The sequence below is a fragment of the Aedes albopictus genome, chromosome 2 (genome assembly GCF_035046485.1).
Source record: "Aedes albopictus strain Foshan chromosome 2, AalbF5, whole genome shotgun sequence".
Lineage (NCBI taxonomy): Eukaryota > Metazoa > Arthropoda > Insecta > Diptera > Culicidae > Aedes > Aedes albopictus.
This window is the reverse complement of record NC_085137.1, coordinates 257848145-257920233: the sequence shown is the minus strand read 5'-3', so window position 1 is coordinate 257920233 and position 72089 is coordinate 257848145. Positions and strand designations below refer to the sequence as shown.

Sequence of the window (72089 nt, the reverse complement as noted above, 5' to 3'; positions counted from 1 at the left end):
TTCGTCGAGCTGAGTTGATTGGTATATATGACTCGACCCTCCGGGGCTTCTATCAAAAAGTCATTTTTGGAGTGAACATATAGCCTTTCCGGTACACTTAGTGTACGAGAAAGGCAAAAATTGTTTCTCAACTAATCAAAATTTTTTGAAAACTTTTTGAGGAATTCTAAACTATTCTAAACTTATAATAAGCGTCGCCCAGTGTGTCTGAATCTCACATCCAATAGTAAATCAGCTCGTAAGTTTTTGACTTATCAAACAACTTTGCCAAAGACTCTAACTCTCTAACTAATTATGACTCTGACAAATATAGGATGGATTTTTTTTTGTCAGAATTAGGTCTATTTGTCTCTGAAATCACAGAAATTGATGCCCCTAAGTGGTATACAGATCCTCAGGTATGTCTTTGGTTCAATAACTGCTCGCACATCTTAAAGCGTTTTTAATTGAATCAATGATCCTAGAGACGAACCAGCCAAGGGCTGAATGTCTCTTTAATAAAGTCAAAACAATCAATCAATGAATCAATGACATTGCATAAATTATTGAAAAAATGTTTAATTCGATGGCGTGATTAGTTTTATGCTGCAAAATCTAAATATCTGGCGGTGCGAAGTAATGAATATCAACGGTTCAGTCTTTGGAACAATAATAGATGAATATGGGTAGTACTAGGCCGAAGATGGGTACCATTAACCTTCATGAAGGAGTTTTCACACTGCTGATATCAATAACTTGGCCCTCCGAGCCATTTATCACAAAATGGATTTTTAATAGAATAAAGTTGCTCTTGGAGCAGTAAAAATAATGCAATAATATATTCACAAATTCGGGCAATTTTGTCTGATTATTCTGATTCAAAAATGTGCGATTTCGTGACGTTACAACGCGAGCAGAACCCTGTTTGAAACTAAACGGGCGTTGTAGCGTCACGAAATGTAAAAGTCGATTATCCAAAAACGAATCCGAAATGTATATGTTTTATTTCACTGCATTGAAGAACAAACCAATAAATTTCAATGGTGGGAGAAACTTTCAGTTTAAAATAAAAATCCGAGCAAATTTTTCAAGGTGTTGGTTGCGCGGTAGAGGGGGTCGAATTCTAGCGCGTTATAACGTCACGCTACTAATAAGCAATTTATACAAGTTTTTATAATGAAAACTAAATGTTAAACAGGTCCAACATATCGGAAATTTTACAAGGAATCTGAATATGATAAAATATTTTGAGGTTTACAGTCGTTTTTATGAATTACAGTGAAAAATCTGACTACGAATGCGTAGAAACGTTGTAACGTCACGGTAGAATGTGCCCTATCTCGACGGCGTGATGAATTATATGCTGAAGAATTTAAATATCTGGCGGTGCAAAATAATGGATCTCAGCGCGCTAGTCTTTCGAACAAAACTAGAAGAATATGGGTGGTACTAAACCGAAGATGGGTGCCGGTGTCATTAACCTTCATGAAGGAGTATTCATACTATTGGTAGCAATAACTTGGCCCTCCGAGCCATTTATCACAAAACAGATTTTCAATAGAATAAAGTTCCCCTTGAAGCAGTGAAGATAATGCAATGATATATTCACAAATTTGGGTAAATTTGGCTGATTATTCTGATTCTAACATGATGTGCATTTTCGTGACGTTACAACGCGAGCAGAACCTTGTTTGAAACTGAACGGGCGTTGTAACGTCACGAAATGTAAAAGTCAATTATTCAAAAACAAATCCGAAATTTAAATGTTTTATTCCATTGAATTGAAGAACAAACCAATAAATTTGAATGGTGAAAAAAAAATTCAGAATATCATAAATATCCGAGCAGATTTTTTAAGATGTTGTTAGCGCATTAGAGAGGGTCGGATTCTAGCGCGTTGTAACGTCACGCTACAAATACGCATTTCGAACACGTTTTTCTAATGAAAACTAAATGTTCAATAGGTCAAATATATCAGAAATTTTACAAGGAATCCGAATATGAAAAAATATTTTGCGATTTACGCTCGTTTTTATGAGTTATGGAGGAAAATCTGACTACGAATGCGTCAAAACGTTGTAACGTCACGGTAGAATGTGTCTGTAACTTTCTGAGCCTGTTGAGTTTATTTCCAAGATAAAAGATGCAAAAGGGTCCGTATTGAATGAGTACATATTTGTATTTGATTTATTACAATACAAAACAAACTACTTAGCGCTCATCGTCGACCATTAGCCTCCCTATAGGTAAGAATCTGCATCACGTTGAAATACGGCTCGATTCATTTTTTTGATTACCCGGCATTGTATCGTCTGCACTCAGCCGATTGTGCCGATCACGTCTAGCCCGGGCGCGTACATCACATTCAATAAATGCTGGGATGAAAAGTAATCAACGCAATGCATGGTGAAATCTAGGCACAACGGTAAATCGCTGCAATCCATCATTTTGTATCAATCCAAACAATAAATCACAACTCCCCTGTCCCTGTGGCAGGCTGCAAAGGAAGGCAATATGCTGGCAACGAACGAACTACTGCTGGATAGAGACCAGTGTTTTCAACAGTTTCCGAACGGGTGCAAGAGAAGAACTGTCGTCTGTCCGGGACTGTGCCGTACATTTTAGCGTCCGCGTAAGTTGAAGCATTCAGCATATTGGAGATGATGTATAATATACTGATTGAATTTCTGCATGTTGGACCTGGCTCACCACAATGGATCACAAGATATGACCAGAATACTTGTAATACTTGTACTGAATAGAATTGCATGAAAAACCGATTTAATAAACTTGTAAAAATCAAATAGGGTAACTGCTCTCATTTTAAGAATAGTGAGCACACTTCCATCCTGATTCGTGCTCAATTGAAAATTGCAGTTCCCAAATCTGAAAAAAAAAACACTTTTTTCAAAATGTTCAATAAATCTATGAAAAAAAATGGAATTGAGCTCAAAAACTTCAAAAACAAACTGTTGTCCCACTTGAACTTGAAATTACATAATCATGTCCGCTTGAAATTTTACTTGTGGAAATACAAACAGAAAATCAAATTTGTAATACTTGAAGTCGTAAGATAACATTGGAGCTACTGTAGCAAGAATAAGTGCTAAAAACTGTCACATTAAGTTGTATTATTAATAATACATTGAAAACTAATTTGGGCCTGCTATGCATGAAGCAACAAAATAAAAAATAAAAAAAAAACAATAAATATAATATAGGGGGATTAGGGGCATAATGGACACCCGGGGCGAAATGGACACCCCTGTTTTTGCCGAAACCGATGACTTTTATGTAAAACTTTAAATGCATAAGTGTAAAGGAACAAGTCATGGTTCTATTTTTTAAAAGTACCATATATATTCCTCCAAAATAATCAAAATATCATTGAAATTGAAATATGTTTTCCATATGATGAAATTCTTATAATTTCGAAGCAGCAGCAAATAAGGTATTACGAGCGTTTGAGTGTGTCCACCATTAAAACAAGTAAATTGTTACCTTATCTACATGTATACGCAGATTTAGCAATGCATGAAGTATTATATTTTTGATCAGAATTTACTTAAAATAGCAATTTTAATGTTGTAGTCGATTCGGGGCGAAATGAACACTGCACAATGGTCCGAATCCACGTTTTAGCAGGAAAAAAATCCGTATCTCTGTTTTCGTTAATTTTAGGCGTTTGGTGTCTTCAGAGAAGTTGTTTGCATTTGTTTTCTGCATCTTTTCCAAAAATTTTTGATTAGGGTGGTCCTCGTCCTAACTCAAATCTGGAAAATAATTTTTTAATTTCAAGTCATACGCGATCGAGCTCTTCAGAAAAGTTGTAGGCAATGCTATTTCGAGCAACATTGCTGAATACGCCGTTTATCTAGCTCTTAATTTGAACATATAAGGTCAATTTTAAGTTTTGACTTAGGGTGAGCCCCCCAAAAACGGTTTTTTCGCAATTACTTTTTTATTTGATTTTTTTAGAAGATGTGAGCTTCGGAGCATTTGAAGAGCAAGTAATGACGCATATTTGTTCTGAACATTGCATGTTGCTAGGTCTTGTCATTCAAATGTTATGAGCAACTTTGACTTAAAAACAACGATGTATTCAGATGCTTATATCTCATGGAGCTGGTAAAATAAAAAAAATTCTTTAAACGGCATTTGGAAGGTCACATATAAAGCCAAATATGGAGCAAATATTACAAGACCGTTATTTTTTAAATTGGAATAAATCGACTCCAAAAATCCCCTTTAAAAATCGAAAAACTACTTATAACTCATACAATTTTAAAGATAGAGACAAACTGTTTTCGGAAAAAATGTGGGTTTTCACCAGACCTAAAAGTTTTCTATACACGACTTTTTTGTAAAACGTGAAACAAAAGCTTGAAATTGATAATTTGTTTTTAAAGAATATAATCGTTCTGATTTCCTAGAAAAACATAGCATGTACCCCTAAGAATCAAATTATCAATTTCAAGCTTTTGTTTCACGTTTTGCAAAAAAATCGTGTATGGAAAACTTGTAGGCATGGTAGAAACCTACATTTTTTCCGAAGACAGTTTGACTCTATCTTTGAATTTGTATGAGTTATAAGTAGTTTTTTCAATTTTTAAGGGGATTTTTGGAGTCGATTTATTCTAATTTAAAAAACAACGTTCTTGTAATATTTGCTCCAAATTTGGATTTATATGTGACCTTCCAAATGCCGCTTAAAGAACTTTTTTTATTTTACCAGCTCCTAGAGATATAAGCCTTTGATGACATCGATGATTTTAAGTCAAAATTGCCCGTAACATTTGAATGACAAGACCTAGCAACGTGCAATGTTCAAGACAAATGTGCGTCATTACTTGCTCTTCAAATGCTCCGAAGCTCACATCTTCGAAAAAAATCAAATAAAAAAGTTATTGCGAAAAAAAACGTTTGTGGGTGGCTCACCCTAAGTCAAAGCTTAAAATTGACCTACTATGTTCAAATTAAGAGCTAGATAAACGGCGTATTCGGCAAAGTTGCTCAAAATAGCATTTCCTACAACTTTGCTAAAGAACTTGATCGCGTATGACTTGAAATTTAAAAGTTCTATTCTAGATTTGAGTTAAGACGCGGACCACCCTAATCAAACATTTTTGGAAAAGATGCAGCAAACAAATTCAAACAACTTCTCTGAGGACACCAAATGCCTAAAATCAACGAAAACAGAGATACGGATTTTTTTCCTGCTAAAATGTGGATTCGGACCATTGTGCACTGGCAATTACGAATGGATGTACGCGGGTTGCATACTGTTAGGCGTTTTAGAGAGTTTGAAAATAATCAATCCGATTATTTTAGCCTAAAGTTTATTTAATTAACTTTGATGTTATGTAAATTCGTCTAAGATGGAGCATTATATCTGTGGTATTGATTTCCGTAGGCAAATTACTTAACTGGTCGATGCAGCTAAAGAATTAGCATAAAACATGCAGGGGTGTCCATTATGCCCCGATGGGTGTCCATTTCGCCCCGTACCTTTCCTGCCAGCCCTAAAAAACACACGGTTTACAATTCATTATTTCTTCACAATTAAGACATTTTACGTGCTGTAAATGATTGAAATACGTAGGAAACAAGATAAAGTCCAACTGATAATATGTTAAGTTTTTGTCTGTTATACAGGCCTAACGGACTCGTTTGCTTAGGGTGTCCATTATGCCCCTAACCCCCCTAACCTGTTTGCGTTTTGAGCTCCTGCATTTGATGTTAACAAACATTAACAGCAATACCGTAGTGTGCTAATGTATAATACCACCACGTTTTATCAGCCCATTAAAAGTAACTCCCATTTTGCCTGGATTAGCACACGCTTTTTTGCTTTGCTAATTTGAAGCATGTTTCTCATGGCGATTAGTGTCCTTAAAGCAATGAAAGGTCGCTCAAATGTACCTATACCATAACTTTCACAGCTTACTCGGTGTTATTACCTCTATTCAAGTCGTTTCGATGAATCAGTAACAATGTAATCTAATTTACTCTACTAATAGGGTAAATGCTCCATTTTAAGGAAGCATTTATATGCCGATAAACTGTGGTATTGACTTTCGAAAGCCCGAATGTCTGGAAAGCCCTTTGCTAAGGACACATTTCCACACCTGCAACGCATACCCTACAAAGCTTAACACTATTAACACTTTTTCAGCTTCCTGTTACAAACCAATTAAACACACACACAGCACAGCACAGCAATATCGAGTAGTGAACACCTCGGCTGGAATGGGAGAACATTAATTAATTGTTCCAGAAGCCACAAAACCAACGAAACTATTTGGTTTTGCGGGATTTGGTTTATGTTCGTTAATCGCAAACAGGACAGACCGACTACGGGTAGCGACGGCTGACAAGCAAGAACTAGGTAAAAATAGCACTAATTATTGACTGTCACCATGGAAGCTGGTGAAATTCGTGAAATCTCATCATGCAAGTGAAACCCCTCACTCAACAACGGTGGATGTTTTAATTGCGATCCGAAATTTCATAGCCACCAAAAGGGTAACAAAATTAAGGCATGTCAGACTGGACTAGACGATTGAAGACATACACAATGACAACTTGTGTAGCTAGGGAGTGCTAAAGACTGTTTCAAAAACTATAAATACCCTAAGGTTGAATGCAATATTCAATAAAGCTCAGTTAACATAAAACAAATAATTCCAACTTTGTTTATGCTTGGTGAAAAATTAAGGAAAGAAATTGGGCAAGGAAAGCCTGGATAGAAACGACATGCGGAGGTTCTATGAAACTGCCAATGGCGCGCGGCACAACACTGCGTCAGTGTCCACCATGTGCATTGACTACCGTAAAAATATGCATGTTGGTCGATATGGTTTTTACTCATAAGGAAACCCACTCTGGTAACACTTGTTTACAAAATAAAACGAAAGTTGTGAACTTCTGTCAAGGACCAAAATTTTTGAAGCACAATTCAGCGCTGATTTTGAAACCGTGCTTTAGATTTTTTTTTAAGTAGAGCAGTTTTTGAGTTTAAGCTCAATATCGAGTTTTACAACTTTTTAAAATATGGAATTTACTAAAATTCAAATATCTTGTGTTTTGTTCAACCAATTTCAAATCTGTTTCCATAAATTAAAAGCTGAACATAATACCAGTCGATCATCTCAATGCAGGTTTTGCGTCAGATTGATGAAATTCAAAATATTGACAAGTTTTAGGGAACATCTCCTTGATTTTTTTGCAAAATTCCAAAAATATATGAAGAAATGTATTTTTTTCAATAAGAAAAAAAAACATCAAAAATTCTTTCGCAAGGTTTATTTGACATATCATATATAGGCGAGTTACAGTAAAAAAATCAGCTCAAACGGAGCATTGATTACGAAGAATGAGATGTGTGAAATGAGAGACTTTGCTTAAACATAGAACAAAAATCGATTTCAAATCATCAACCTTGTATGAAAAGTCGAAAAAATTTCCGCTCTACTGTATTTTTTTTCTTTCACGTTTTCGAACTCAGGGCATGATTGTACACCAAGAAAGATCATCAGCTTACCGAGTTCAAAAATGCTGTAAACTAGTGTAATTATAATCGGTCATTTGACCAAACGCCGTTTGGCCGAATGTCGTTTACCCGAATTATATTAAAAAGAATTCAGAGGGGAGCGGACCTGGTGTGATGTCACGTACCTTTCACGTCGAGCAGCTGGGATCGAATCTCACTCCCGACAAACTCACAAAAAACGTGAGTTCTTCATTCGGAAGGGAAGTAAGGCGTGGGTCCTGAGATGAACTAGCCTAGAGCTAAACATCTCGTTGATACAGATAAAAAAAAAGAATTCAGAGTTGCATACAAACTTAAGGTGAATATAGAACGAATTTCCAAAAGCACAAATTTGAGGAACCAAATCACGGATCGCCCTGAAAATTTGATCGATTGGTCACCACCAGCAGGTGACCAATCGATCAACTTTTCAGCGCGATAGAATATTCGGTCCTTCAGATTTGTGCTTTTGAAAATTCAAGGTGTGGCTTCGTTCTATATTCACCTTAAAGTGGTTGCTCAAATGTCCAACGAGGATTTTGCATGGCTTCTTCCAAGACAGCTGTTTTTTTAGATTAACGTTGTAGTTAAGGTACCCCGGGGCAAGTGAGAATCGGGGGCAAGTGAGACCTATAGCTAGTATTTTTTTAATCATTTATTTTTAAGACTAACATTCTTCATGGAAAACATAGGTATCACACCTAATGATACTTTGAATACAAAAAATGTTATTGTTTCAACCATAAAGAGACCATATACGTTATTGTTGTTCATATGTAATTTTCAATTCAGTAGGTAAGATTGACGTGCTCTACTACATTCGTCGTTTAAAAATAGATTTGTTATTCTACAAATACTTTTTTGGTTTTAGGATAGTATTTGGAGTTCATGCAAAAGATTTCAAGCGAAAAAGCTGTATTTTATTTTTATTTATTGCCTTTAGTTTACTGCTCTCGCTTGCCCCAGTGCATTTCGCTATCTGGGGCAAGTGGGACCTATGAGAATAAATAGAGACAATTTTATGGGTTCATCTCGCATTGTAAAACTTTGTAAAGATGAAATTACCACGAAAGTAAATAAAAATTGACGCGTTAAGTAATCTACTGTTGAATTATACTTTATTACCTCTATTTAGATGATGAAATTCTTGTTAAAAATGGTAAAACCTTGGGTAAAACAAAAAAAATCAAAATCATGTATTTTTAATGTTTTTTTTTTTATAATATCTTCCATTTTTTCACTTAACGCTGCATAATGCATTCTTCTGAGCATTCGGGAACCATCCAAAAAAATTAAAATAGGGAAATGGCCTTTTCAAAATTTATGAATAAAAAAACATTATTTAATGATCGCAAGATTATGTAAGGGAAAAGATATTACTGAAAATCTCGAAACCCCAGATTTACTATTGGTGAAAATCATTAACTATATAATATAGAGACCAAGTTTCGAAATCTTTTGTCTCTTCACTTTACGGCGCTTTTTGTATAAAAAAAAATCAATTTATTTTGCATGAGCTGCTAGAGTTGATTCAATTCCCCCAGCGATTTTTATGTGTTACGTAATTTATGCATGCTACCATAAACCTTTTCTTATTTCAATCTCTAAACATAGTCATTCATATAAGAGGTTTATGATTTATGTTACCTTATTTGTTGCAACTTATATTAAGCCCTTTGAACAAAAACTCTGAATAGGTCCCACTTGCCCCGTGAAATGCAGTAAATGAAGATCTGCTACACTTTTCATTTTATGCATAATATTTGGAATGTAAAAAATTTGAAACGGTTTTAATGCACGTTAATAAGTACAAATATACCAACAACGTCTTTTGGGTCCATTGGAATTATTGAAGAATTTATGTTCTGAAACTTTTGGCATGACAAAACCAAATTAGCATTTTTTTAGGTCCCACTTGCCCCGGGGTACCTTACCAATATGACCAAATTTTCAGCAAAGATGTTTCTTCCTTTTTGGCACAGGCTATTCTTTCCAGATTCACTTATAAGAACTTTTGAAGATACTCTATTTTACTATTCAAGCGCTTCGGCTTTAGACTTTCCTTCAGATTTTCCTTATTTAAATCAAAGGCTGTTTATTCGAGTTATATTGATAATGATCACTTGAATTCATAATACCTTTTCCGGCCAAACGACACTTGGCCATTTGACCCTTTCGGCCCGATGGCACTTGGCCAAATAACCCGGAACCTACCTATTGTCCCAATAGGGCAGTGGTAAAAAAATAACTATCGAACTGTCAAAACTAACCCTGGTCGGGAGTAGGGTAATTTTTAACCAGACGCAAAATAACTATTGAAGTTTCAAATTTTAACTAAAAGTTAAACGAACAAGCGAAACGGTTCACAGCCTAAGTGTTTGACGTTTCGTGGGCCACGTTGTTTACGATTCGAACTTCCAGTGGGATTATAATGAGAACTATGGTAGGACGCTGGCCGTAAAGCATAACAGGGAGATTCAGTCTACGGTACTAATTCTTTCAAATGTTGTCAATGGAAATTTATCAAGAGTTGTATTCCACCAGGATTTTTCTATTAAATTCGTTATGGCATTATTTCAGGAGTTTCTTATACTATTTCTACAGGGCTTCTTTGAAGATTTCTTCCAACAATTTCATAAGAAGTTTTTCCAACCATTTTATATGGAATCTCTTGGTGTTCCTTCTGTATTTCATTAAATAGTTGCTTCTGAGATAACATTTACACAAGAATTCCTTCTGAGAATCTCAGAAACATTCCAAAAGAAACTGGAGGAATCTCAGAAGGAATTCCTGACGGAACCCCTGGAGGAATCTTTATCGGAAATCAAAGAAAAATCCTAAAAGGAATCACATGAGGAGTTCCAGCGGGAGAAATCTTGGAATAAATATCTTAGTGAATTCCAGAATGAATACCTGAAGGATACTCTTGGAGGAACTTGCTTAGGAAAACTATAAAAAAGTTCTGGTGGAACCTAAAAAAAAAAAATCAAAAAAAATACGGTTGTTATTCCTGAAGAGTTGTCCGAAGAAACTCCTGGTGGAAGAGAATAGAAAAAAAACCCTGAAAGAACTCCTGAAGGAAATCATGGATCAACTTCAAGGTCCTCAGAAGCAACTCCGGAAGGAATTCTTTGAGGGATCTTTCGAGGGACCTCTGGATGAATACAAGGAAGAATTCTCAAATGGAATCAGAAGAAACTTCGCAGGGTTCTTCATGGTTTCTCCAAATGTCATGGTAAAACCAGGGATTGGCGGCATGCACACTGCTCAGTGCGGTGCGAAAAAAGTCTGTGCTTCACACAATCTCAAGTGCTGTCTCCCGTTTTTTTCCGAGAGACAGAGACGTATGAGTGTGAGCTTTCGTAACTGTGTGAGAGACAAATCGCAGCACCAGCTCTACGGTGTAGGGAGTAATGCACCATGCTTGTGACTGTGCTTGTCAACAAACAGAACAAAATCACCTTATAAATTAATTAGAGAGTTTGTGTTTTCGGCAAAGTTGTTAGGCTTGTCAAAGACTTCCAAGTGATGGGTCGTTTGATTCAAAATTTCCCCAATCATGCGAAGTGTCAAGCAAAGTGCAAAGCACGGAGACAAGTACTGAGAGAGTGCATACGACAGAGATCGGGAGACAGGAGACTTCCAGCGTTCGGCAAAGTGAGCGTGCAACACACAACCGATTGCATGCACTCGCCTCCTTCTGGTTTGTTGTGTTGTCTCGTAGCAGCGTGTGCGGCGCGCAAAGAGTTTTGAGTCACACGCTATCCCTGGGTAAAACCAAATTGATATTTTTAACAGATTTATTAGCGAGCTTACCAATATCTTCGAAAAATATCCTAGTTTAATATGGTAGTTATCTGTATTGGGAACATCAATTGTCTGTTCTTCGGCAGCAAGCAGAACGATGGGTGGAAATTCGCTGCTTCTCATGCACTCTTTCAGAAATTTTGTAAACATCAAGGCCAAGAAACGCAAAATCCTACTAAAAACTATAAAGGTTTTAAAAATTAAAATCTATATTACAAAAAAGCCAATGTTTTTAATTCGATGATTTTTTTTTTTTCTGATGAAAGGTGATGAAATCAATTACCTACATTGGTTTAAACAAAAGTCAAGTTTTACGTGACATAATTTATGTATCACCCCTTAGACCAAATAGGTTTCGCTGAACGTAGCTTCTGGGAGTCCAAAACAACTGATACAGGAGGTAAGACTTGGCAATTTTCGAATTTTATGTTTTCCATATAAGTGTGGGCCTCCCTAATACGCCCTTTTCAAATGTTAGTCTGGATAAATGTTAGATCATGCAAAGTTGCTTCTTAAACAAATTATTAAACATCCATAAAGTTTCATTGGTTGATGAGAGGCTACTGAACCTATATAAGAAGTGTATCGGAAAGTAGTTGAAAATGTTCAGGATGCTCTATCTCAAAGCTGGTTTGGTCTGTTCATTTCGGTTCTTCTATGAAATCTTCACAATATAGTAAAGTTTAGAACAGCTTTGAAAAATTTGGAGAATGTTTAGTATTATTATAAAATCTGCACAAAATGCAATTTTGTTAAGAATTTTCAACATTTCAAAAATCTGTAGCGCATAAAATTCATACGATAAAAAATCATTTAACACTGACTTTCAAAATTCATATTTTCAATACAAAAATCTCCTGTATCTACAAAATGGTCCACTCCAAAAAAACGTCTAGTTTTTGGTCAAACTTTAAAGATCTGCTTTCAATATCTTAAAAGGTAATAAAATTCTAATTTTTGCTCTAACTTACTCGTCCTTAAATCAAAAAACATACCCTAATAAAAAATGCGATTTTTTCATATTATGTACCGTCGATGGGGGTGACAATGGGTCTGGGGGTGAGATTGAATCAAAACGGAGAAACATAAAATTTGAAATAGCTCATCAACTATGGCTAATTTATATTGAAAACTTTATATTATTTTAAAGAGGAGATGTTTTTACACATCATGATGCAGAAAAAGATGTTTAGCAATAATCGTTTTTTGTTAAAATTGTGGCTAAACTTATATGATGAAACTAATAGTAAATCACTCTGAAAAAAAATCTCCTTCACAATGTTTCACACAAGCACCTAACCATAAATTTTCTTATAAGTAGTTAGCTGTAGGTATAACCTGGTTGATGCAACGAAAAAAGTGGGCTGTCAATGAACTTTTTATATAAAAATTCAATATTTTCGACCCTATGTCTAAATATTAAAAATGGGGGTGAGATTGGGTCTAGCAAGTTATCGTGTGCACATAACCTTAACTAAAAATTGAACTTGTTATCCAGTCCCCATTTGATGTAAGAGTGGTGCCATGTTTACCGTATCTTCAGAAAGGACGTTTTTTCGAAAATATGTCGAAGAAGTGTCAAGCGAGTGTGTTCATACGTTTAGTGACTAAAATCATTTATAACAATAAACATGGACAGCTCCTCTAATCATCATCTAATGTTTAGTGTACTGCAATTTCGTAATCTCACAAAATAGACTTAAAAACGTTCATCTTCTCCACTCATTTTTGAAATTTTAAGGAAATATCCTGAAACTACCAGACAGTAGTGGGATTTAGGAAATACAGGGGCCATAAACCGGTAACAAAAAAAAAAAAAAAAAAAAAAAAAAAAAAAAAAAAAAAAAAAAAAAAAAAAAAAAAAAACATAGTACAATGTCGGAAAGTGTATGAACGTCGAGTTTTGGTTTGGTTAAACATTTCTCATGCAATCTTTCAATGCGTCCCTCCCTCATTGTAATCCCCCCTCCTCTCATGGAGGTTGAAACTTTAAATGAGGATGACTATGGTGGCTAAAAATGGCGATACAGCATACAAACGTTATTTTATTAAATTTCAACATTTTTTTCGATTGTATTAGTCCTTTTAGGAGGATTAATCATCTTTTAAAATTACAAAAGTTTTTTTTAGTCATGGTTATATTGTTTTTTTTAAGTAGGGTTACTAGATATGATCAATGAAATTAACTTATAGTGATAGATAGGCGATTTCGAATACTTTGACCCATTCTCACCCCCTCTAAGGGGTGAGATTGGGTCAATTTTCAATCATTTGTAGTTTAGTAAGCAATTCATATAATGTAATAATTTCTTGCTAAACTATCAATACCACTTAGAAGAGAATACATACCAAATAAAAAGTTATTCCGACTTCAATTGCATTTGTTATTTAACAAACAATCTTTAAGTATCCTTTTTTGACCCATTCTCACCCCCAACGACGGTATTTTTTATTTACGTAAACATGATTTGGAGGAGCATAGAAAAAAGAGGTTCCTCAAAAATGGCATTTTTTCATTTTTAAGAATTGCGCTCAAATGCAGTGGAGATTTTTCTTGAAAAAAATAATTTGCCTATGAGGATTCTGGAGCTTATTAAATTTGCACAAAAAAGTTAACAATTTTCGAACATTATCGAACTTTTTTCGCAATTTCATTTTTTTAGAAGGTGTGCAAAAATTTAAAAACATGCGTTCAGTAATCTAGGTTAAAACCCCAATTAAAAGAACATTTTAAGAAAATCATAAAAGCCATTTCGTTTTTCAAGGATTTATACAGTATCTCAAAAATAAAATTACTTAAAAGTTGTATTAAACTATTTTTGAGGCTATTGTAAACATTTTCAACTACTTCACGATACACTCCTTATGTTGGCACGAAACACCGTGAAAAATATTCACCCAATGTAGACATGAAAAAAGTTTTTGTTAGAAAAACTTTTTTTCCATAAATATGCCACAGCAACATTGTTTGGAGAAAATGTAGGTAATTGAAGTACCTTTCTTCAGAAAAAAATCATCGATTTGAAAACATGGGCTTTCTTGTGATATCGATTTTAATTTTTAAAACCTTTATTTTTCAGTGTAAGAAATATTTTTGTATTTTCTGGATATTTTCATAAAAAAACTTCATAGAATTTCACGATAGCCCGCCATATAACACTTTTTTGTAGGTCATTTTTGAGTTACATTGATTAAAAAAAAATCTATGAAAAAAATAGGCCCTCTTCAAATGTTACTCTTGACAAATTTCGAAAATCAAAGTATGTAAAGTTGCTTAGAAAGACCTATTGTTTATGTCCACAAAGTTTCAATTGATTCTGAGAAGGTGCTGCCAACCGCTGGTCGAGTTAGTGCGAAATTCGTCATATGCTACCTTAAGCTCAATTGTAGACAAATGATTTGGATTTCGCCTGGTAAAGAATGATTAAATTTTTAATGAATGTGTAACAAATAAGACCACAGATACATCAGAACAATTTTTGTTCGATTCGGTATCATAATATCTATTTTATACTGCCTTTTTGGTATCGTAACTCGGCAAGCCTCGGTGGGTAAATGTATGGCTTACTTTTCCTCACTATGAAAAGCAGTTGCATTATGAGTCATAATGCAACTCATTTGGGTTGCATTATGAATCATAATGCCATTGTTTGAGCAAGAACCTGTGATGATGATTAACCTGGGCTTGTTAGGGGAATATCTGTAAATAAAAGAAAATCGGGTTAAGTACGGTTCCTTTGAATTCCACTAAGAATTTGCATCCTTTGACAGATACGTATTTCGACCTCAACTGTAAGGTCGAGTCAAGTACAAGACACTGAAGACGACCTTACAGTTGAGGTCGAAATACGTATCTGTCAAAGGATGCAAATTCTTAGTGGAATTCAAAGGAACCGTACTTAACCCGATTTTCTTTTAAGAACCTGTGTTTCCACGTCAAGAGCTTGAAAAACTGTGACGATTATGGCACAACTTGCTTGATTCAAGTTTTGCGTCTAGCTTGATGGAACACTTGGGTGATACCGTTCAATCACCATGAAGCATGATGATACTGATGGAAATGGTCTTATTAAAGTGATTTTTTTTTCTCTTCGCAAAAAATGTTGTATGCAAATACCTATTTTGCAATGACAAAGAAACGGTAGAATATAATTCATTTAAGCAGTACCATCATGCTTCCCAATGGCTGAATGAGAGCGCCCACGTGTTCCATCCTACAAAATTTGAATCATACAAGCCGTGCTATAACCGTCATAATCGTTACGATATTTCAAGCTTCTACCGTGAAAACTCTGGTTTCCAATCAAACAATCACATTATGATTCATAATGCAACCGAAACAAGTTGCATTATGAACCACAATGCAACTCTTTGGTTTGGTGAAGAATAGGCCGTTACGATACCTAAAAGACAGGTATAAAATAGATTTTATAGTGCGGATTTGCAAAAAAATGGTATGCAACTCGTTGCAAAACTCGATTTTTTTTCAGCACTCTTCGTATTTATCCAACTCGGCAAAACTCGTGCTAAAAAAAAACAACTTTTTGCAACTCGTTACATAAATAACTATAAAATCCATACGTATGAAATCTAACGAGTTCTACTGAAACAGATGTTGGCACAAACAAATCACTTCCAACAGCGGACATCCTTATGGAGACGCATTGTTCCTTCCATGTATCGCAATGGTCAGTGCCATTCAACTCATGTCGACAGATACTGCTACCTTGTGGAAATCGGAATCAGTTTTCCGCATTCGGGTAAAAAAAATGAACTCACTGTCGGTAATTCAATACGCATGATCAGTAGAAATAAAAAACAAGCGTTCGTGGAGGGGAAGATGAACCCATTTCGTCATCTGATTCGTTGTTGTTACGGCCGAACGAATTCCTGTCGGGACTGTAGCATCGTAGCAACAAAACTTCATTGTTTAGATCTTTTTTACTCAGTGTCGCACAGCAGGTCCAAAGGAAACGTTGCATGATTGTTCCCAGAAGAAGGAAGAGTCCTTTACGTGTGCTCGTCCTGGTTCGTTGCCGCAGCTACGTGATTTTTTTTTTTGGTTGAGAACAAGTGGAAACAATAATAACAACAGGCAGGCGCCGGGAGGATATCCACTTTTTGTATCAGTCCCCATAAGTGATATTTATTCAGTAGCAAACCGCACGCCGCTGTTACTCTAAAGGAGAGTGAAACGTAATCACATGTTATCTGGCCTAGTATATCTAATAATGCGAGGGGATAACAAACAGACGGAGTTCGCCGTGCAAGGAGAAGGGGAAGCAAAGGAAAAAAAAACGGCAAGGAAAAACCAAAATCCGGTTACCGAGCAGTAAAAGGAGATATATGGAAACCTCTTGCAGCATCCGGATAAGCACTACTGGAGGAACGTAAGTAGAAAACGAATGACATGCTAAGGAATCTTTACTTTTTCTTGCTCTCACAAGGTTGCGGCCGGACGGCGGCTCGTTGAAGCAACTCGAGGAGGGGTGAGAAGTGTTTGAATAAAATATCACGCTGTAATTGATATCATCATTAGCCCTGCCAGGGGTGCTGACCATGGCAGAGCAAATAATCGTTGTCCCACCCTGGTCTATCGTTTAGCTCTTGGGTGATGTTGTTTTACCTTTGTTGAAATTCCATGCTTTGGACAACAGCGTGTAGTTTGGCGGTACACGTTTGCTGAGTTGATTAACGCTTTTCAGGTATAAATTTAAATAGTTTGAAATCACTTGTTCCCTTTTCTTTGCATTATAACAGTTTTGCAAAAAAAAGATTAGGTCCCAAGTTTCCTATTATAAGGCAATAAATCAGTTTTGAAGCAGATACCAAACACTTTACGAATAGTCTAATATCTTGACATTATAATCAACAGTCTTTTTTATAGATCAATGTTCGTTGATGGATTACGACTGTTCTTGGTGTATTCTTTGGAAAATTTCTTGGCTTTGCAGTCCGATTGTGAGATCAAAACACCTTATTTTCTCTTACTCCGACAGATCGAAACGTCGGAGTAAGAGAACATAAGGTGTTTTTGATCTCACAATCGGACTGAAAAGCCAAGAAATTCTCCAAAGAATAGATCAATGTTAAAATCTTAATTTAGAAAGGATTATAGACACATTCTACCGTGATGTTACGTTGGTCAGATTTTCCACTATAACTTGTAAATTCGACCGTAAACCCTCCAATATGTTTGCATATTCGGATTCCTTGTAAAGTTTCCAATAAGTATGATCTGTTGAACAGTTTTCATCGGAAGAGTATGTTGAAAATGGGAAAGAGTAGCGTGACGTTACAACTTTAACCGTCAAAAGATGGCGCTGATCTTGCGCATCGACTTTGTAGAAGACATTATTACTCTATTTCCTCAATTCTGCGAGTTAATTATTAAAAGCGTGAAAATGAGGAAATAAACCATTGTACCTGGTGGGGCTATGTACCAGTTAGTATAGCTTTCGGTACATTTCATATTAAGCCACTGGAGTACTTAGGACGTGCTTCCTCAAACTAGCTGAAGTCAGATAGACAACAGTATCTAGAATTTATCCCTCTACAATTGGCTTCTCGGTCCGGAAAATTATGAGCGGGGTGATTCTATTACATCCGACGTTTCGGCCCTTGGTTTGGGCCTTCTTCGTCGGATGTAATAGCTCATAATTTTCCGGACCGAAAAGCCAATTGTAGAGGGATAAATTCTGCCTATCAGTCGGTCGTTTCCACAATTAGCACAACAGTATCTAGGCTGCATTACCAGCTAAGCACACCACTCTTTGCTGGCGGTCTTTGTCATCGATTGAACTGAGGAAGCAAGAAGTAGGAACTTGTATTTAAGGACCATAGTTATATTGTATGCTCCAGGTTGTCGGATCACTATTCTTTAACCCTGAGAAGAGGATAAGGTTGAATTACTAGACTATATGAAAGTGGGGAGCTGTTGATTAAAAGGAGTAGGAAGCAATAACATGTATATCTGTATCAAGCACCCACATGAAAATGCCACCCCAGATCATTCACCGTCGTCCAGCGCCTAAAGCGAATAAGTTCGTGAAAAGTTTCTCGTCGGCCGATCGATAACGGTTCAGATTTCATTATGCATTCCAGTAGAAATTACAGTCTAGAAACGGAAGTTCTACCAGAAGCTCAACGCACCCCGCAACGGCTTCGTGCCGCGAGCCGAAATGTGCAGAGATAAAGACGGAGGCCTTTTGACGGACGGGCGTGAGGTGATCGAAAGGTGGAAGCAGCACTTCGATCAGCACCTGAATGGCGTGGAGAACGTAGGCACGGGAGACCTCGGCAGGGAAGCTAAGGATGCCCTTCATTAGCTCAAAACCAACAAAGCAGCTGGTGAGGATGGTTTCGTAGTTGAACTCAACAAGATGGGCCCAGAAAAGTTGGCCACCTGTCTGCACCGGTTGATAGTCAGGATCTGGGAAACCGAACAGCTGAAAAAGGAGTCGAAGGAAGGGGTAATCTACCCCATTCACAAGAAAGGCTATCATTCGGAATGTGGGGACTTCAGAGCGATCACGCTGCTTACTAAGTACCATCCTAGATCATCTTCCGTCGTTCATTCATTTCATTTATTTATTTAGTTAACATTAAATTCATAATAATACTGAATCAACAATTTGCCGCCATAATACTCGATTTGCAGCTGCAGCTCTCCAAAGTCGGTCACGCCCAACACTCGCCAGATCACGCTCTACCTGGTCCGCCCATCGTGCTCTCTGCGCTACACGCCTTCTTGTACAAACTGGATGGTTAGCAAACACCAACTTCGCAAGGTTGTTGTCCGGCATTCTTGCAACATGCCCTGCCCATCGTATCCTTCCGGCTTTGGCCACTTTCTGGATGCTGTGTTCGCCGTAAAGTGCAGCGAACTCGTGGTTCATTCTTCTCCGCCACACACCGTTCTCCTGTACGCCGCCGAAGATCGTCCTTAGCACCCGTCGCTCGAAAACTCCGAGTGCTTGCAGGTCCTCCTCGAGCATCGTCCATGTCTCGTGTCCGTAGAGAACCACCGGTCTTATTAGCGTCTTGTACATGGTACATTTGGTGCGGGGGTGAATCTTTTTTGACCGCAGTTTCCTCTGGAGCCCATAGTAGGCACAACTTCCACTGATGATGCGCCTTCGTATTTCACGGCTCACGTTATTGTCAGCCGTTAGCAAGGATCCGAGGTAGACGAATTATTCTACCACCTCGAAAGTATCCCCGTCTATCGTAACATTGCTGCCAAGACTTGTCCTGTCTCGCTAGGGTGGGGCTAATTTTAAAAAATGTCTCCGGGATATGATTTCCCATGTGGAAAGTGATCCACTAGTCAAAATAAGTGAGCTGTACAAAAATGAGCGATTTCGGTTTGTCATTTAGGGGTGGCGCAAAGGGTTTAAGTAAAAATTTTACTAGAACAAACCTCCAAAAAAAATTTCAAAATGAATTTTCAAATATAACATTTCTAGACTAAATAGGTGATTTTAGAACCCAATTGGACCAAATTTGTGCTCAAAATTGCGATATCTCTACTGGTTTCTGAAATATTTGAAAAAATATGTCGTATTTTGGTATTTTTTGGGTTAAACACCAAAATATGACATTTTTTCAAATTTCTTGGAAACCATTGTTATGTTATGTTTGAAAATAATTTTGAAATTTTTTTTGGAGGTTTGTTCTGTAAAAATTTTACTTAAACCCTTTGCGCCACCCCTAAATGTAAACCGAAATCGCTCATTTTTGTACAACTCACTTATTTCGACTAATGGATCACTTTCCACATGGGAAATCATATACCGGAGACATTTTTTAAAATTAGCCCCACCCTACTGTCTCGCTCAGTCCCCACCTACCAGCATGTACTTTGTCTTAGCCGTATTCACCACCAGTCCGACATTTGCTGCTTCACGTTTCAGGCGGGTGTACTGTTCTGCAACCGTTCCAAATGTTCTAGCAATAATATCCATGTCATCCGCAAAACAGACAAATTGGCTGGATTTCGTGAAGATCCCCGGCTGTTGAGCCCGGCTCGTCGCATAACACCTTCCAGGGCGATGTTGAATAGTAGGCAGGAAAGTCCATCACCTTGTCGTAGTCCCCGTCGAGATTCAAATGAACTGGATAGTTCACCCGAAATCCCGCTATCACCCGAAATATCAGTCTAGTCAGCTTCCCGGGAAAGCTGTTCCGTCGTCTGTCACCTAAAACGAATGAGTTCGTGGGAAGTTATCAAGCCGGCATCATCGACGGTCGGTCGACAACGGACCTGATCTTCATCGTACGGCAAATCCTCCAGAAATGCCGTGAATACCAGGTCCCAACGCATCATCTGTTCATCGACTTCAAAGCGGCATACGACAGTATCGACCGCGCAGAGCTATGGAGAATCATGGACAAAAACGGCTTTCCTGGGAAGCTGACTAGATTGATTAAAGCAACGATGGACGGTGTGCAAAACTGCGTAAGGGTTTCGGGTGAACTATCCAGTTCACTCGAATCCATGGCCGGGGACTGCGACAAGATGATGGACTATCATGCCTACTCTTACACATACGGTCAATTTGTGTGCTCTGCGGACGACATGGACATTATCGCCAGAACATTTGAAACGGTGGCAGAGCTGTGCACCAGCCTGAAACGCGAAGCAGCAAAGGTTGGACTGATTGTGAATGCTCCAAAAACAAAGTACATGCTGGTAGGCGGAACCGAACACGACCGTCTGCGTAGAAATGTTACGATAGACGGGGATACTTTCGAGGTGGTGGAGGAATTCGTATACCTCGGATCCTTACTGACGGGTCTCCAGTTAGCTGCTAAGGCTTTGGATCGCCAATCCGGAAACGGCGGGTTCGACTCCCGGTCCGGTCGGGAACATTTTCTCGACTGCCTGGGCATAGTGTATCATTGCACTTGCTTTACAATATACAAATACAAACAATGACAGGCGAAAAAAGCCTCTCAAATAAAAACTGTGGCTCAAAGAACACTAAGTTAAAGCGAGGCATACCAAGTTCTAATGAGAACGTAGATCCATAAAAAAGAAAAAGAAGGAGCAGCCTCAGACCGAGTATGTATGGTGGCGATAAATGGTTGATTATGTGTTAACATGAATGTGATGTTGAGCAAACAAATGTGATGTACATTGCAGTTAAACCTCCATAGGCGACAAACATCTACACGTGATTCGTATAAATCGGGATGATGGATATCCCTGCGGTCAAATGATTTTGAGCTAAGTAGCAAAGCCTTGCACGTTAAGTAATTGATTGATGAAGTGATTTTAGTGATTCCCAGAACCCATTCTAATGCAAGTATCACGACGCCCTCTTGTGGAAGGTAAAGAAAATGACATCGCGATTGCTGCTGAGCACAGGAGATAACATCAAACCCTGCCAGAGAAGGTTGGTCGACACGTAATTTAGAATGATTTATGCTAATTTAATTCATGAACGAGACCTGCAAATTGAATAATGAGGATGTTTGAACTTCTAATATATTAAGACCACTAAGAGGATGCGAACGATGAGGGGCGATTATGTAATTTGAAGAGGAAGCCAGAAGTCGTGTTCCAGAATGCAGCACTGTAGCAGGTATAGGAGAGTAAAATAAAAAGAAATTAGGCTTTCTTGGCTACGTGAAGTCAACCTGAGGGCATTTTCGGAAACCTCTCCCACGTATCTCATTAGGCACCGCCACCCAGTTCCCTGCAACAGCATAATTTATCGACACTCTCGCATTTTTTTCCGGACTGATATATTTATTTATTTATTACGTCTACCAACGTAAGGCGACTTGCAAATATTGAAAGCACATATGCAAGAACAAAATAATTGAACAAAATATTTGCACGACAACGAAAATAAATAAATAAATATGAGTCCCCAAAATAGGTGGTAACCATCACCCTAAACTTTTTCCTGGACATTTCATTGCAAAAACCAACATTCAAAAACCCCTTATCCGTCACACGGTTAGATTATTTTATTCATGAAGCCTTACGGCCATAGATTTACTAAGACGAATCCCAGTTGCTGACTACTGTCAACTTTTGGAACAGCACATTTTAGTAATTAAAGGAAAATATTGTGGGTCCCATTCTAATTCATTCCTATAGGATAGATGAAAGTGATAGGATTCAATTGGAATTGTCCAGGACGTTCATGAAATAAGTAAAACTGGTGATCCTTCAGTATTATTTAAAGCTGTCTATGGGGCTGTCCATAAACCACGTGGTCATTTTTTTGGGACTTTTCAACCCCCCCCCCTCCTCCCCGCGTGGTCATTTGTCCATACAAAAATTTTAATTTGTCCATACAAAATGATCATTGGCCGAAGGCCCCCCCCCCCCATGAGCACGTGGTTTATGGACAGCCCCCTATAGGTCAGCGAATCTAAAAAGGGTGTTTGTTCCCTTATTAAGGATGTGGCTCCCATTTTATCCTAAGAAAAGCAAAGGATTGAAGTGTTGTTTGTTTTGTTTCACGTTTTTGTATTTTTTATTAGAAGTGAGCATGCATGAAATCAAAAAGAATGGAATCAATCGGTGCCGTTATCGCTTGTTTTCGAATAGGATGTTTATGGGAGCGTGAGATTACAGATGGCACACATACCCTACTTAGACCGTTGTCATTTGAAACGCTTTAAACAAAGTTTAGGATCACACAGCCTGATGCAACTATGTTCGGACGACTGATAAGTACAGTTTAGGCTTAGGGACTCCATGAACTCCCTTGAGTATGGGTCTTAGAAAGTACGAGCCCGTCTGGCGATGTACTGCTCTATAATAAACAAGACTTATACTCACTTACATTATGTTTATCATTTTCGTCCTAAAGATCACCTGAACTTTCTTTAGCCATTTCAGGCATTTGCAATTTGGTGAAAAAGTATAAGTTAATTTTCCTCGCCTGTTCATACATCATTTTGTTCTAGTGTACCGTAATCCGGGGTCACGGTGTGTTTTTAGAGCAACTTTAAAACAAAAATATAAGTAAGTCTGAATTTTTGCTCAATGATACTTTAGGCCAATCCCTTCAATTTGCTGGGTCAATGGAAAACATCCATTGGGGGGTCTAGAACAAAATTTTGTTTTTAAGGTTTTTCATGCAAAAACTGTTAAAAGCGCATATGGTAAATTATTGCATCTCCTACAAATAGTCACAACTTTTTTGTCGTTGAAGATAGAACCATACAATTTTCAGGCGTTTCGAAGTAGTATGCGTAGATGACTGTGTGAAAATTTCGTTGAAATATGTTGAATGGTTTTTAAAGGGCCCATATAGTCGAGGCGGTAAACGCACGGGTATTCAGCATGACCATGCTGAGGGTGACGGGTTCGATTCCCGGTCGGTCCAGGATCTTTTCGTAAAGGAAATTTCCTTGACTTCCTTGGGCATAGAGTATCTTCGTGCCTGCCACACGATATACACATGCAAAATGGTCATTGGCAGAGGAAGCTCTCAGTTAATAACTGTGGAAGTGCTCATAGAACACTAAGCTGAGAAACAGGCTTTGTCCCAGGAGGACGTTACGCCAAGAAGAGGAGGTTTTTAAATAATAGCAAAACTATCAAACGCATTCTAAAATACTAAGCTTAGTAGCAAAAGTCCAACAAAATATCGATATATTTTTATATAATAATACATAAAAATATTTAATTCTAAGCACCTTGAGTCATTATGATGGCATGGCGGTACTGTGAAAACTTGTTTTTCAAATGATGAACAGATACATAGTCAAATACATGAAAGGTAAACACATACACTGCTATTATGTAGCTTTTCACTAAAGTATTAATTAATCATTACAAAAACCTAGTTTTGCGCAATAATGCAAATTATCACCTCACGAATGCTCAATCAAGTTATCAATTGTATTTTTATCGCTTGCGATAGAACTGTGCACTGCTCAGCGATGACCAGAGGCAAAGAGGTGGCAAAACGAAAATGATGCAACTTACAAACGATTTTTCACACATCTGTCAGTGCCGCCACATGCTCACCCGAGCAGCCGAACAACACCGAATGAGTTGGTTTTAGAAGCTACGGCACGAACGCTCGACATGCATACAGAAGCAACATTCGCATGTACCGACACCACACCAATAACGTTTCCTGCCTACGATGCTTCGTGATCTGATCGAATAGCATCGACGGCGATGAAAAGACAGGCTTGGCTGGAACGCAACATCTCAACGGCGAAAAGGTGCAGCCAACAATGTTGATCAGCGTTGAGTCTGTTCGTGTGCTATTCGTTCGGGAGGTTGGTTTGATAAAGCGAGGAAGGGTGAAAACATATTCGTTGCCGAAAGCGAATCGCATCATTACGCGAATGTTTTCACCAAATAGCAAGCTTGGTTTTGCGTATACTTTACATGTTCACAAGTACCAGTATGCCTCTATTACGAATCCTATAATAAACATAATTATCATGATTGCTGACCATGTCGGCCTTCCCTAAAAAAATATATATATTTGAATGTTATTTGATAAGCCAAGAAAAGCTCTCGAGGATTGGAAAATATCTTTGTTTTGGGGAAAAAGTACAGAAACTAAATTATTTTGGAATGTTTACAAGCTCAAACTTATATAGTAGTCAAAGAATAGAAACAAGTTAACTACGTTAAAGACCTAATAATAACATTGAAGTTGTGGGTATGAGTCTACATTTAACCATTGTCTTGAAGAACACCCCAACTAACAATCACTCATTTAACAGGCACCATTATTACGAATTAATTCAGCATTATGTTGAATAACATTTGAATTATTTTCACGTACAACCTATGTTCGGGTTTTGTTCACACAAATTTGGAGAAGTTATTAAGCGTCATGTTGTGCACCAACTTAATTTTTTATAGTTCAAAGCGTTTTACAAATGCACAGAAAAGTTGTTATTCGGCTTTGGCAAAAATGACTGAAAATAAATAAAATGCAAAAATGTTGAAACTCTCACGAGAGTAATTATTTGCTCTTATGTTGAGAACACTTATTATGAAATATGAATTACATATAAAGTTACCTAAATCCGGATTAGAACTCGAGACCTGTCGATTGCCAGCCGTATGCCTTCCTATCTGCGCCATCCTAGAGATGGTGAGATGCAGCACCCAAAGCAAAACATAATCTTCCCATGACTCAATAATGATCACTCCTGAACTTGTGTTCAGCAGTGGTGAATAAGCACAGCACGTGGTAATCAACTGAACAACGCCTTATACTTCAACAGCTGTTCAGCCCAAAACACGTGTTTTCCATTCTGATTTCGCTGCCAGTATTTTCATCGCACGGTGAGAAAACTTGTATCGAATGCGGCCAAAAAGTGTTGGTCCTTATTGAAGATATTGTTTCCATACGTACCAATTGCGATATGAATATGTTTTTATTGTTATTATTAATTATCGATCTTTAAACATGTATGACGATTCGTGGTGCGGTATGGTCTTGGACATGGACATGGTGCATTCACAGCATCTGTTCAGGTAATCTACTCATTCTCAATCGAAGATCCGTTAAGCAATTGTTTTATTTATGCTTTTGTCTTGGAATCTTGATACTATGTTCAATAAATTGTGCATAAGGATGTTTAGGGATACTTGAAATGTGTCGATCCCTGAATGCTGTTTGGTTATCTAGGTGACTGTGGGAACAATATTCAGTAAACACTACAGCACTGAAATGTCAAATGCATCGATGCAAGCGTCTCGTACAATCGAACTGCTGCGGAAGATAAAAAATATAATAATCAAGGTACAAGATATCTTGTTACAGACTTAAAATAATAAATGAATGCCTCATTTTTATGTTGATTACGTCTCTTGGCATTCAATGTTAAACTACATAATTATATTCTGTTTTATTTTATGTAATTCGTTTAAAATATTGGTTATTTAATAACTTGGTTGTCTAAACAGTTTTAGCCATGATTTATCCCATAATCCGAACAAAGTTCCGACGGGCTGAAGGCGTTTATTTGACAAGTGAAAAGCACATTATTCAGGAGCATATGCTTATCGATACATCAGCTTAATAAGATGCAGACAAATGTTTTGTTAAACTCTTTTGTTAAGGAATCAATGTTTGTCGAATAAATTTCTTGTTAAACTTTTGAAAAGTGTTTTAATTTATCATTGTTGATACCGATGAGGAAAGTCGAACATTGACTACTTTTTCAATTGAAAAATAATTTAAACAGTAATATGTAGAGCATAATTTTAGTTCAGTTATTATTACCATTATTAAGCAACAATTCAGCAAGCTTGCTTGTTTGTGACTTGCAATTGTTAGTTGGGACAATAACGAGAACTTTATTCAAAACAGAATTCAGTTAAGCAATATTCGATCAAGGTCAACTTTACGATACTAAACATAGTTTCCGGATTATTCCACGATATTTGACATAGCTGTTGAACCTAAACTTAAGTTTGTCTTTGAATTTAATAGCAATATGATACTTATTGCTTATACCACCATTTATTAACAAATAACTGATAATAAGTACTGAAAGAATAGTTGAAAGAACGGAGTACTTCTAAAATGTTTCTACATTAAGCATGAAAATTAGATTGTTCAGCATAAAGCCAAGGAAAAACAATTTGATAACAATGATTTAAATAGTCTGATAGATTTGCATATGATGTCTCAAAAAATTAATGCGCCACGCTCCCGTAAAGCCTTTTGATTGCAATTTGATACTTAGATAAGACTGTAATCATAAAAAAAAATTAACATGTATACGCAAAACCACCTTCTTGAAATTAATAATTAATACTTTAGTGAAAAGCTAAATAATGGCAGTGTGTTTGTTTTTCTTTCATGTATTTGACTATGTATGTATCTGTTCATCATTTGAAAAACAAGTTTTCACAGTACCGCAATCATAATGAATCAAGGTGCTCAGCCTTAAATATTTTTCATGTTTTATTATATATAAATATATAGATATTTTGTTGGACTTTTGCTACTAAGCTCAGTATTTTAGAATGCGTTTGATAGTTCTGCTATTATTTGAAAACCATTCAACATATTTCAATGAAATTTTCACACAGTCATCTACGCATACTACTTCGAAACGCCTGAAATTGTATGGTTCTATCTTCAAAGACAAAAAAGTTGTGACTATTTGTAGGAGATGCAATAATTTACAATATGCGCTTTTAACAGCTTTTGCATGAAAAACCTTCAAAAAAAAATTTTTGTTCTAGACCCCCCGATGGATGTTTTCCACCGACCCAGCAAATTGAAGGGATTGGCCTAAAGTATCATTGGTTAAAATATCAGACTTACTTATTTTTTTGTTTTAAAGTTGTTCTACACAACACACCGTGGGGTAACATTGTACATTTTCTTCGATCTTACTTTGATAATTTCCGTGCACAAGCAAACGTTACGTAGTTTATATATTGAAAACATGTACTGGCTGTCTTAAGGACTGTTCATTTTATAAAGAGGACACCTTATTTGTGTGATATCTTTTTTATTTTTCAATAAAATCATTATCGGTTTTTTTGCATAAATTTCCATAGCTATTCTACAGTGTAGGAAAAATATAACATTATACAAATTGTCCTTAGTTATGGAACTGAGGCGGTTTTCGTTAAAACTCAATAAAACCCCATTTCTCAAAATTCTACACAACTTTCCACATACATAACTTTAAAATTTTCATAAACTTTTCAATGTGTTGGGATCTAATACTATTCTTCTAAAGATAGAGTGTAATAGTTGGTCAGTAATAATGCACCAAGCATTATACAGCTTGATGTAGTGAGTTGCCTTGTTATCAATGAAATTGATAAAAAATACTTATTTAAGTCCAGTGATGCAATAACGCTATGGAATCAGTTCAAAATTTGTCCAGTATAGAAGAGAATCGCATTCTAAATGATACCGAAGAAAAATATGCTTTAAAGTACATTCTTCATCATAAATTTAATACTTAATGATGGCCAAAATGAAATATTGCATACTTTTTGCTCCATAAATGCAAGTTTTTGATTCTAGAGAAGCTTATTATTATTTATTTTCAGCAAGGTCTGACCCTATGTGATTATATACCTTATTTGGAAATAACTACTTGTTAATTTTTATTTTCGACAACAGTGTTAAGTTGTATTTGCAATAGAGTACATCGTTATTTAGAAGAACCTCCAAAGAACGAAGCGGTTTTATCTCCGGTAACTGCCATGAAGCACAGTAACCAAGCCAACAATGCTATCAAGAAGCGGTTTTCTGCATTTGAAATTGCATTATTAGTACTTTCGACTAGATCCATTGAAAACATTCAAAATTTATTATTTTTATACATTTTTGTTTAACAAATAAATTTTATTCTGAAAATTGAGTCCAACTTGTAACTTTAATATCTCAACAACCATTATTCCGATTAGGTTTATATTTTGCCAGAATATGTATCACTCAAACTGCTGCAGCATGGCAAACACTTTCATGCAATTAAAAACGATACACCGATGTTTTACATAAATTTTGTGTTTATCTTTAGTTTTGGGGAATTGAAAAATTGATCTCTCGAAACACTTTGCCACATTTCTATGAAGTTCAATAATTTTAACCCAATTTATTTATGGATATTATCTGCTAATATAATGTACTGAACAACCAATCAAGGCTGCTCAAATTTGAACTACGCATTTTCTTTTTATAGCCTTGCAAAGTTGTCCTCTTTATAAAATGAACAGTCCTTAGTATATGCTAAGCTACTTTGAAAAGTATTCCAAACTTTTAAAGATGTTTCAATAGGCTTTTTAATCTTATTTTTGATTTTGTTGATTTGGGGTAACCTGAAACGAGACCAGTCAATACGTAGCTCGATATGGGGCCAAAACGGACCAGTTGCTGATTGGCTGATTTCATGCTATTAGAAAAAAGCAAAAACCATCCGACCGTTCCCAACCGCTTGTGGGCAGTGTTGTCAAAAGCGATTGTAAATACGGTTCGCATACATTTTCATTATGATAAAAGTGCATTATAATCTGAGTACTGCGAATAGGAACGGTTTTTTTTTTTTCAAGCTAGCTAACGCACACCAACACACTTCTGACACTTGGTTTGAAAACACGCACGAACGTTTAATTTTCATGCCGCCACCATCCTCGGTGCGATTGTCAAACACATCGTCGCGACGCAAAAGGTAACTCCAATATTGTTCTCTTTTTCAAAGTTTATTCATTTTCAACTTGGGGTGGAAATTTCGATGTTTTGTTGTTAAAAAATTAACTACAATGCACTCATAATATTTTTTAGAACTTTCCTCGTTTTCCATGTGATCCAGTGCGCTTTGTCATGTTGTTTGACTTCTTCTGAAAAAACTGTGCACTTATAATAACAGCAAAAGAAGGAAATGAATTGGTTTACACATAATATTTGAAACTAATCCTTCATTAGTTTGGTTTACGAATACGCTATGGACAATCAATTATGGAAGTTAACTCCCTTTGCCCGTCCCCCTAAACTCATGACAAAATGTATGGGCACTTCTCAATTATGTTTCATGCGTAAAAAATTTTGATCTTGAAGCCACATAAAATGTTTGGCAACACTAGCCCGGAAGACGATCGAAGCGAAACGTAAATAAACAACAAACATTTTTGAAGAAAAGAAGATCAATAAGAAGCCAGTTGTCCGGTCTCGTCTCAGGGGGTAACATTGATCATTGGTTTGTTAGTGTTAAAAATGTTCACACTAAATTAGGGGTCTCTGATTTTGAATATGTTGTCTATGTGCTATTCGATATATGTTAGAATTAAAATCCTCTAAACCATGATAAAAGCTTAAATGTAGGCAATCTATTAAGGATTCAAGAATTAATATATTATTTAAATATTTTAAAGAAAAGGGAGCACTTTCATAAAAGATTCGCTTATGAAATTCAATTCTTGGAAGTCATATTGAATTATTACAGTGATTTCGAACCTCACACTGTATCTCGTAGTCATGCCAAGCATGAATGTTTGAGGATGTATCCGATTGCGATATGAAACACAGCAAAGAAAAAAAATATTTATTCATAAGATTATGAAACTCATTTTTTATGAATTTCATATAATTCAGTAGCTAAACAATAACAAATACCTTTCATGAGCATGATGCAATGAAAATTGTTTGTTTGAACATTCCATGAGGTGGGTCAAGTCGGTCAATGGTTTCCCGGCTTAGGTACCACGATTACGCGTTAAGAAAATACATTCGTGAATCTTTGAACAGCAACAAACTGATTGTCCGAAACTCTTCTTACTTATCGTTTCCAAAACCAAAGCCATAGTCACAGTCGTCTGAGGATTTGCGTTTGCTATCCGGAAAAATAGAAAAACACCAAAGCCTGTCCACTAGAACAGCATTGGTCTCCTCGAACGACAATTCTCCCGTCCGGTATGTAGCGAAACAAGATACATTATGCATATGCTCCAGAGAGGACTTCCTAGCAAACCTACCTTTGTCTAGGCCACGAAAAAAAACACTGTCACACTTCCGAAACATAACACGACGTAGTCTCGGGTTTAATTTGGTGTTTTTCCGTCCCTGCTCTTCTGTCCATCGGAATTTTACTGGTGTTTTCCCACCCACTAGGCTTCATCGTCATCACTAAAACACAGAGGCAACATTCCGTGCTCTTGTGTTTCCATAAATTTCAATTCCGCCGTATCTCGACCGGCGATAGTTCAAGTTCCATTACACCATTTGTTTTTGCTTCTTGCGGAGATTAGATCGGATCTAACACGGACAATGGTCAGCCCAAAATCTAGAGGACAGTGGACATTCGGGGCTGATTTCGCGGTCCTGTTGTACCGTCAAGGCACCATTCACCGTGGATCTAAGAGGATTCGGGGCAAATAAGGGCTGTCATTTGACACCAGTCTTATAAACATTGTTGGTGCCGCTTTTAATTGCCTTCATTATAGGTTAAAATTAAAGCAATATCCTCAGAAGTAGAAATTTTTTCACAAAATTTGGTGATATAGTACAATTAGTAAAGGATAGTAGGGTCGCCTAATTCCGTGGTAGGTCACCATTCACCGTGGTAGTAGGGACCCATTCACCGTGTATGAGAAATTTTATTCTACTATGTTTAAAAATGATCAAAACAACCCAGCCAAGGGAATTTTCTTCGTTTAAATTCATTTCAAGTAATAACTTGCAAGATTTTATTAGAAAAACGAATGTTCAAATTTTCGATTTTTTCTAGATGTATGGGACAATATGGGGCACGGTGAATGGAGACCATTGATTTTTAGGGTACCCATTTACCGTGCCTTTTTGTTTCAATTAAAAAGTACGAGTAATCGTACTTTCTTGTTAAACTTACGTCGGTAATGCAAAATACATACCTGATATGTGAATTTAATTGCTTCTTGGTGGAATAAAAATGTTACTACATTTAGTTTATCGCTTAAATCACCTTAGCGCAGTTTTCGTTTTTTCACTATGAATGCAGTGAACGAGCGGAAACCCGCTTCATGTAAACACCCTTTAGTGTCAAAATGATACTTTTAAATGTTTCTAATGAGCGTTTTGACATGGTAACCATACATTAGTGTTGTATTGGTGAAATTGAAGGGAAATTGTCATATCACTCAATCATAATATGGAAATAATGAAAAAATATTCGAAGGCACACGGTGAATGGAGCCCCCACGGTGAATGGCGCCTTGACGGTAGGTATCAAACATGCTTCCTGCTAACGACTGCGTTATAGCCCATCCCGTGCAAGCAGAAGGATTAGCTCCGATGGAAATTTGAAAAAGTGGAATACGATTCGTTTAGCTCAGCTTTGTGGTTCGGTGGCGACTGACGATTGAAATCGGACATACTTTTCTCAGGAGGTATTTATCACCTGATGAACGGTCTTTTATAAGTTCCAATGTAATTCTGTTCAAATATTTACCATTTATTCATTACATTCCAAATCTACCCGTTAAGCTTGAAACAGCTCTACTATCTGAAATTCAAAGACATTTATTCATATGTCTGGAATATATATATTCCATAGAGTATTTTCAAAGGATTCTCTAGGGAATTATTAAATTAATCATTGGTTAATTTTAAAAGGATTCTTTTGATGGAATTCCAAAGTAACCTACGAAGGAAAACCTAAATAAAGTTCTTGAGCATCTGTTTGAAATTTTTTTGCAGAAATTGCTGAATGCATCTTCAGAAATATGTACTTTTCATTGAATCCAGAGTTGAACAACTGAATAAAAGGCTGAGTAACGTGTAATACAGACCCCATTGAAGTCCTAAATCTAATCCCAGCAACTCCTATCACAATCGCCTCATGACATCAGCCAAGCTACATGCCTACTAAGGGAATATTGATTACCCAGCCATGGTGGAAGTTATGGTCGTAGGTTGACAAGAAATGAGATATTTCTGAAATCCTAAGCGTTCGTTGTCCAGGTTTCCTATGTAAGGTTTGGTTGATCGATAACCGAGTACCAGTGATTTTTTTAGCACAATTGTGCCCCATGATCTTTCAAAAAATTCAGGAGTTATTTGTATTTGTATTTGTATTTGTATTTGTATTTGTATTTGTATTTGTATTTGTATTTGTATTTGTATTTGTATTCGTATTTGTATTTGTATTTGTATTTGTATTTGTATTTGTATTTGTATTTGTATTTGTATTTGTATTTGTATTTGTATTTGTATTTGTATTTGTATTTGTATTTGTATTTGTATTTGTATTTGTATTTGTATTTGTATTTGTATTTGTATTTGTATTTGTATTTGTATTTGTATTTGTATTTGTATTTGTATTTGTATTTGTATTTGTATTTGTATTTGTATTTGTATTTGTATTTGTATTTGTATTTGTATTTGTATTTGTATTTGTATTTGTATTTGTATTTGTATTTGTATTTGTATTTGTATTTGTATTTGTATTTGTATTTGTATTTGTATTTGTATTTGTATTTGTATTTGTATTTGTATTTGTATTTGTATTTGTATTTGTATTTGTATTTGTATTTGTATTTGTATTTGTATTTGTATTTGTATTTGTATTTGTATTTGTATTTGTATTTGTATTTGTATTTGTATTTGTATTTGTATTTGTATTTGTATTTGTATTTGTATTTGTATTTGTATTTGTATTTGTATTTGTATTTGTATTTGTATTTGTATTTGTATTTGTATTTGTATTTGTATTTGTATTTGTATTTGTATTTGTATTTGTATTTGTATTTGTATTTGTATTTGTATTTGTATTTGTATTTGTATTTGTATTTGTATTTGTATTTGTATTTGTATTTGTATTTGTATTTGTATTTGTATTTGTATTTGTATTTGTATTTGTATTTGTATTTGTATTTGTATTTGTATTTGTATTTGTATTTGTATTTGTATTTGTATTTGTATTTGTATTTGTATTTGTATTTGTATTTGTATTTGTATTTGTATTTGTATTTGTATTTGTATTTGTATTTGTATTTGTATTTGTATTTGTATTTGTATTTGTATTTGTATTTGTATTTGTATTTGTATTTGTATTTGTATTTGTATTTGTATTTGTATTTGTATTTGTATTTGTATTTGTATTTGTATTTGTATTTGTATTTGTATTTGTATTTGTATTTGTATTTGTATTTGTATTTGTATTTGTATTTGTATTTGTATTTGTATTTGTATTTGTATTTGTATTTGTATTTGTATTTGTATTTGTATTTGTATTTGTATTTGTATTTGTATTTGTATTTGTATTTGTATTTGTATTTGTATTTGTATTTGTATTTGTATTTGTATTTGTATTTGTATTTGTATTTGTATTTGTATTTGTATTTGTATTTGTATTTGTATTTGTATTTGTATTTGTATTTGTATTTGTATTTGTATTTGTATTTGTATTTGTATTTGTATTTGTATTTGTATTTGTATTTGTATTTGTATTTGTATTTGTATTTGTATTTGTATTTGTATTTGTATTTGTATTTGTATTTGTATTTGTATTTGTATTTGTATTTGTATTTGTATTTGTATTTGTATTTGTATTTGTATTTGTATTTGTATTTGTATTTGTATTTGTATTTGTATTTGTATTTGTATTTGTATTTGTATTTGTATTTGTATTTGTATTTGTATTTGTATTTGTATTTGTATTTGTATTTGTATTTGTATTTGTATTTGTATTTGTATTTGTATTTGTATTTGTATTTGTATTTGTATTTGTATTTGTATTTGTATTTGTATTTGTATTTGTATTTGTATTTGTATTTGTATTTGTATTTGTATTTGTATTTGTATTTGTATTTGTATTTGTATTTGTATTTGTATTTGTATTTGTATTTGTATTTGTATTTGTATTTGTATTTGTATTTGTATTTGTATTTGTATTTGTATTTGTATTTGTATTTGTATTTGTATTTGTATTTGTATTTGTATTTGTATTTGTATTTGTATTTGTATTTGTATTTGTATTTGTATTTGTATTTGTATTTGTATTTGTATTTGTATTTGTATTTGTATTTGTATTTGTATTTGTATTTGTATTTGTATTTGTATTTGTATTTGTATTTGTATTTGTATTTGTATTTGTATTTGTATTTGTATTTGTATTTGTATTTGTATTTGTATTTGTATTTGTATTTGTATTTGTATTTGTATTTGTATTTGTATTTGTATTTGTAGTTGTATTTGTAGTTGTATTTATATGTTTATTCATCTGACCTCAAAAATCTCAATGAAAACTTAAAACTAGATCACACATCATTACAATATCAAAACACAAACCAAGAAAGAAAACACACATTGAAATAATAACAAGACTACTTTCTATGATCAAACCACAGATTTTCATAACTATTTCAAACCATAAATACATCGCACAAACCAAAACTCCAAAATACAGCATACGCAAATCTTTATCATATCATTGTTTTAAAATGTTAGAGTTTCCATGTATCATTGTGGCGATTGATAAACTCACGGAATCTAACTCTTTCAGGCCATGTTTAATCATTCATAGCTTTAACTCTTTGATCCTCATTCAAAACAACTTTGAAAGACATATAATTGAGCTTAGAGTAATCCATCTTTTTCGAAACTAATCTTCTTACGTCTGACTTATGCGTACAATTAAGTTCAAGACTGCGAGATACCGTCGATCTAATTTCATGGTCTATCACTTTAGAAATAATTTAAAAGTGCTTTCAATGATCTCCTGCAAGTACTGCTCATTAGTACTGGGTGGCGACGTTATTGGAGTAGAATGGTGTTGTCCATTCTTTTCCGACACAGGTAGTTTTACGGTGATAGCTGTTAACGTGTTCAAAATCATATCCATTTTTCCTTTCAATTCCTTGATCTCTTCTTGCACATCTTCTCTTCTTGATGATCTGCGAATTGTAATAAACTTGAGTAATCACCGTGCAATATTTAATAATTGGGTTGCATTGGCTTTTCTCGGTGACAGGTTGTATTAAAACAGCGTTTTATACGTTACGCGTTTCAGCCTACTATTCTTCAGCCTTCCTCAGACGCCTACAATACATTTATTAGACAGTTACAATTTTCGTCAAATTCTTACAAAAAGTGTCCCCCCTTTTTTGTAAGAATTTGACGAAAATTGTAACTGTCTAATAAATGTATTGTAGGCGTCTGAGGAAGGCTGAAGAATAGTAGGCTGAAACGCGTAACGTATAAAACGCTGTTTTAATACAACCTGTCACCGAGAAAAGCCAATGCAACCCAATTATTATTTTTTAATTGTATTTGCCCTTATAGATGGATTTATCATCTTTTAAGGAGGTTCTAAAATATTATTAATCCATCTAGAAGGGCTAATACAACCAAAAATGATTGAAGTTTAATAAAATGACTGAGTTTTATGAGTCATGCTAAAATTGTATTTCAAGAAGGTTTACCAGCTAAGATGAAGCTAATAAGCCTTATCTTATTCGATAAGCGACTTCCGAGTACTTTCACCCATTCTCACCCTCAACAATGGTACATGTTATGTTATTGTAAATTTTAAATTGAAATACAGTAATGTTCCGATTTTATCACGCCCTCCGCGTGTCAGTCCTTCATTTTTCATTAATTTACTGTAACATTTGAGAGCAAGTGCTTTCCCTCTTCTTGAAGATGAATGTTGAAGGCACGTTTTGCGACGTTTTAAATATTGAAAATGCGTAAAGATTTTGTAGAATATTTAAAAGTAGTTTTGAAAAGGGGCGTCATAAAATCGGAACAATACTGTACAATATTTTTTAATCGTCAACATTAATATGCCAATTATGATGATCGTTAATTACTATGTAAAAAATAATAGTCAACCCTCTCACGCAATCGGAGAAAAAGCATTTTCTTTGTCTTGTAGTGATTGTGTTTGTGGATTGCATAAAAGAGATAAAATACGGTCCACAGCATCGATGAAGCGTGTTGTTACCAAAAACAGTTGAAATGTTAGTGGGTTAGGTAATAGGCCAAGTTAGGTGTAAAATTCTATAAATACTAAATTCCATCTTGAAATTTTCTGACTCACAAGCTTAATTAGTGCTCAGCATCGCTTCGTTTCCGATGAAATTGAGCATACATCCTTTGAGGGAAATTCAAGCGAAATTGAATCTGGGCACACGTCGTTTCTTTCTTGATAGACAATTTGCTTTGATGCGGGAGGTATGTATGTGTAGGTGTTGAAATATTGATGGAACCATCTCGTCTTTATGGAAAAACGACTTTTAATATAAGCAACGCTCATGCTGTGCAGGAATAGCTTTCTTTGTACTAACAAAGGCGCCTTTCATCAAATTGTTATCGGTGTATCGACGAAGTTATAAATTGAGGCAATAGTAAAATTCTTGTTGTTCTAGTCTAGGGACAATGATGAAGCAAATATAAAAATGTATAATCCACTTTTAAGTTGAATAATATGTCAATAAAACAAAGCATATTAACCCTCGCGCTGTTGTACAGTAAAACCTCCATGAGTCGATATTAAAGGGACCATCGACTCAAGGAAATATCGAGTAGTGAAACAAAAATCCTTTGAGAAGCTTCTTGGGGGGACCATCACAGTAACCCAGATTTTTTTTAGAATGGAAAAATGTACCTCCATGAGTCGATATCGAGTCAAAGAGCATCGACTCATGGAGGTGAAATAACTGAACCTTGTCGGTTGGTGGTTGAATAAAGAATGAATTTATTTCTCTGAAGATTGTCAATGTACATTTTGATCAAAGACTACTTAGATGCTACATTCTCTCCCTTTGTCAATTTTTCAAATAATATAGTTTATGAACAATAATGATATATTAGTTAACAAATTATGAACGATTGTTTCTTAAACGTTTGGACCATATCGATTGATGTTGTTCTTCGTCTCGCAATCGTTTATCGCTTAGTTTTGTGTTTGATGATGTTAAGTTAGTTAAAAGTGGATTATTAGTGACAATTGATTTTGTATGATTTACGTGCCTATCTGTAATTACACCAGAATCAAGATTCTTTAGTTTGAGTCTAGTCCCATTCCGCTGAAGCACAATATGTGGCTGAGACGCAAAATTTGTGGTTAACTTGTTCTTTCACAACATGTTCTTTACAAGAACATGATCGTCTACATCTATCTTAGAATATTTTGCATGTTTCTTCATGTTAGTGTGTAACCTGCCTTTTTCTTTTGAATTTCTATCATTCTCTCGTGCTTCTGTTACATCAACTCTCCTCCTAATAGGTGGTAGTCTATCTCTAATATCCCACCCAAATAATAATTCTGCGGGACTAAAATGTGTTGATGAGTGTGGTGTAGCCCTATAAGAATGCAGAAAATCTTGAAGATCGTTCTTCCAGTTTCTCCCAGTAGCGACGCTTATTCGGATGGTTTTCAAGAGGTTTCGATTCTGCCTTTCTACCAGACCATTTTGAAAAGCAGCATATGGCACAGTATGCTGAATGATGATGCCGTTAACTGAACAAAATCTTGCGAATTCCTCCGATGTGAAAGGCTGTCCGTTATCACATATGTACAATCACTTCTGGGTAACCGAAACGGGCAAAAGTTTCTCGAAGCTTGGTTATGGTGAGATTTGCGGTCATTGTTGATTGATTTGCTACTTCAATATATCTATGAAAATGAAAATTAAATTTATAAACGTCTAACAGGTATTATATTATGAAATACTGAAACCTCGAAAAATAATCAGTAAACACTAGCAAGTGATTTCCCCCAGGTATTTCCATGAAATCTATAGCCAGTATCTGCCACGGAAATGCAGGCATTTCGATTCTGGAAACAGGTTGATGTTTGGGTTCGGAAACCAGAAGGCATCCGGAACAGCTTTGGACAAATTGTTCCACCATTTTGTCCATGTGAGTCCACCAAACCTTTGTGCGCAAGCGTCGTTTCATCGATGATATACCCAGATAAGGATCATGAGCTATCTGTAGAGTTCTTGTTTGTAAGCCTCTTGGTACAACAATTTTGTGATCCTTCATTATCAAGTTTCCATCATACATCAAGGAGCTGGCAATTTTCTTGTATCTGGACAATATTTTCGGCCATCGGTTTGCCGGGTAAGGTATCCATCGAATAAGTTCTTGCAATTCAATATCATCTTTTGTAGCTGATTTAATTTCTTCCAAAGACACCTATCTTGGGCATGTGTCCACGGCTAAAATTTTCACGATCCTTTCAGATTCTTCATCAAATGTTGGATCGGAACCGGAAACACGTTGCCAAAGGCGAGAGAGTACGTCTGCTATGTTACTGTTTCCAGGACGATACATGACTTTGTAATCGTAAGACATCAATCTCAATTTCCATCTCTCAATTCGAGGCGAGGGCTTCAAGCGATCTCCAAATATCGATACCAGCGGCTTGTGGTCTGTGATCAACCAAAAGGTTAAACCGTAGACATATTCATGGAATCTTTCGCAGGCCCAAACTAAGGCAAGAGCTTCACGTTCCGTTTGAGCATATTTCCTTTCGACAGGAGAAAGAGTTTTGGATGCATAGCAAATAATACGACCATGATCTCCTTTGTGCCTTTGTACTAGTACTGCACCTAATCCAACAGGGCTGGCATCGGCAATTATGAATGTTTCATCACTAGGGTCATAAAATCATGTTTATGGTTTGATTTTATCAAACGCTTCCTGATGCTCAGCTTCCAAAATAAATTTGGATTCTTTCCGTGTCAAACTGTTCAGCGGAAATGTGAGTGTAGCCATGTCAGGAACGTAACGGTGAACGAAATTTACAAGTCCGAGAAAGCTCCGAGTTTCGGCACACGATCGTGGCGGTTCCATTTTCAGTATTGCTTCTAACTTCTTTGGTGAAACAGAAACACCGCTACCGGAGATCAAATAGCCCAAAAAATCTATTTCTTCCACATTTGAATCAATTTTCTCGTTATTTAATAAAACATTGTGTTGATGGAGACGTTCAAGCACAACCTTTGTTCGTTGATGAAGTTCATCTCTGCTTTTAGCCGGTATCAGTATGTCATCAATGAAAATGATGAGCCACGGCATATCGGCGAATAAGGTTTCATCACCTTTTGGAAAATTTCAGGTGCAGCGGATAGGCCAAATATTAATCGTTTGTATCGCATCAAACCAAGAGGCGATATAAAAGTGGTTATATAACGGCAATTTTCATGTAATAAGTAGTACTTGATGGAATGCCTGTTTCACATCAAGCTTCGTGAAAACTTTGTTCCCGCCAATTTTACATGTCATTTTGTTCCATGGTAGGTAATGGATGTACCTCTCGAACGATAGCTTTGTTAGCCTCACGCAAATCTATTATGATCCTGACTTCTGACGAGCTCTTCCGTTTAACCAACATGGGTGAAACTCATTCAGAAGCTTCGCTCACCTTTTCAATTATGTCCTGAGCAAGCAGTTCCTTAAGTTTCTTTAAGGTTAATGCTTCTAATGGAAAAGGAATACGTCTAATTAATTGTCGAACTGGAGAGACTGTTTTATCAATTTTTATATTCGCCTCAATCCCTAATAGAAATGTTGTTCCATTCAGTCAATTTATTGTTATATCTATGAATTATGAATTACAAGTTAGTTAAACATTACCTTGCATGTGGGGAAAGGCCACATTATCCACAGCTTGTACGAACTTTAGTAATCCCAATTTCTCGGCTGTATCTCCGGACATGAGTGAACATTTTCCTCCCTCGATAACGTACAGTGTAGTTTCATCGGTGTTCCCTTTCCATGTGATTTCCGAATCAACTTCTCCAAGGACCTTGAGATTGTTGCTGGTTCCATAGGCATGGAACGATTTCTTGCTCCCCTTTCTCACGCTAAACGCCATGAACCCGGTTTCCTTTAAGGTTTTCCAATCGCGATCACACAGCACGTCAACATCTGCTCCAGTGTCAATGATGAGTTTCATGACAGCTCCACCGATGCAAGCAGTCGCTGTCCGTTTCTTCGAGTCCAGATGGAAAAGATCGAATGTTTCCACTTCTGTATCCATTGTATGAGCTCCATAGTCCGTGCGTTCAATTTCTCGAATGTACTGCTTCTTCCTGATGATGGTCTGTTAGAATTGATGGTTTCGGTAGAATTGCGATGCTTCCTTATCTGACGCCCGCAACGGGCAAAATGTCCAACTATTCCACAAATACGACATTTCTGGTCTTTAGCAGGACAGTTGTCGCTTCTGAATGCATGACGTCCGTTACAACGGGGGTACCTCTCCTGCTTGTAGTTCCTCAATGTTTCATTCGATTCTCGGTTCATTTTGTTGATTTTCAGCACGCTTTCCGCCGGACAAGGAGTTGCGCTTGTTTCGCATTGATCCAACTGAGACTGCAACGACTCATGAGCACGAGCTGCAGCAATAACTTGATTCAAGGGTAAATCACTCTTCAGAATTTTTGCCTTTAATTTCAGATCCTTCGTGGTCGACATTATCTGGTTAACGATCAATTTTTCAGATTGTCCGCCAAGTTCACAGTTTTCAGCAAGCTTCCGGAGTCGAAAAGCAAATTTTTCAATATTTTCTCCTGGTAACGGAGACGCTTGCCGGAACTTCTGCAACTCGAACGCGATGGAGATTCGGGGAATGAAATATCCATCCAGTGTTTCAATAGCCAGATGGTATCGGTTTTCGATCAGATGATTTTCGTCCACACCGATCTGGTCAATAATTCTCCGTATATCCGGTCCACCGAATAACGCCAGGGTTTTGAATTTGGCTTCGTGGTCTTCAATACCTCTCTAATCTACATAGGGTATCGCGCCACTTGGGCGGTGGCTTCTATATTCGTCTGTTTGCCTCTATAACTCAGTCAATTTTGAACCAATTGACTTGAAATGTTGTACACGGGTAGATACTAAACCTATCTCACTGCATTCCAAAAATTGTGCCAATTGGTTCAAATTTGACTGAGTTATAGCGGGAAACAGACGAAAATAGAAGCCACCGCCCAAGTGGTGCGATTCCCTACGCGTTAAATTGCTTCTTCCATTCCTCCCAGCGAATGGCTACGCTCCCTTCTGAGTCTTCAACGAATGGTGGGATGAGAGGATTGACCTAGCGGGGGATAAGATGAAATAACTTCTTCATCTAATAAATGTTAGAGTGGTTTACATTAACCATACATTATTAAAACATACACTAGTCCTACTAACGCTCTACCTTTTCCTGTTTGGTTTCTGTTGCTCCCATTTCATTATAAATGAATTTCTATGGGCAACCCAAACTTTCCTGCTTTGAAATCCATTTTGATTTCAACAGCTTTCCATATTTGATATGCGTTTTAGGAAACTAAAATATCAACTTTCAGGTTCCGAAGCTCTGAATAATCTCTATATTCAGACAACGTACTGCATCCTGAATTTCTAGTTCCAATATTTTAGTTCTGGAACTGTTTCGAAGGCAACTACAAACATGAAAAAACGAAAAAATCTCTCAACTAAAATGTGCATTACCATCGGCCACGCCATCTTCAAATGTTCGTGTTTTACGATACCCAAGCAACACACTTGTTATAATAGAGTTACGACAGCGCAAGTTTTGGTTGTATAGAAGTTTATTTTACGTAATTCTAACATAGTGTTGAAATAACGTAAAATAAACTTCTATACAACCAAAACTTGCGCTGTCGTAACTTTTATATAACATGTGTGTTGCTTGGGTACCGCCTGGTACTCGAATCTGCTTCCCGAATCTTGACCGCTACGCTTTCGTTTTCTGAATCTTGACCGCTGTGCGGATCTTGACCGCTCGATTTCCGCTACTGTTATTTTCTGCTCGACTTCCGCTTCCTGATCTGTTCTGCTTCAATCTTGTTTTCTCCTTCAAAATCAGATGGTGACACACCGGGACTTGTTCCAGTAGTTAACCTCCGCCGTCGATGGGTCGAATAATCCGCACCCGCAGTCGCCAAATGAAATAACTGAACCTTGTCGGTTGGTGGTTGAATAAAGAATGAATTTATTTCTCTGATTGCCAATGTACATTTTGATCAAAGACTACTTAGATGCTACAGGAGGTTGACTGTATTTTGTACAACACATTGAAAAATCTCGCTATTTGTATTCATCATTAGCGTAGTGCTGACGGTAGTGGCCAACCATACGAGTTATGGAAGGTTAATAGTACACTATCTTTCACTGTTTCATTTTTCAAACTTTTTTAACATTTGTCACAATTTTCGAGCATTGGTCCCGTGAGAGCAGGGCCCATATAGCCACAGCTGTAAAGGCTGTTAAGCTTAAATGCAGGCTTTGTCCCAGTGGGGACGTTATGCCAATAAGAAGTGTTATAAGAGACTGAATGGTTGTTGGACAGAAATAATTAGCGACATCAGCGTATTGTACTTTTATATTCAAATTAAGAACATTATCTAATGCAGCATTGTAGTGAGGCAGTAGCTCAGTCAGATAAAACTCAGTTATTCAATAAAGTCAGTCTGAAATTATCTGAGCTTATTTTTTTGGGTCAAAAAGCTTTACCTAGATCAAAAATTTATGAACAGTTAATAAATGTGAAAGTATTCTAAGAGCAATAAACAACTCATGTTTTGTTCCAGTTTAGACGTCATTTCAGATAGACACAAGAAAAGTGTTTTAATGTACTACGCTCCACCCCATCTTGAATTTAAATAACAAATTCAACTTACAATTCATTATCTTTATACCATTTAAAAAAATCTTTTGAACTATTCACACATACCCCTCAAAGTAACCGCCCATTGAACATGTTTCTTCCAAAGCTGTTTGCTAATTAATGAATTCATCTCTCATAACCATCTCTACGGACAGGCCACCGCTGTTTTGCACTCCGTTGGTGCTTTCCACACTTTTAGTTTGTGTTTATCGAAAAACGAAATCTGAGCTTGACACCTATCCAGACTCCCACCGCAGCAGTTCTACACGAGGCAGGCAGGTATGTGTGATATTGCTTACACGGAGCAACGCCTCACAGTTCATTAAAGATAAACGTACAAAAAAAAGCTGGTCGGTCACCATCAGGGCGATTCAGTGGAAACCATTTTCCCGTATGGTGGTAAGCATCCAGTGGTTCAGATTTGGACTCCCAGTGCCTGTGACTCGGACGAACTGCAGGAAGAGCTGAATTTTCCCGTACTTTTTCAACGTCAGAGCCATTCCATTTTCCTGTTCCCACGAGTCCCGATCCACAGACGTCTTGTAGGTGCACTGGATGTGGCTAAATTTCATTTGGTATTTTTACTCTTTACCTTTTAGGTTGGTGCTTTTTATTTCTCTGCCATCTCACTGTCAGCCGGGCTAACTATGTATACCATGCGACAAACGACTGGATTTTTATAACTCTTTTAGAAAAATAAAACGGACAAACTGGCGTGGAAAAAGAATTTGCGGCGGGGACGAAGTGTACATCGTTTATAACAGCCTGTGGGAGACGACCAAAAAGTTCGACACGACGTTCAATTTGAAAGGTGCTGTGTTTTTATCGCGCTCTTATGAACTACACATTCATGGGTTGGACATAATGGACTGATATCAAAGTTTAAAGGTATTTTAAAAGGATCGTTTGCACACAAACAGCAAAATCAATACAAGAGCATTTACTTCTCTGTAACTGCGACCCAAGTGACTATTTTAAATAAAATAATTTTAGGGATGGCACAAACGTCAAGAGTTTCCCACGTCAAATGGCATCACAAAACATTGGTTTCAATGAACACCAGATAGAGAGTTTCTTGGAATTTATTGATTTGATCAAAGATGATACAGAGTATGACAATATGGTCTTCACAGGATCGTCCGACACGGAATCCTGCTTGCTGCCGCCGGAGAGTTGCGTTATTTTTCTCCTCTATCCGGTTAACCATTATGTGGCCGACAGGGTACCCGGGTACCCAGCATATATTTAAAATACACGGTGTAGAAAAAAGCAAAAAGTTTGTCGGACACATAACCTAACTTTGCAGAGGACATTAAGAACGATTCACAGTAACATGATGCCCCGTCAATTATCGCATGCAATCAGGCCATCCTTTTTGGGCACCTTTACTAGAACGCCTTGTATCCAGTCGACCGGAAATGTAGCGGTTTCCCATATGTTGCAGAATAGTTGATGCAGCAGTTATGCAGATACTACGGGGACAGCATTGAGCATCTTGGCTGATATTCGATGGACCCCGGGGGCCATGTTCGATTTAATGCTACAAATGACTGTTTCTATTCCCTACAATAATGGAGCTTCGGTGTTGACACGGGTAATGCGTCGAACCCTTGGCGGATCATGCTGAGGTGTTGATGGCGTGGCCGACACTTCGAAAGTGATCTAACCAGCGTTTAAGCTAGTCAGTCACCTAGTCAATGGCTGTCCAAATATGTCTTTACGGGCATCGTAGTGTTCATCTTGATCCCACTAAGACGACGTAAGACATCGTATAGAAGACGAATGTCGCCGGTATTTGCGGCTTTCTCGCCTTCATCGGCTAGGAAGTCTGCGCAGTGCGCACTGTCTTTTGTTCCGCCTACATGAGCGCTTCACTTCTTACTCGAGAGTCGAATAGCGCTGACGGGATACGGCTTTGGCTTCTTATGTTTTCGCTCGCTCTATCGCGGCTTTGGCGTCCCTTCGCTCCTCTATCTTCGTCCAGATGCCATCTGTGATCCAATGCTTTCTCTGGGTGCTTTCTCTTTCCGCGTGCCTTCTCTGAAGGCTTTCTTGATGGCGCTTCATTGAGCTCCTACGCTTCTACCTTCCGGAATATATCCGCAGCACAACTCTTCAGCTCTTCGACGGAAGACCTTATTACCGTAGTGTCGAGCGTCGAGATACATTGTTCCAGTCGGCGTGTGTTGAACCGGCGCCAGATTTTTTCGTCCTGTCGATGGATACTGGGAATGTACAACCTGATCTCGCCGATCAGAAAATGATGGTCGGACGCCATGTCGGCGCTGCGTTTGTTCCACACATCAAGCTGGTTTCGTCTCCATTTCCGGCTGATGCAGATGTAGTCGATTTGATTTTCCATGACTCACTTTGTGCACTAGTCGATGAGAAAATAGCGATACCCAATCACCATGCCACAAAACTCTGCAAACATCTCATCGTTCTCACTCATTTCTCCGAGACCATGGTGAGACCTCCCGTGCTCATAGTCCGAGTTGTCGGATCCAACCTTCACGTTAAAGGCGTCCATGGGAATCTTGATATCACCTTTTGGTATCTTGTTCACGACAACATTCAGTTCACTTTAAAAATTCTTTCTTTGTCTTTCAATTCGGCAGCTTCGGTTGGCGCGTAACATTGGCTCATGGTAAGGTTTTGAACCCGGGTTTTAAATCTGGTTACAGTTATCCTCTCATTAATAGGTTCCCACTTCATGAGCACAGCGTGAGCGCTGAGCAGAAAACCACAGTGGCGAGGAGCGTGTACACCTCGTGGGAAAGAGTATAGCTGAAGAATGCCCCGTGCATCCCAGAGTTCGAATACCGAACAAGCCAAAATCAAACTAACATTATGCGGTAATACATTTGATTCATAGAAGGAAACAATCCTATCGAAGCTATTAGATGTCTATAAAACAGTTCGGAAGTCATCGAAACTTTTATAGAAGCATGTTAACTTTATTCGGAGAGTAACCTTCCTCTTATCGGCTATCAATAGGCAAACTGGGAGGTAGTTATCTTCTTGTTGTTGAGTTTGATGAGCATCAAGTGGTTAGAATTACCCACGCAACAGCATCAACCACCCCAGTCATAAACTCCATTCGCCTAAAGTGAGTAGGTGTAGAAGATTGTGTTAAAGAAGTGGAATTAATTTTATCGGTTTTTCATACTGGCAGTGAAATTGCCTCCAGCAACTTTTCCCGTGTCAGAAGTAGCAAAATAAATAACCCGTGCCGAACCGGAAATTAGATTCTTTTAATAAAGACTTTGCGTGTGAACAAAACGGCATTGCAGTAGATACTTATTGGAACGTAACCTCGAAGGGCAAACAAAAAATAACAAAGTGTAAACGAGCTAATTTACCCGCTGCGGGACTACCTGAGGCTAACTAGAACACCGTTCATTCTGCTTACTTTTCGATATTGAAATATACTGCTTGGAGTAGTAGAAGATGCATTGTTGAACATTATAATATTATGGCTGACATAGGCTTGTATTGAACAAAAATATTTGGAGTTGGGACATAATCTTGCCCGAGCAGAAGGGCATACCTTACAAATACCATGCGAAGAGCAACATGTACTCTAATACCTAAAATTTATACTGTTGCGTTATTCTACGAAATGTTATGAGAACATCACAATAACAGTTGGAGGTATTTGAGCAGAGTTTGGTATTGATGTAGTATTTGTTGGTTTAGCAGTGAAAATAACCGAAGAACAAGATTTGCTATTGCATCATGAAATCATGAAACAAATGAAACATTGAATAACAAGAAATGTTATCAGTTTGTTATTTAATAACTTTGGAATAACAAATACAGCACTTGAAATTTTAGGTATGCATTCATTATTGAAATAACAAGACTTGTTATTTTCTAGGTGTTATTTATACTAAATTTTGGTATTCATTTTTGTTATTTTGCCTCTTATTACCACCTAATGAAGGGCATTTCAAGGTATGGTAGTATTTACGATAAATACCTTGATATGTTATTCACTTGCTATTTTCTTCTGCTCGGGTGGACATAATGAATATACGTGGTTTAGTGTTTTGACCCAAATTTTGGCCAAAACGATTAGGTTACATTTCAGGTAAAACTCGAAATGTAGAAATGATTCAAACAAGTCCAGGCCAACATGTGGAAAGGGCTTAACCACCATTGCGAACTTTAACTTCTGTCGTCTCTTCTATTTCAATTTATTTATGCAAACAGATAGAGGAGAATCACGCACACCTGGTTCTACGTTCTTTTTTTTAGCCATACGGCATTCGGTAAAATAGTATTCAGTGGATTGACGCGTAACTTTAATGTTAAAGCGAGATAAACTCTTTGTACTCTTTCTTAAGATTTACCGTGGGTGCTTCACTTTTCGTTTTCATCTGTTTTTATATGAAACACCTCTACTATGCTCCTGTAATCCACATCCTGTAAATTCCTTGTCATCTTGATGGATATATCAGAATTTCACTCCACCGCCAAACGTTTCCCCAGCTTCCCAAAACGTTTGAGGTTGCCAGGTAAACTTTAATGATGTCGGCGACCTATTTGGCATCATGTGAGCATCCCACTACTGATGTTAGTCAAATTTTATACGATTCACAATATTCTCTTCTTTGAACATGTGGAGCGGATCTGGTGTGATGGTTGGAACACTTGACTATCACGCCGAGGACCTGGGATCAAATCCCACTCCCGACAAACTCGCAAAATGTGAGTTCTACCTTCGGAAGGGAAGTAAAACGTGGGTCCCGAGATGAAGTGGGCTAGGGGTAAAAATCTCGTTAATACAGATAAAAAAATAATTCATTGAACATTACGTGATTTATGCCTCTGCTCCACAAATAATTTTACAGTTTCTCACCGAGAATCATGATGATTGTTGACACAAGTTGACACTCAAGAACTCCACAAGATGTTTGGTTTGCAACGTTTAAAGTCTATGCCTCGTAACTGTAGAAGGCCATCGGAATAACTGTGCTCATCTCATAGAACAGCTGCAGATTTTGCCGCCTAGTCGGACGTTACGTCCAGAAGAAGAACAAAATCCAGTAATTCATTCGATGGATAAGCGTTTCATATGTAAACGCAAGATTATATTGCTACAAAATGGTGAGTCGACAACCTGGAGGCAGCGTTCAACTGTGGAGTATTCGAGAAGATCGGAAATGGAGAGTACAAAGGAGAAATAGTGGTGGACTTTTGAAAGAAAGGACGTTTATAGCAAATTTTTTGAGGGGGCACAAGTTGAAAGCCAGCAAAAGAAGCGGATCACGAATCGGAATCGGTACGATACGATTACTGCGGTGGATTTCAAACGAAGTTTGCGGCTCGGCGGCTCCCTTGGCAGAACTGTGGTACGAAAAATCAATTTTTGCTTGGCGTTTTTGGCGCTCCGTTAAATTGTGGATGGCGTCTCAAGTGTCGTGAGCTGTTGCTGTTTCAAATTTGCTCTTTCGGACCAATCTCAAGAGGATTTTGGACATTCGTCAAGATTCAGGAATATCCTTTTAACTAGAAAACCATACAACTAAGTGTAGTTTTCATTAATACTTTTCGTTTATTTTCTCCAGTGAAAAGCCTGTATCCGCAATAATCGGGACACAGAAGTATGCCTGTAGCTATGTAATGAATCAGTAAATTTGCCCAAATAATTGACTGTGAACACTTTAGTGTTTGTTTGTCATTAGTGCCAAATTTCATAAAAATCGATGCATTATTTTTAACTGTGGGTGAAAAACAAACAGACGTGGTTTTAAGCATTTCACAATCATGACCATTTTTCATTCGCATAATAGATGGTTCTTTTACGCTACAGTTCAAAGTTCTGTGATGGTAATTATGAAATTTCGTTAGCTGTTATGATACTTATAGAGACACTTTCTTGCAAAATTTCAGCAACCTTGATCAATTGGTTTGAAATGTGCGATGTTTGCCTATTCATAACTTTTTAATTTCTCTGTCAATTTTCATGAAATTTTCAAGGAGATAGTTGATCATGTGTATATTATGCCTGCAAAAAATGATGACTTATGATATAGTACTTTCAATAGTACAATCGAAACAATAAAGAGTGCTTACTATTTTATGTCTGAGGGGCTAAAATCACGTTCAGTCTCAACACATGTTTCGACTGTAAAATTGTTGATAGTGCATCGATTTTTTTGTGATTTTGCCTATGCTACAAATGTGGATTGAGTGGTTTATGTTCAAAATTTCAGCCATTTCCTTTGCCAAATTCAAAAGTTACTGAGCTGATAAGCAAAACTAGGGGCTGTACAAAATTCAATGGCGCACATTCTTCTCTTTCATTGCTACAACAAAAAGTACTGCACCGATTCACATGAAATTGTATATGTGAAATGAACACATCTTAAGATGTTATTAGGCCAAACTTGAGCAATTTTAATGTATCTATTGCAGATCTACAGCTGTATTTCTGTTTCCCGATTATGGCGGATACAGGCTTAATTGCCTTTGTAATCGTTCTGTGACGGAGTGTTCAACCTAGAGGAAGCGAAGGATTTCCTCTTTATTGACGTCGAGCAGATACAGAATTACCGTACCTCAAAAACTCTCACGGCAATAGCCATCAAGGTCAGTGGCCTCCTCTAAAAGCGATTGGCTACCCGAAGAGATACATTAATTGTTCCCTGAGGGGTAATCGATTGAGATTCTAACTTACATACATATAATCTTGCTAAAAGCCATTCAAGCAAATCTTGGCTTACAATTAATTTAGCCGTGTTCAGATTAGAGTTTTCCTGGATTAACTCTTGGTGGTGAGCATGGAATTATTCCAATTTTTACTTACAATATCCATTGTTCTATGCCTCGGGTGTTTATTATTGTGTTGTTTCTTCCTATGAATTGGCAATTAGAAATCTTTAATAGATGTACGTACACAGCATCAATGTTCTGAATCGACGTTCAAGCTTCTCAAAATTGATCGAATCGATTTTTTTTAATTCAATTGATTGCATTGCATTTTTAATTCAATTGGGTTTTTAAATTAAGAAAAATGTATTGATTGTTTTATTTTATACAACAGAGCACCTTTTTCTGAGTCACTATGATTTTTTTCAGATTTTTGGAGTCTAATTTTGGTACCGAAAATCAATTTCAAAGAGATTTTTTGAAATCACCTTTTGACAGCTGGACAACAGCTCCGCCCAGTACAAACTGCGATGTGGGGTGATTCGACAAATCGCTCCCATACATACTTCAAATTGATTTTTAAACAGGTTTCCGGGCTCCAAAATTCATGAAAATTTGGATTTCGGGTCAATTTGACATGCAGATTCAGAATATCGAATTATCTCAACACCGTTTAAGAAGCTAATTGATTGAGTTAGTATTTTGATTGCTTATCCGCTATTGGAACAAGTAGTGAACATGTCATGTCATATACCAATCAACTCAGCTCGACGAACTGAGCCAATGTGTGTGTGTGTGTGTGTGTGTGTGTGTGTGTGTGTGTGTGTGTGTGTGTGTGTGTGTGTGTGTGTGTGTGTGTTTTTTTTTTTTTTTTTTTTTTTTTTTTTTTTTTTTTTTTCCTCCCTACCACCCTCAGCAGAGAAAACCGATTGGAAAAACTCTGCTACTTGCCTCGATCCCCCTGGTACCACTGACGCGACTGCTTCAGGGGGGGCAATGCGCTCATGCGCTCTCCTTCTTCTGTGCTCATGCACATTTCTTCGCATTTTAATTTGTTATTCTAATCATTTTTGTGTTCGTACCTAACCTATCGCCATTCAGCGACACAGTTGGTACAAACATACACCAAATTTGTTATTCTAGATGCTGCTAACTTGCTCCGAACAGTGCTCTTTCGGTGCCACTCCACTTTTTCGTCCAGCTTTTCGCACACGACCCGGATAGTCCCCGACGGTGGATCTACCCTATCCGACGAAGAGTTCCCCGACACTGAAACTTCTTCCGTTCCCGATACTTCCCAGGCTGGTGCCAAGGTCGGTCCTGCAATTCCGGTTGGAGACTGGCTTCCGGTTCACAGGCGCCCCGACGACCAAGCTCCGGTGCTTTTTCGCGGATTACTCGGTCTAGTCCCCGGCGGTGGACGGACCTAGCCTACTCCGACAGAGAAAGTCCCCGACGGTGGAAGTTCTCTCGACACCGATGTTTTCATTCCGACCAGTATGGTGCCAAAGTCGGCCCGGCGATTCCGGTTGGTGGAAGACTTCCGGTTCACCGGCGCTCTGACGACCAAAACCGGTGCCACGTTACGGACGACTCAGTCATGTCCCCGGCGGTGGATCATGCCTACCCGGATCGCGGTCCTGCGCTCTCTGGTCTTCGCGCCACTTCCTTTGCAGCGCGCACAACATCCCCGTTACTGCTCTGTCGACAGCGTTCCACGTGTCTTCGTGGCGACACATCTCCTCGGCAATGTTGTCGACGGTCAGGCCGCGCATATCCCTGCGCATCTCCGAGAACCTAGGGCATTCGAAGACGACGTGCGCCGGTGTTTCCTCCACGTTCACACACTCCGGACACAGAGGGGAAGACGCGTGACCGAATCGAAACAGGTACTTCCGGAAACAGCCATGCCCGGACAGAAACTGCGTCAGATGGAAGTTCACCTCCCCATGCTTCCTGTTCACCCACGCCGACACATTTGGGATCAGTCGATGGGTCCACCTTCCGTTCGCCGCATTGTCCCACTCTTGTTGCCACTTCGCCAGCGAGTCAATTCTAGCAGCTGCTCTCGTATTCCTTGCGTTACTCCGCCGATAGCACTCGACGTCTTCCTCTAGGGTGATACAGATGGGCATCATCCCAGCGATAACGCATACAGCCTCCGACGAGATTGTTCTGTAGGCACTCGCGACTCTCATAGCCATGAGCCGGAACACACTGCCCAGCTTTCCACGGTTTCTCTTCGTTTTTAGCGCCGAAGCCCAGGCTGGCACTCCATACCTAAGTATTGAGGTTGCAACATTTGCCAAGAGGCGCCTCCTACTGCTTCTTGGACCGCCCGCGTTTGGCATAATCCTCGCTACTGTGTTAACCGCCTTCGCCGCCTTTTCGCAGGCGTAGTCAACGTGCGCGTTAAAGTTTAAGCGGTCATCGACCATCACGCCCAGGTGCTTCAAAGCGCGCTGCGATGAAATTATCTCCTCTCCGATCGTGATCTCCAACCTTTGCACTGCTTTGCGGTTACTGACTACGAGCACTTCTGTCTTGTGATGGGCTATCTGCAGCTTCACTCCATTCATCCATCTTTCGACTGTGTCGATTGCCTCCGATACCAGCACTTCGACTTCATCGATTGATTCGCCAGATACCGCTAAGACAACGTCGTCTGCGAACCCTACGATAATGACACCTGCCGGAAGCTTCAGTGTTAACACACCATTGTACATTGCGTTCCAGAGCGTTGGGCCAAGTATTGACCCCTGTGGAACACCTGCTGTCACTCTAAACGACCTCTGCCCTACGTTGGTTTCGTACACAAGGACTCTATTCTGGAAATAGTTCTTTAGAATCCTACACAGATAGTCGGGGACCCGCATATTATGCAGGGCTACGGCGATAGCTTCCCAACTGGCGCTGTTAAACGCGTTTTTAACGTCTATCGTTACCACGGCGCAGTAGCGATCTCCTCTCCGCTTTTGTAAGGATGCCCTTTCCGCCATCTCAACGACGGTCCGAATTGCGTCAACCGTCGATTTTCCCTTGCGGAAGCCGAACTGCATCGTGGACAGCCCTCTCACACTTTCGGTATACTCGGTCAGCCGGTTAAGGATAATCCTCTCCAGAAGTTTTCCGAGCGTATCCAACAGACAGATCGGCCTGTACGATGCTGGATCTCCCGGCTGCTTCCCTGGTTTTGGCAGCAGCACTAGTTTTTGGACCTTCCATATATCCGGAAAGATGCCTTCCTCCAGGCATTTCTGCAACACTGACCTGAACATATCAGGATACTCCAGGATCGCTGCTTTCAACGCCACGTTGGGGATTCCATCCGGACCGGGAGCCTTCTTCACCTTCAATGCTTTCGCCACGGCAACGAGCTCGTCGTTGGAGACCAGTCGGTTTACGTCAAATTCCGCATCGCCCTCGCTGTACGGCGTAGGTGGCCACGTTGTTATATCGTGTTTTGGAAACAAGCCCTCCACGATACCCTTCAGTTTGTCTGGGCACATTTCGACTGGCGTCATTGGGCCCTTCAGCTTTGCCATTATGATGCGGTAGGCATTTCCCCAGGGGTTAGCGTCGGCTTCCTGGCATAGCTCCTTGTAACAGTTCGCCTTGCTCTGCTTGATAGCTCGTTTGAAGGCAGCTCTAGCTTCACGGAACGCAACCTTGCGCTCTTCTCTATCGGCTCCAGTTCTTGCCCTCTGAACTCGTCTCCTAGCTCGGAGGCAAGTCGCACGAAGGGTGCTGAGCGTCGCATTCCACCAATACGCTGGGCGTCTAGCGTTCCTAGGTTCAATCTTCCTCGGCATTGCTGCATCACATGCCGTTGTTAGCGCTTCCGTCAACCATCCTGGGTCGAGGTTTGCCGCATCGCTGTTTGGCCGAAGTGCCTCAATATATGTCTCCTTGTCGAAGTCCTTCGTCTTCCACTTCCGCTCATAAGTCCTAGTTCTCTGGATGGACGTAGGAGCTCTCTGGCCTATCTTGTAGAGGATCGCCTGGTGGTCGCTGTGGGAGTACTCCTCACTCACCCTCCAGTCCATGTCTTCCATCAACGATGGACTACAGAATGTAATGTCGATGATGGATTCACGACCGTCTTTGCGGAATGTGCTGACTGTTCCTACATTGCACAGCTTTACGTCCAGCTTCGCCAGAGCTTCAAGTAGGCTATATCCTCTTGCATTGGTTTGCCGGCTGCCCCACTCAACGGCCCAGGCGTTGAAATCGCCGCCGATGACTACTGGCCTACGTCCTACCAGCGTGTCAGTGAGTGCATCCAACATCCGGTTGTATTGCTCCTCGGTCCATCTTGGAGGCGCATAGCAGCTACATACGAAGACACCGTTAACTTTGGCGATCACGAAACCTTCGTAAGAGTTTTCCACCACTTCCTCTATAGGGAATCTGCCCATAACTTGTATAGCTGCCAATCCTGCTATATCCGCTACCCAATTGCCGTTCTCAGGAGGAACCCGATACGGCTCTGCGATGATCGCAACATCACACTTTGTCTCTGCTGTCGACTGCCACAACAGTTGCTGTGCGATGTCGCAATGATTCAGGTTAATTTGCGTTATCTGCATCATTGTTGGCCTGCCTTCGCCTTTTTGTAGGCCGGGCATTTATAGCCTCCCATCCGGTGGCCATTTCCTTCCTCCGGCTTGCACAGCATGCACTTGGGTTGCTTCGTGCAGTCTCGAGCAACGTGTCCGTTTTCGCCGCAGTTCCAGCACCGTTTGGACCTATCTGGACCCTTACAGTGTCTGGATTGGTGACCAAATTCCATGCACCTGAAACACCTCTCCATTTTCTTGGTGACTCGGGGAGCCAGTCGCAGCGGGCACACCGCCCATCCGACCTTGATCTCGCCGGTTACCGCTATCTTGTTGGCCGCATCTACTGGTAGTCGGATTGCCGCCGTCTGGGTACCTGCAAACGATCTCCTGATTTGGATTGTCACCGGTACTTCCAAGTTGCACTGCTCGGTCAATGCAACTCTCAGCTCTTCCTCAGTCGTGACCTCGTCCAAATCCTTGACCTCGAGCACTGCCTCCTGTGAAAGTGCTCTCACGGTGGCCTCGCTGCCTACGGATTTCGCAATGAGCTCCCGGTACTCTGAGCTCTTAATCGCCGGATCCTTCTTGAGCTCGAACAGCATCTCTCCTTTCTGGGTGCGCCTGGTCTTCACCACGTTTTCACCCAACTCTTTTAGCTCCGGGTCCTCCCTCACTTTCCTGAGGAGCGCAGCGTACGTCGTCTTGTCCTTCGCCTCGACGATCAGTGCATCACCCTTCTTCCTCTGCCTAGGGGGCCGGCGATTTTCTTTCTTCTTCTGTTCCTTCCTCTTTTCTTCCTTTTTCTGTACTTCCTTCTCCTTTCGCTTCTTATTCTTCGCCTGCTGGCTCTCCACAGTGCGCCATCCATCATCTCTCTGATTGCTGCCGCGCTCCCGTTCACTTCTTTGTTTCTTCGGGACTTCCTCTTCTCCTGGCGTATCTCTGCCTCTTTTCTCCGAGCGAGTATTCCGATGGTTCTTCGGCGTCTCCATATTTTCGACCGTGGCTCGTTGCTGCTGCCGCTGCGTAGCTGCTGCAAGAGCATGTTTAGTCGCTGCTAATTCGCTCTCTGCCTCATCCGCTTTCTGCATCACGCTGTGCCATTCTTTCACGGCAGTTCCGAGAGCCCTCCTAATCTTCAACACCAAGTCCTTGATGTCCTTGTGCACGTTGTGCTTTTTGTCGACGAACTCGTGTAGGTCATCCGTCAAGTTCTTCGCCGCAACTACCTTCGGCTGTTGTTGAGGCACGCTCCATCCACTATTCGTCGGCAGCTGCTGCTCCGAGTGTACCGCACTTTGTTGTGAAGCCGCTTCTTGCCGCGGTTCTGCACCTTCTGTTTGCTGAGGCGGAGACCTCAGCAATCCTCCTCTGGCGAACGGATTCGCCACCTTTCCACTGTTACTTCCGTTTTCTCCTTCCATGTTATTGGGTCCCCCCTCCGGGCCGCTATCTCCACCCGCTGTACGTAGTCGCTTTCGTGATCTCTTGGTTGTCTATGAAACAGGGAGGCCAAGCGAGGGTTGAACACGAACCTTCATGGGGTTCGTGTCCAGAGCCAGATCAGCGTAAGTCGGGAATTTTACATCCGAGCCTAGTACCCATCAAAATTGACGGACAAGTGAAGAACGTTTCCGAAGGCCTGCCAAGGTTTTACCGGGACGGAGGCAGACGCACCATTAGCCCACTCGCCGTTTCAAGTAGGTGTCACCCTTCTTTACTCAGGAAGCAGAATGGCACGAATGTCAGCCCATCGTCGTCATCCGATCCGTAGTCCGTAGTCCGTTGTCATTTGCATTGACCAGTATGCCATAATCAGGATGTTACTGGCATCAATCCTGATGTGCCGGTTGGCACTCCGGGTGTTTGGGCTAAGGCACTTTGAAAGCGGTACCAGGTCGCTTGTACGGAGTTGCTTGCAGATGTGTGGCTTTTTATGAGGATCCAACAGAGCCCACTGTTGAAACCCCACCACATCCTAGGCATCCTCCGCTTGAGCTGTCTGGAAGCCAGAAGCTCGGTCACTCCCCGAAGGAAGAGCCAAAGGTGGTAATCCACACGGGTGTGTGAACGGTTTTCGCTTGGGAAAACTCCCAAGCTTCCACCCGACTCGCAGAAGGGGGGGTTCGTCAAGCCCCTGGACTCCTGTCCCTGCTGCTGTGTGTGTGTGTGTGTGTGTGTGTGTGTGTGTGTGTGTGTGTGTGTGTGTGTGTGTGTGTGTGTGTGTGTGTGTGTGTGTGTGTGTGTGTGTGTGTGTGTGTGTGTGTGTGTGTGTGTGTGTGTGTGTGTGTGTGTGTGTGTGTGTGTGTGTGTGTGTGTGTGTGTGTGTGTGTGTGTGTGTGTGTGTGTGTGTGTGTGTGTGTGTGTGTGTGTGTGTGTGTGTGTGTGTGTGTGTGTGTGTGTGTGTGTGTGTGTGTGTGTGTGTGTGTGTGTGTGTGTGTGTGTGTGTGTGTGTGTGTGTGTGTGTGTGTGTGTGTGTGTGTGTGTGTGTGTGTGTGTGTGTGTGTGTGTGTGTGTGTGTGTGTGTGTGTGTGTGTGTGTGTGTGTGTGTGTGTGTGTGTGTGTGTGTGTGTGTGTGTGTGTGTGTGTGTGTGTGTGTGTGTGTGTGTGTGTGTGTGTGTGTGTGTGTGTGTGTGTGTGTGTGTGTGTGTGTGTGTGTGTGTGTGTGTGTGTGTGTGTGTGTGTGTGTGTGTGTGTGTGTGTGTGTGTGTGTGTGTGTGTGTGTGTGTGTGTGTGTGTGTGTGTGTGTGTGTGTGTGTGTGTGTGTGTGAGTGTGTGTGTGTGTGTGTGTGTGTGTATGTGTGTGTGCGTATGTTACAAAAAAAAGTCACGCACGTTTCTCAGCCGTCTGATATCCGATTTGGATTCTCTTAGTTGCAAATGAAAGCTACAACATCCTAGTAGAACCCTATTGAATATTATTACGATCGGACATTTGGTTACCGAGATATCTTTCGAAGAGTACTTTAAAGTAATATAGGTTAGATTTTTGAAATTTTTGACATTTAGCATATTGATGAATATCTCAGCCGTCTGTCAACCGATTTGAGTTCTCTTGGCAGCAAATGAAAGCTACAACATCCTAGTAGATCGCCCAGAAATTTTATTTCGATTGGACATTTGGTTACAGAGATATCTTTCCAAGAGTTCTTGGGATTTATACAACTAAACTTTTTGAGATTTTTGACCAAGTGCATAATAATAAATATCTCAGCCGTCTGTCAACCTATTTGGGTTCTCTTAGCATCAAATGAAAGCTACAATATCCTTGTAAAAGGCCCTGAAATTTTATTTCGATAGGACATGTGGTTACTGAGATGTCTTTCGAAGAGTGTTTTGATAAATTCCTTTTTTATTTATTATTATATTCGCTTGTTATCTTGCATGAGCTTTTGACCAGTCTAAGAAAAATTTTGTTTCAAAAAAATAATGCTGACCTCATATAAAGTGTATACTAGCAGGTTATTATTTTCAATAAAATTATAAATAACAAATTGGGTTTTTTAATTAAGAAAAATTCAATGATTTTTTATCTTTAAACGAAAGAGCACCTTTTTTTGAGCCGCTATGATTTTTTCAGATTTTTAGAACTTTATTTTGGTACCTTAAATCAGTTTCAAACAGATTTTTTGAAATCACCTTTTGACAGCTGGGCAACTGCTTGACCGCACCGTTCAGTACAAAATGCGATGAGGGGTGATTCGACAAATCGCTCCCATACAAATTTCAAAATGATTATTAAATAGGTTCCCGGGCACCAAAATTGATGAAAATTTGGATTTCGGCTCAGTTTGACATGCAGATCCAGAATATGGAATTATCTCAACATCACTAAAGAAGCCAATTACACATAAACAGGAATTCTATGAAAACTAACAATATGTTAAATGAAATCTTTGAATTTATATATTGAGCATGAGCATGAGCATAGATGACCGCACAATTCGTAGTTGCTACTCCGTGATTGACCAGAGCAATCGAAATTGCACAAGGAACCAATGAATAGGGCTTGGGACTAGCTTACTATTCTCAATGTACACAGGTCGAGAGCTCTCAACTTTAATAAGGTCAATAACGGCGCCGGCCACGTCCTTACGGTCATCGAGGATGGAAGGGAATGTTAGTAAGACAAACGTTGTTAAAAAGACCGCGAATCGCTGCATCTCCACGTTTGCCTCAGGAAGGAATTTTTTGTTAGTAGGGTAAGGTACATTGTCAGTCCGGGAGTCACCTATGGTTGGTGATATGATTTGACAATGGATCAATATACACAAACCGCCGTTAACAACCGACCATTTTTCGACGCAAGAACTAGCCAAAAAGAAAATTCTATCGCGCGTCTCCACTCCACTAGGGAGCAGAAACCTTTAGTCTATTCCACACAGAAATACACTGAACGCGACTCACTTGTCGGCGCCCGGATTTTTTTTCTCGACCGGCGAACCCGAAGTAACATTTTTTCACTCTTTTGTGTAAATGCAAAAATGAAAGAAAATATTTATTATCAACTAAAAGTGTATTGGAAACTAGCGCCGAAGGGAAGCGAAAAATTCGGAACCGACTCGAACCACGGCGCGCGCACACTCGTCCCGTCGTCGGAGCCCCGCAGAGAGAAGAGAAAAAAAAATCGCAAAAATCTAGCAAAGCCAGCGCGCGAAGCTTTGCTGCTGCCGAACTACCGCACACTATTGACTGCTTGGCGTCCCGTCGTCGGAGCCCCGCAGAGAAAGTAAAATCGCAAAAATCTAGCAAAGCGAACGCGCGGAACTTTGCTGCTGCCGAACTACCTCACACTACTGACTGCTTGGCGTCCCGTCGTCGGAGCCCCGCAGAGAGAAGGGGAAAGAAAATCGCAAAAATCTAGCAAAGCGAACGCGCGAAGCTTTGCTGCTGCCGAACTACCGCACACTACTGACTGCTTGGCGTCCCGTCGTCGGAGCCCCGCAGAGAAAATAAAATCGCAAAAATCTAGCAAAGCGAACGCGCGAAACTTTGCTGCTACCGAACTACCGCACACTAGTGACTGCTTGGCGTCCCGTCGTCGGAGCCCCGCAGAGAGAAGGGGAAAGAAAATCGCAAAAATCTAGCAAAGCGAACGCGCGAAGCTTTGCTGCTGCCGAACTACCGCACACTAGTGACTGCTTGGCGTCCCGTCGTCGGAGCCCCGCAGAGAGAAGGGGAAAGAAAATCGCAAAAATCTAGCAAAGCGAGCGCGCGGAACTTTGCTGCTGCCGAACTACCGCACACTAGTGACTGCTTGGCGTCCCGTCGTCGGAGCCCCGCAGAGGGAAGAGGAAAATAAAATCGCAAAAATCTAGCAAAGCGAGCGCGCGAAACTTTGCTGCTACCGAACTACCGCACACTACTGACTCTGTTAAATGAAATCTTTGAAATCTTTGAATTTATATATTGTGGAAAAAATACAAGAACCAAAGTAACTAGCTAATGCCAAAACTGATTTACATAGTAGATATATCATTTTTATCCTTTTTACACCATAACCATGAACACCAAGTACTTCGGAGCTAATTTATTCGACTGATTAAGAGATAATAGACAAAGTGTATCTAGCTGATTTTCTTATCCATTTGTTAATCGATTCAAGATCTTTTGGCAGTTAACAAAAGATACAATATTCCAGAATATGTAATCTATTTTTTTTTTAAATTTCATACAAGATTCTAGAAGGTGTCTGGCATTTCTTGTGGCTTAGTCCATGATCCATGATGCTATTTTGAAAACCAATCCACTAGATGCCAAATCCTCAATATTTTCTAGAACTTTTGGTCAGTCACACAAAATAAATTTGTTAAATACGAATAATACAACGATATTTTTAATAAGTGTAAGAAGAGTTCTGTTCACCATAGGTGGATTAAATCGGGTTTTTACTTCAACCACTGATTGGATAGCTGTTCCTTCCCAAATAGCATTCCATAAGCAATCGGAATAGGAGTATTAAAGTGTTAACATGATAAACTTTCAGTAAGCAATGTACGAATTACTCCGTTACCACGCAGCGCAACCACGCAACGCAAGTTGATAGTGCAGCCTGAACACCACTATTCTTTTGACTTCTGCTAGATTGTGGAGATACGTCCCGAGCGTCTGTTCACCAAGAATGTGCGGCTCAAACAGCGTCTGCTCTGACATCTCTTACGACAAACTTCGCACTCTAAGTGAAATGCGCAATAAAATCTTATGACGATGTTGGATAAATTACAATGGTGTCATAATGTACAGTACAAGCAAGAAAAAGGAACACACTGGCCATTTTTCATACAAAAAAATCAAGTTTGGAAACCTGTATCTCAGGTTCTACGGCACCTAATAATATGAAATTTCAACTGAAGCTCAGAAGTAACTTGAAATTTCATTGACGGAAAACTTATGCAATTCGGCAGACAATTAAACGTTCCATAATAAATACAAAATTTCCAATAAATAATTCGAAAAGTCCCAGTGAAGAAACAGGGGTGTAAGCAGTAATAAATAGCAAAAGTTCCATAAACAAATAGAAAAATGCATAAATAAATCAAAAGTTTCCATAAATAATTGATTTTTGAGCAATTAAAAACGTCAAAAATGCAATGAATAAATCAACTGTTGCAATAAAAAAAGCCAATTTTCTCACCAAATAACTTCGAATTTTCCATAAATAAATCCGATTTTTCCATAATAAATTAGAAAATTCACAATAAAAAAATATCGGAAAAGCAATAAAAAATTCAAAAAATGCAATAAAAAATGACGAAATTACCCATGGAAAACAAATGCAGAAAAGTATGAGACAGTGAAATGCTGAATCGCACTTATATGACTGAATCGATTGAAAAGCTTGCGAAACTATGATTGCAATTTACCGAGCAATTGCTTGCTGCCCGAACTCGCTATCGCTCGTTGGACCTAAAAAATAGGGATAACATCTATGTTTGCATTATACCGGGCAAATTCTTGAATCTGTGGTTTGCCTAGAACCGAATCGATGCAGTTGCGGTGCATCGGATATCGGAAACTTCGGCGGCCTTCTGCCGCATCAGTTCCTCAATCCTTTATGCGCCTTCGCCGCATGGTCTATGTAATTTTTGGCTCAAAATTCATTTACGTTTATTGCTCGTTTTTTGACATTTATTGATAATTTATTTTTTTGTTATTGCACTTTTTGAATTATTTATTGCTTTTTCGATATTTTTTTATTGTGAATTTTCTAATTTATTATGAAAAAATCGGATTTATTTATGGAAAATTCGAAGTTTTTTGGTGGGAAAATTGGCTTTTTTTATTGCAACAGTTGAATTATTCATTGCATTTTTGACTTTTTTAATTGCTCAAAAATCAATTATTTATGGAAACTTTTCATTTATTTATGCATTTTTTATTTGTTTATGGAACTTTTGTAATTTATGACTGCTTACACCCCTGTTTCTTCACTGGGACTTTTGGAATTATTTATGACGAATGATCACTTTCTTATGAGTCGTTTATATTTTAGCCTATGCAATTCTGCTTAAAACCTTAAAAATTATTATTTTTTTAATTTGGTAAAAAATAGTAAACATTTGATTTAAAAATATTTTGAAAGCAGTCAATTTTAGCGTTTTTGTTTATTCTTAAAAGTTGGACGCATTGTTAATGTGAGTAATTTCGCCGAAGCATGTATTGCCCTAAACATTCGCATTTCAGAGTTATTTCAATTTTAAATTTTTCATGATTTTTCTTAAAATGGCAGTTTTTGAATAACTTTTCAATAATTATATAAAATAGCATACATTTCACAGAAATCAGATTTCAAGTTATTTCTGTGCTGCAGTTAAAATTTCAGGGCAATCGGTGCTCTAGAAGCCAAGATAGATCCCTTCAAACTTGACCATTTTGTATGAAAAATGGCCATTGTGTACTTTATTCTTGCCAGTACTGTACGTCCCATAGCAATCATATTCGTAATTGTCGTTAAAACTTAATTCCCTGTAGAAAAGTCGAACAGAAGTGTTTTAACGCGTAAATATCATTTGTCAAAAACATATAATACGAAAAGTTCACCTTTTTCTATTTGCAAAACTAAAAAGAGGAAAAAACACATTTACTAATAGGATAATGATGAATCAGTTCTTTAACATTTGCCGTTATATTTTCGTTCCAGCACACTCGATCCATATTCTTGGTAATCACGGATTCCCCTGATGCATCCAATTGCCCCGCGTAACTATAAATGAGTGTTAATTGAATGCTTTTTTACCGAATTGATTTCAAGTACATTTCATCGCACTTTCAGAATTCAAACCACGAAACGGCGCGAGGCTTTTGCAGAGCAATGTGCATTCGAATGAGCGGATCGCACGTGGGATGCTGTAAACTGGAAAGGGCGAACGATTCCACCGGGGAAGAGCAGTCACGCGAATGTATCAGCCAGCCGGTACGGAAACAGCAAATGGCACTCGGACGTGCTCCCGCCGCGTCACGTGCACATCCGACCAACTGAGGTGGCAGAATTCAATATGAAAAATAATTCACTATTTATGTTTGTTTTATACTCTCTTTATTTATTTAAAACACTCTCATTGGAACGAAAACAAACCGAAACCCAAACCATATGCCCCAGGATAAAACGAGCCGGATCGGACGATGATTCATTAAAAACAACTACCTTTCATTGATTTATGCACACTGAAATACCATGGGTATAAGACGGCGATACTAGAAACAAAAAAAAATGACGGGATAAAAATGCATCGGCATGAATTAATAAACAAATGGCCGCACACGTTTGAATAATTCAGTGCCACAGAGTGCAGCTTAGTGTTTGATGTTTGCAATTAATATGGAAAATTGAAGCAATTGTATTCAACTTATCAACCTTTTGTGTGGGACTCAGACAGCTTGCGCTGATGATTTTCGGAACAAGATATGCTGGGAAATTGCATAATTTTGTATTTGTTATATTCCCTCGTACTAACGGTTTTGACAAGAAATCTACGAGGGGATCTACCGCTGTGTTACGCTCCATACAAAAATTCAAACTTCCCCAAACAAATTTTGTTACGTGGGGGAGGGAGGTGATTTAAAATTGGGAAATTCTGCGTTACGTAATATGCGAATGAATCCATAATGGCGCACGTTCAGTGAAGTGCTAGAGGAGGGCGCTCCGCCGTGAGCGCAACCTACTCTAAGCGGAGAAAAGCTGGTTGTGGAGCTCTTGTACCTATGTTTGCGATGGAACCATGCTCATATACAAGTTCCCCAAGAACTGAGAGACCACCGGTGTACTGATGGACTGATTGTGAACCTGCGCCGCGCCTGCCTACGGGGCAGAAAGGCGGACAGTGTTGCATTTGAACTGAACGCGAGCCAAAAATGAACTGAACGCGTTCAATTTTTTGAACGTGAACGCAGTAAACATTGAACTTGCGTGTCAGAGCTTTTCACTGCTGATGAACGCCCGTTCAGATCCCCATTCGGCTCAATGTTCTAATGCACGATTCTATCAATATGTGAAGCTAATGAATCGGTCCAGTCGTCCAGAGTTCCGTAGAAATAAGAAAGACTTCATGGAACATGGTCCTTTACTGTACCACATAATACCATATTAGTAATACGTACCTACATACAATGCAATGTTGCATGGTCCACTGCACGAATTTACGCTGGCCTGCTTACTCCCACTCTCAAATTTTCTTTAAGAGTGAGCAGGCCAGCGTAAATTCGTGCAGTGGACCATTGTGGGGTTGGGAAGGGAGCGGATCGAAACGTCCGGGGTGACCAAGGATGGCAGAAAATCAGTTCAAGGGATAAATGATACTGTGGGGGATGAACAAAGCTGAGTAGCATTTCCCATGCGTGTATTTCCCCTAGCAAGCATCAGTGACAGCCAGCACCATGACGGGGTCGTCGTCAGTGTGATGCTGCCTCATTGACGAGTGGACTGTTGGCGGAGCAAGTCGTCATCACCGTGAGGTTCCGTATTATGCCAAGTGATTCTACTGCAGTTTGCTAAGATGGCTGGGAACGGATTGTTCCAGTGAGTTGCCCGGTATTCACATTGGCGATCCTGCCAGGAGTGCATCATAATCAATAACAAGTTAACCATAAAATAGGTAGAATCACTTGGCATAAAAACAGTGAGAGAAAACAAATCGTTTTGGTGTGTGAAGTGTGTGGTGGTGCTGCAAACACAGTGAAGTGGGTGTTGCAATTCTGCGGTTCCTGACGAAAGCTAGAGCGCGGAAAGTTTTTGTCATTCCAACCGCGTTCTGTTTTAGCCTTGGTTCTAGCACAAACACATGAACAAAGGCGCGGTGACGTGGTTGATTTTTGTTGTCGACTGGTAGCACGCTGTGGATAGGTGGTCGGTCGATGATTGCATGCATGTTTCTTCATGTTCTTGCTCGGCATGGATGGTCGCGCTTTCGTTGATTCCTCGGATCGTACATGCTCGTGTTGTCGCTCGGTTGAACGGTAAATGCAAACAGGTTGATGTGCATGATGGTAGAGGTGTTTGACTATTGTGAATGTTGTCGTAAAATACTCGCGGCGTTGGTTGGTTGGGTTGGTTTTTGCTCGGGTTTTTGGTTGGGCAAATTAATGGCGTGTCGAACCGCCGAAAATTTTTCTGCATAAAGAAAATGCAGGGACGTGTAATGAAAACCGTCCAAGGAAACGGCATTTTTAGATAACCGCCGAAAATTATTCTGCATAAAGAAAATGCAGGGACGTGTAGTGAAAACCGTCCAAAGTAAAGGCGTTGTTGGATAACCGCCGACAATTTTTCTGCATAAGGAAAATGCAGGGACGTGTAATGAAAACCGTCCAAGGAAACGGCATTTTTTGGATAACCGCCGAAAATTATTCTGCATAAAGAAAATGCAGGGACGTGTAGTGAAAACCGTCCAAGGTAAAGGCGTTGTTGGATAACCGCCGACAATTTTTCTGCATAAGGAAAATGCAGGGACGTGTAATGAAAACCGTCCAAGGAAATGGCGTTATTGAAAAACTGCCGAAAATTGTTTGCATCAGGAAAATGCAGCGATGTGTAAAGAAACCCGTCTAAGGAAATGGCGTTGCATGATAACTGCCGAAAGCTGTGCGTGAGGAAAATGCAGGGACGTGTAATGAAAACCGCCCATAAAAATTACATATCGTAAAACAGTTTAAAATTCGAAGTACGCAATGAAAACATATCTACTGAAAATATGTTGTAGAACCTCTTTCGAACTCGTTATGTAGAGTCTATTTTCGTATAATGAAGGACATTTGTGTGTTATATATGATCCATCTGTACCATCACATTGAAGCATTGAAAATGGAGTAATGCTTGTTCAATTTATTTATTTATTTTTTTCTGAAAAAGGATGAAATAAAAATATGTCTACAAAGTTTAAACATTAATCAAAAGGTGTGTAATAAAGTAAATTTCGAAAAAAAATATGGAAAAAGTTTCCACACCTAACCCATGAAAATTCAGAGAAGACTTCAATGAAAACGACGTGAGTCATAGGAATTCGAAAACATCGACGATTTCTTCAAGTATTCTGCAAAAAAAAAGTGCTTCATAAAATCTACCAAAAAACGCTTCAATAACTGTACCCGCAACGAGTGCATCGATTGTAAATCAAACAGAAATTTTGTCATGACTACAGAAGTTTACGTATTTTCAGGATAACGTTATCAGAACTTTTGGCAAAAAAACGATTCGACAGAAGTTCCATTATTAACTGTTTCAAGAATTTTGTCAATTTTGTCATTTCGGAACTCTTCCATAATGAATCAACGAAATCCTTCAGGTTTTTTTTTAAGACTTCCGGTACTTTTTTCTTGCAAATTCCACAAAGCAGATTTCAGAGTCACCCAAGAGCTCGAATTATTTCAAAAATCTTGCCATGATTTGGTGTTTTTTTTTAACTGAGCTTTTAGTGCAAAGCAAGATATCTAGTAGTCCAAGCTAGAAACATTAGCATTGTTTTACTTAAGCTCTATATTCCAAAATTCTAATTTAAAAATGTTTTTTCCTCATTGTGTTGAGCTTTATGTCTGAATGTTTAATGTTAATGCATTTGAAAACCATTTCCGCAAAATCTGCGCCGTAATTTGTAAAATCGCGCGAAATTCGCGCGAAACGCAAAAACCGCGCAAAACGCAAAATCCGCGCCAGTTGTAACAGCCCTGTGATTGGTTAGCATTGGAAGTTATCAATCAAATGATATAGGTTCGATATTAACAAAAGTGCGTTTACTAAACAAAAAAAGTAAATGTGGCCATTCGTCTTAATTCTTGTATCTTGAAGTGTATCTTGTTGCATTGGTGCCATAAGGATGAAGAGAACGAAATTGAGGGTTTGAGCGTAAAAATAACAAGCCTGCTAGTAAGAAAACTTTTTTTTCGGAGAAGAGGGAGAATGTGGGGGATGAACAAAGCTGAGTAGCATTTCCCATGCGTGTATTTCCCCTAGCAAGCATCAGTGACAGCCAGCACCATGACGGGGTCGTCGTCAGTGTGATGCTGCCTCATTGACGAGTGGACTGTTGGCGGAGCAAGTCGTCATCACCGTGAGGTTCCGTATTATGCCAAGTGATTCTACTGCAGTTTGCTAAGATGGCTGGGAACGGATTGTTCCAGTGAGTTGCCCGGTATTCACAGATACAGGATATGAATAATCCAAGATAGCCTTGTTCTTGCAGTAGCATGATGCCGACGCCTCACACCGTGCTCATATCACAGAACAATCAAAGCATCTGATGCACGCTTTATCGCGTGATGACCCGTTATCGGATCATGTTACAAGTCGTGTTAAATTTTATTCATCACATTGTATGCCACTTATGCACCCGAAAGCCGCATTCATGGTTCGAAATAATACATTCATAAGCATATCTGAAAGTTAAATCACCAAGAATGCTCAAAAACTGAATGAAATCTATAATTTATCATTTCGACTTCATGATAACGATCGCATCGCGCCCGCACATGCCGAGCGAATCATTCTTCTTGGACCGTAGTTTGTTAGGACGCTTGACGACAAAATGTTATCGTTGTTGCTATGATCGCGCGATGCCGTTCGACCGCGACACATTCGAAATTTGATCATGATCACTAGATTTCCATCCTTGGGGGTGACAACGCCTCGGTCCTTATGACGCGTTTTGATGCGAAATAACGTCCAAAAGCTTGGATGCGTCATCATATCCTATATGCCTTCTCTCCTAGGACTTTGTGACGCATTTGTATACACTCGTTGTTGCACGGAAAAATGCGCCATACGACCTAGGACATTGCGGCATCGGGCATTGAGATTCTGCACCGAAATACGGATTATCCGCAATCCACGGTGACCGGACCGGTTCCCCCTCACAATAGAAGGTCAGATTCTGAATCCAATGAGCCCAAGGTTGCTAGAATTGGCGAGAACATGGCAGAAATATGACCATTTCAGTTTAGCGGTTACCAGGGTATCATGTTAGCATGGTGGCATTATATTTACTGGTGCAGTTCTTGCTCATTGTTCAAGTTGCGTTCAATTTCGAGCTCGCTCGCGTTCCAAATTTTGAACTGAACAATGTGCAAATCGTTTTGATCGCAGCGTGCCGAATTTGAACATGAACGCAAATTGATCGCGTTCAAATGCAACACTGAGGCGGATGCAGCCAGCACGTTCTGATGAGGAGCAAAATGAGCCAAGGGTGGTGAAAAGGGCAAACCCGAGCAGAGGAGAATATCAAATTAATAACTACGAAATAACATAACCTGTTTTTATGTCTTGGTTTGTTATCATTATCTTATCAAAGCATTGCTTCTCCATAACATCTTTTGATGAGCAATCTTTTTTGTTATGAACACGGTATTGGTATACATTCATTAAATAACATTCAAATAATATGTTTTGTTGTAAAACAAATTTAGTTATTATTGAACTATAGAGTGTGCATAAATATTTAATCATTAATACCACAACGATAACAAGTTTGAAATCAAAACTACATCATTAGGTGTACGTTGTTTTCAGCATTCCTTGATGGGGAGCTTATACATAACATCATTGATCAGCGGAGTTGAGCGACCTTTATCCAAAAGAACATGATTTCAACAACGCCAACGAACCATTTTACAAGATTTTTTTTTGTTGGTTTTAATTGGTTTTTCTCGGTGATGTTGAATGTCATTTAAAAAACCATTTAACGTTTCAACGTTTTTATTTTTTCGGTCATCATCAGAAACTATTAATCAAATTACAAAAATTAACACAAAACAGTTGACAAGAAACACATAACACTTACAATTCCGTCGCCCGTTCGTTTTCTACGGCGGTGTTCTTAATTCTAATTATCTAATCTATGTCACTTCTCTGTGTCGTCGTCGTTCCGTTCGGTGCTGTTTGTCTTTCAATTTATTAATCAAGTTGTTATATGTGTTAGAGAACCCATCTACGTCACGCTGCAAATTAACCGTCGTGTCTTTATTTATCTTAATGTGGATCACCTCGGCTGTTAGTCTGCTCGCGTAATTTATGATTCTCTCCGGAATGTGAGTTCTGGAGAAATCGAAGCGATGACCGTTGTCGACCGCGTGTTGGGTGAGTCCCGTAGCTGATGCGTTGGTGCGTACAGAGTTTCTGTGTTGCGCAATGCGCTTGTCTAAGGTTTGCGACGTTTGTCCTATGTATTCCTTTGCTTCGCATGCCCCACAAGGAATTGAATATACCACGTTTGTTTCCTTCATTGGTGGTATGGCATCCTTCAGTTTGGTGAAAACCGTGTTTTTCACCTTATCACAAGGTTTGAATGAAGCCGTGATGTCGTGTTTCTTCAACGTTTTTCTCACTTTTTCGCTGAGACCCGGGATGTATGGGATAGACACGTACTTTTTTGGTTCCTCTGTTTTCCTCTCATTCTCCATCGTGTTGTACAGCAGATGGACTCGTTCTCGCAACGTTCGTTTTATGAGATCCTCCGGGTAGTTGTTGTTGCGAAGAATCTTTTTAACCATTCCAATGCTCGCTGGACGTAGTCCAAGCGTCAGTCAATGAAGTTTTTTCGGAAATCAATTTAGTGCTAAACGCACAATATGAAATTAGGTATGTTGTGGTATAAATAAATGTTAAAATGAAAAAATGAAAAATAAAGCATGAAACGTTCTCATTGAATTTTCTTAATTCATCCGTGAATTCGCTTGAGGAATGGAACTTGCGACGTCCCGTGGCCCAATGTTGATAATCGGATCCATCTATAACTCCTGGTCGATTTTGATGCACGTGGATACGTCACTATGAGGAAGACGCATCCGATGCGGCCAAACCAAAACTCGCGCACAGGATATTTGCACTAACTCACTAAATCTTCAAAAACACCACCCGTCATTTCATATTTGACCCAATACAAAAGTCTCTGGATCACTTCATACTACAAAACCCACGAAATCTTCCAATCGAAGTTTTCGCGTGCGAAGTGCTGAATAACATTTGGATAATTTTCAGGCACAACCTTTGTTCGGGTTTTGTTCACACAAATTTGGAGAAACAATAAAGCATAGTGTTGTGTACCAACTGAACTGTGTGTTGTTTAAAACATTTTACAAACTGATAGTAAAGCTGTTATTCAGCTACTGCAAAAATGATTTAAAAAAATAAAATACAAAATTTTTCAATTTCTACGAGAGTTTATGATTGACACTTTATGCTGTGAACAACTATTGTGAAATAATTACTACAAATACATTTACCTAAATCAAGATTCGAACTCGAGACCCATCGATTGCCAGCCGCTTGCCTTCCTATCTGCGCCATCCTAGAGATGATGAATTGACGCGCTCAAATCAAAACATAAACTTCACGTGGTTGTATAATGATTACACTTTGACTCCTATTCAGCAGTGGTGAAAAATGTTCTGTTTATGGTTAACAACTGAAGAACACGTTAATTCAACTGCTGTTCAGTAAAAAAACACGTGTTTTTCATCCTGTACACTGAGTCGAAGTATGATGAAACGAAAGCGCTTATTTGACTTGTGAAAAACACATTGTACAGAAACATGTTCTAATTTTTGCATGTACTTGACAAGAAGCAGAAAAAGGTCTTGTTAAATTATTTTGTAAAGAAATAACTGCAAGTCGAATAAAAATATTATTAAACGCTTGAAAAGTGTTTAAATTTATAATTTTTGATACCGATACGAAAGGTTGAACATTGGCTACTTTTTCAATTGAAAAAAACATTTGTACAGTAATGTGTACAGCATAATTTTAGTTCAGCTATCATTACTATTATAAAGCAACAATTCAGCATGCATGCTGGTTTGTGGCTTGCGATTGTTAGTTGGGGTTATTTCCTTCTGCTCGGGAACAAAATGGCCTGCTGTGATGGTTTTTGTCAGAGTTCCAATGCGATTCCGTATGGCAAAGCCTGTAGGATCGTGATGGCCAAGACAGGAAGTGTAATAGCTCATACAGAGCAATCTCCAGAGATGTTGGAGGGGATCATCGAGGGTCTCTTTCCGCGTCATGTTCCTAGAAATTTGTGGGGATTCCCACAGCGTAGATAAACTTGGCCTTAAAAGTAGCTATTGCAGAGGTTCCCGAGATGTTCAGATACAGGGATACCCGGGGGCGCAGAGATTCTCGGAAATTATTTCCAGATTTGAAAACTTGTTCCCAACACAGTAGTGGTGGGTCGGAAGTGCTTTCACCTAGCCTCAGAAATCCCGCAAGGTTTTATCCTGGGTCCGGTGTCATGGAATGTCATGTACGACGAGGTATTGAGGTGAAAATTCCCGGTGGGAGTGGCAGTCGTCGGCTTTGCTGACGACATTGCGCTGGAGTTTTACGGTGAATCGATCGAAAAAAATGGAATTGACTGCTGCCCACTCGATCGCAGTTCAGGAGGAGTAGATGAGCTCCTGGAAACTGGAATTGACTCACCACAAAACTGAGGCGGAGGTTGTCAACAACCGGAAGTCTCGGAGCAGCAAGCGCTGGATCATTGTACGTTAGAGTGGGTCATCGTTTATATGGAAAAGTGAAAAATTCAATGGTATCCCATCAGATCAAAGCTTTTTTGATCCCATATCAGGACTCAAATAAGTGTGCAAAATTTGGGCACGATAGGTTATGTCTACGTTTTGCGCATCACGTTTGAAGTTTGTATGGGGTTTTACTAATCTAATCTAATCTAATCTAACACATGCGCAGCCAGTACAAGAAAGCATCCTGGAAAATAATCAGGTTAGATTACGCCCTATTATTTTCTTGTCAATATTGATGATTGCAGCATATCGAAGATATGACACAAGCATCAAAGCGGCCAGGCCTACTGCGCAGCGTTTACCGCAAAGATGATTCTTTGAAATGATTCGATTTGAATGAACAATTATTTAAATCGTATCACTTCTCGAATCTACAGGGAAGGAAGGATGTGTGGACATACCGTACCAAACGCTCCGAGATTGAGATACATATATTGTGCGTTTAGCACTAAATTGATTTCCGAAAA

The 72089-nt window shown here is 38.7% G+C and overlaps 1 long non-coding RNA gene across 1 annotated transcript; it reads left to right on the top strand.

Annotated features, from left to right (window-relative positions):
- The first annotated feature begins 16119 nt into the window (after window positions 1-16119).
- LOC109397792 (uncharacterized) lies at window positions 16120-63761 on the top strand. The gene is made up of 3 exons (XR_003897232.2): window positions 16120-16707; window positions 62759-62817; window positions 62891-63761. It is a non-coding gene; the product is annotated as an uncharacterized LOC109397792 (long non-coding RNA).
- The last annotated feature ends 8328 nt before the right edge of the window (window positions 63762-72089 follow it).